The sequence below is a fragment of the Cucurbita pepo genome, chromosome LG12 (genome assembly GCF_002806865.2).
Source record: "Cucurbita pepo subsp. pepo cultivar mu-cu-16 chromosome LG12, ASM280686v2, whole genome shotgun sequence".
NCBI lineage: Eukaryota > Viridiplantae > Streptophyta > Magnoliopsida > Cucurbitales > Cucurbitaceae > Cucurbita > Cucurbita pepo.
In genome coordinates this window covers 3,596,822-3,668,910 of record NC_036649.1, presented here as the reverse complement: position 1 = coordinate 3,668,910, position 72,089 = coordinate 3,596,822, and the positions used below count along the sequence as shown (strand labels likewise).

Sequence of the window (72,089 nt, the reverse complement as noted above, 5' to 3'; positions counted from 1 at the left end):
TCCAAACTCCAATTTCTTTTTTATCCATGTCTGTCTAAACAGCCCTGTACGCACCTTGACTATTCTGAACAGCCTTATGCGCACCTCGACAATTCTTAGAATACAACTGTTCATACTCTACTATATTTACTATATTTGGTTGTCAAGTAACTTGTACGATATTAAATCCTAGATAGGTCACAATAGCAATCCTCCACCCTCTCCAACACCACCAACCACAAAGCATAAAGAAATCAGAGAGAGAAAAACTTTCTGATTACAGAATGGAAAGTACATTTGGACCCAACACAAAAAACTAAACACCATATAGGTATATATAATTGACGGAACCCATACCCAATTCCGAAACAGAAACAAGTGATACAGAAGTTGCATAAAATTACTTCAAAATCAATCCTATAATGCAGAAAACAGCAGGAAAATGAAGGTAAGAAAGCAAATCAAAGTGAATGAAATAAGGAATTTAAAGAAAACATGTAACATCACTGTTAAATACCTTGGCTTTAGAGATGATCTTGACGGCCACTGGTTTATCTTTGAGCTCACCTTTCTTCCCCTTAGCAGAGCAAGTGTGACCAAAATGACCTTTCCCAACCTCCTTCCCCAGCTCGTACTTTGCCCCAAAATTCCTCCCATATCCAAAGCTTTTATCCAGAAAATGCTCCGGCTCCGTCCCCCTCTCCTCCGAAATTGGGCCCTCCTTGGGCTTCGTATACCCAAACCGCTTCGCCAACGAGGCCTTGATGTGCTTGGCTGGCGACGGCGGAGCAAACTTCCTCTTGAAAAACCTCCCCGGCGTCGAAGCCCTAGCCGGCGACGGCGAAACACCGATAGGCAGAGGACTACCACTAACTCCGTGAGGATACGGGCTCGGCCATGGACTGGGATACGAAGTCCTCGCCGGTGTTACCGGCGTAGTAGTGTTCACATTTACTACGCCATTGCCACCTGCACTCCCGGAGGTGAAATGCGACGGATCACCACCGTACCTAGTAGCAGAAGTCGGAGACGCTGTGGTGGTAATAGTGGTTGGAGCGACGTGATTGTCAGTAGTCGGAATAGTCTTGCCATAACACTGCCCCATCCGTAAATTCCCCCCAGTCGCTCACTCGATCACGGCCGAGTCAAAGCCCGCACCCCGATCTGCTTCAAAACATTACACAGCCCAGAGAAGTTTGAAACAGAGAAATATATAGAAATAGAAAGAGAAACAACTGAAGCTCCAGTGAGAGAGAGAGAGAGAGAGAAAGAAACAGAAAATGAAAGCGAAAGAGAAGGGATTACGATTACGTAAAATAACATCGATCAAGAATCGGCTATTCATTAATGGCGTCCTCTGGATCTTGATCCGCCAATTGTTGCCGTTGGATCGCCGACGGGTCTACTCCTGTGTATGGTAGTTTCCGTGGGGTATGGTCCACATTGATGCTCTCTCCGTTTTTTGTCTTTTTCCAGTTTTCTTGCCTTTTATATGCACTTTTTCCCTTTTTCTTACTTTGGTTTCAATGTAAATGTAATGAGTTCGGTTTTTGTAAGGTGCGGTGAGGAGTATTTGGATGCTGTGCAGCTTCTTTTTCTTCCACGTTGTATATAGTCTCCACGTGTGGAATGTGATGCGTTGGAATTACGGGAAGACCCATGATTTGCCACGTCGGCTGATGTGGAACGGGCTTTCCGTGATCACGATTGTACTGTAAATACACGCAAATTCGAAACTGGATTTGCTGCCATCAAAACCACACCACAACTCCGAATTTTTTTTAATATTGTAAATACTTTTATTAAACTCTTAGAAACAAAAAAATAATAATAATAATAATAAATAAATAAATACTTCCTTTAATTTTGGATGAAAATATAGTATTTTGTTTTAAAAATAAGTTTCAATTTTTTTTTTAAGGTTAATTCTATATCTAAAATAATCCTTATAAAATTTTTAAAATAGTAACACCTCCTACCTTTATAAAAAAAATAAAAAAATTTACTATCAATATATAGGCCAAAAACGTCTATCATCATCTCGTAGATTATTTACAAACGTTTTAATGTTAGTTTGAAAAGTTTATAGAAAAAAAATTGGAGGGTATTAATTTAAATTTTGAAAAGCCAGTATTATTTTTTAAAACACTTTTCGAAGTTAAAAAGGGTATTTTAAAACAATTTGAAAGTCTAAGGGTATTTTTGAAACAAAGTACTAACGGTTTCCATTCAAAACTAAAGTCACACAACCCACACGTGTGGCTCCCCATTCACACAACCCACACATGCGAGCATGAACCCACCAAGCGGGTTCGCACGCCCCTTGAGTCAGCTGCTCGTGCTAACTTCTCTAGTGTTGTTGCCATACACCTGGAGAGAATAGCGACCATTGTAGCATCATGATAAACATGATGATCATTTCCATTTCATAGTGTATGTGTCCGTACTCATCGTAAAGGAAAAGTATCCCAATACACATCGACCATACAATTATTGATTATTCTAAAAAACTAAGTTTATATTTATAATTAGTCTAATCATCCATTTAGGCTTTAAACATTATTAAATTTTATTAAGTATTTAATAAATTTTTTAATCTTCCAATTTAGATTTAATATTTCTGATAATATAAATATGTCTAACAAATACAATGACTACTAACATATCATACTATAATTTTAAAAAGCCTAGAACGAGGTGCCTAAGCATGAATAGAAAGCTTAGAGGCCATGTGTTACGGTCTTATTTGTTAGGTTGTGATACTACGCATGGAATCTCGTTGACTATCCTTGACTACCCATAAACTTAAGTTCATGAATGCACGTTAGGGCAATGAGCAGTTGTGACCCTAGGTTTGGACTTACAATATCAAGGAATACATTTGAGGTCGTTCCCTTAAATCCTAAGGGGCTAGGTAACCCAAGGGGCGCCTCTAAGATTTGTAAGAATAATATAGATGTGAGGGATCTTCCAACATACACACAAGGGGCACCAAGACTAAACTACCACGAGCAGCCTTGTCTAAATAGCCCGTGATTAGTAGTTCAACAGGCTGCTATACGGGGACAATTAGAGGGCTCACAAGTCACTCCTAATTGTGAACTCGTGTATGTATAGTGATGATAGTCATGGAGGTCACTCCCCACAAGTTTTATGACGATGTGCGGACTAGTAATCAAGCTAGTAGTTTCTATTAGTGAACCTATCATAAGGGTGAGAGTCTAAAACTATTTATAGTAGTCCTTTAGGAGCAGTTGTAGTAGGGTCGTGCCCTAAAATACAATGTGTCATAGATAGAAATCATGTGGGTACGCTCAAAGGATCTCCAACTATTCCTTAGTCGAGAACTCACTCACCCACAGGGTGAGAAACCTGTTAAGAATGAGAAATAGAAATAGAATTGGGAAGGTGTGTATTCTCATTTATATTCATAACTTTTCAATAGGATACAAGCTAGCAACTAATACCTACCGACCAGTAAAATATAAACTAATTAAATATTGAGAAAGTCAATAAAATATATTATAGAAAGAATATTAAGATATAATATCTAAGATATATTTCATAAATAATATATACTTCAAATAGTAACTTGACAGCCATAAGGTTGCCCCAGGTTTATTATCAAGGAGTTGTCAGCTCATCTCTTGTAGTTGATCAATATTGAACAAGATTTTCCATAATGTCTTAGAAGTTGAGTAGTTAGGAATAGTTAGTTAGATTTCAAAGATACCTGATATTTAGGTGAGTGACCCGAGCAAGAAAAATTTAGTAGGGTTAACCTAAGTGCTCCATAAGGATTTACGCATGCTCCAAGGGAGCCGAGTAGACGAGTATTATTCATCAAGAGTCGATGAGAGCTCAGATAGAGCAAATAAGAACATGGAGTTACGGTCTTAAGGAAAATAAGACAGTAAGAACTTAAGAGGGAGCAATGCCTTGTTAGTTGACTAAAAAATCGGTGACTGAGAGACGGGGTAAATCTGCCCTTTTCCAAGAGCCATCTTCAAGTGTTTTATAGTATTTGATTAGAAATTATAAGTAGTCTTTTATCTAAGTAAATCCTAACAGTCCATAATTCAGAATTTCAAAAAGCAAGTCGTTATAAATGTGACAAAATATAATTTTCTTTTATTCTAATTATGTTTTCACCGTGTTCACGTCTACATCAATAAAAAGCTATATAATTAAAAAAAAATTAAAAAACACAAAAAAAAGAAATTGCTCATTAAAATTTATAGTTCTATTTGGATATATATATATATATATATATATATATATATATATTATGCTTTCTAAATGGAGTAGGTCTAACAACTTTTTGAGGCATGCAATATTAATTAATTAATTATATAGTGATGTTTTTCTTTATGAAATTACTAAAATAACGATTTTCATTTAATATCTTACTTTTTATTCTGAATAAAACAAACATATAAGTTCAAATTTAAATACCTAATATTTATCCTTGTTATATAGTTGAAGCTTTCCATCCATCTTAATTAGAATGCAAATAAAAGCGCCAAAAAAAAAAAAAAAAAAAAATATAAATATTATTTTTGTTGAATAAAATAACATGGCTCATTAAGTTTATATATAAAATTTATGATTATATTCATAAAGATTTGGTTTTTTATTTATTTATAAAATGAATAATTTATTTTCGGGAAACCTTTTTTTAATTTTTAATTTTTAATTTTGAAATTGGTAAGTTAGTACCAGAAATATTTTCATAAATTTTTATTAAATAATGAATCCAACTCAACTCAACCATAAATTTTTAAGTTGGACCGTTACAATAATAATTGGAGATTTATTCTTAATTATTAATAAAAATAAGATATTAGTTTATAAAATGTTTATTTATTTATTTATTTATTTATTTTTAAACATTTAAATAAGATTTACTAGTATATCTATTTTTAAAAATTTTACCTTTCAAAATAATTAAAAATTATTTTAAGGAGTGGTCGGAGAATAATAAAAAAAATGAAATAAAATAAATATACATACGTATTTTATATATATATATATATCTTGTAAAGAAAAAATGTATAATTTAAAATTAATAATAAATTCGAGTGGATTTGATTCAGCTCAATTTACCTGAACTAACTAAATCCATAAAATTTTTATTTATTTAAATACGGTCCAAATCGAATGGATTAAGTTGGGTTGATCTAGTTTTTAGTTCATCACGTTCTTTGAACATCCCTAAATTCTCGAAAAGCATTTATTATATTAAAAAAAATAGAAAATAATTAAATCGAAATTAATATATTACAAAGTTGAAATGTTGTTAATGTATGTGCACCATAGTTAATAGTTGCAATAGTTGTAAAGGGCTACAACCCTCAAACATTATTATTATTATTATTATTATTATTATTATTATTATTATTATTATTATTATTATTATTATTATTATTATTATAAACGAGGCTCAAACATAATTACAAATGAATTGATTATATAATTTAATGAGCTGCTTCAACTGCAAAAGTTGACCCTAATTTTAGTTGGCTTTTTAGGGTTCAATTATTGTCTCCATCATCTTCAAATCACTCCCCACATTTAATTACTTAGCCTTTGAATGCCCTATACAAGGTCATGTGGCCATGTTTTATTGTTTCCTTCTTATTCAAGTCAACCGACAACCTCCACAGATCCTTAAACTAAAATGTCTGTGTTTGTGACCGGTATATGAATGAATGGATGTCACATATGAATGAGAGCGATCTTGAAAATAAGATGATTACGAAATGCTTAAAAGAATTGAAAGTTACTATCTATACCAATAGTTTATCCTCTTAAACTCAATATATGTTCTTATCAAATTTTTGGAACTTCATGAAACTCGAATTTCTAGCTTGAATCTCCGCTGAGTTCCTTCACAAGACTTGCGTGGAATCTCTCCTAGGCCAACATAGCAAAATATGATTATGGATATGGATGGTTTTAGTATCCCTAAAAAGTGGTATCAAAGACGTGTCACTGACTTAGCCATATCAATGTGCATTGATGACATAGTTATAGTGACTCATGGTTGAGCTAATTAGGCAGGGGGTGTGTTCTGGTAAAGGGAATGGACCTGGTTAAAAGTGATTACTCGAGAGTAAATACAAATGAATGGATATTTTGATGAGAGATTTCATTGTCTTTCGTTTAGTATAAAAATTACCAGAGAGCGATCAAAGTCCAACATTTGGTTAGAAAAGGGGTTAGAAATAATATGTCCATAAATATGAGGCCATTTGGATGATTCAAAAAATAAAATTAAGAGAGTTTATATCTAAACTGTACGATATCGTACCATTGTTTAGATATGTAGAGGGTCATTGTCCCTGCCAATTGGTATTAGAATCATACTCCTAACTTAATTGTAATGATACAGCCAAGATGAAATAAGTAACATAGTATATCTTTAAAAAATGTTAAAAAAAATAAAATAAAACTAAGAGGTCCGTTGTCTCTAACATATATCTTTAAAAAAAAATGTTTAATGTTATTTTTGGACATTAAATGAAGTAAGATAACATAGTATTAAGTAATAATTCATTATGAAGTTATCTAGACCTTTCTTATATCTGTTTGTAAACTCGGTACATTATTTATGAAGTTTTCTTTTTTTTGTCTTTTGATTTTAAACGATACCCATACAAGGTTTGTGACATACATGGTGTTGTTCTTGTACTTTAAAATGACATAAATGTATATGTATAATAACGAACTCAAACTAATCTAAGGCCGTAGAAATTCTAGCTGTTATATAATGTTTGAGAATTCTTTAAATTTACCGATGTAAGCATCTAAAGTTGTTAAAAGTCGTTATTTAAGATTTTCATTTTATCTCATAGTCGATTTAAATACAATTAAAGACAAGATAAAGAAACCTTATAAGGTTATCAAGTTTATTATTAATAGATCATAAGAATTAATCTATAATTTCAAGATTAAAGTGGCATAGGTGGAATGGACCAAGAAAGCCTTGCAATACATCTTTTGTAGAGTTTCATAGGGTTAGGCTTATAAGCTTCATAAATTGGATAATTGAACCAACCCGTAAAGTTAAGAGTACACTTCTTTCCCATGGCTTTGACGAAAACGCAACAGTTCAAGTCCAATTCCTCCTTACTAAGATTGAAGTAATTATTATAGAGCTGCACTTGACATTTCGCACTCTTCATTAGATTCAAGCACGGTCTTAAATAGTAAGCTCTATCTTCGTCTAGCCACCTATCCCATATCGGTGAATTGTAGTCATCATCTGCCCTTGTAACTCGAACAAAGCCTTGCAAATTTACTAGTAACAAGAGGACCACCATTGCTCCAAGTGTGCTAGTTTCTTTTGCCATGGTTGAATTGAAAACTATTTACCTTACAAAGTGAAGTATAGTAGCTATTTATAGAAACATTTCAATCAAAAAAACGTAAGTGTAACATAAATAATTTACCGTGCATATTTATTAAAGGAGTTATTCATTTTGGGAGTTGGATAAAGAAGATTTAATTCTACCATGGGAGAGAGGTTAAAATATAAATGTCTTTTAAGTTTGTAACCTCCCTTTTACATTTGCACTTTTTGTAATGCTTTAATATATATAGGTGTATTAAAAAAAATTAAACGATTCAAATAAATGAAAATTTTATAGGTGGAATGTGTTCATGTATTTTTTTTAAAATTAGATTGGTTGTGAATATTTACGAGGACTTTCATCCATTAAATGTAGTGAATATTGGTCAAATTCACTAGAGTTTTAAATCCTAACTATAGGATTTTATGGAAATTTCTATCGTTAAATTTTCGTGTATAGTCAATGATTTTAGATGATTCTTGCTCCATTAGATTGGTTTGGATGAATTTTATAGCTTTTGTAAAGGAATCATAAACAATCGTAGATGAGAACACACTCTTTGACGACAAAAACGAAAAGGGAGAAGTTTTCATTCCNTAAGATAACATAGTATTAAGTAATAATTCATTATGAAGTTATCTAGACCTTTCTTATATCTGTTTGTAAACTCGGTACATTATTTATGAAGTTTTCTTTTTTTTGTCTTTTGATTTTAAACGATACCCATACAAGGTTTGTGACATACATGGTGTTGTTCTTGTACTTTAAAATGACATAAATGTATATGTATAATAACGAACTCAAACTAATCTAAGGCCGTAGAAATTCTAGCTGTTATATAATGTTTGAGAATTCTTTAAATTTACCGATGTAAGCATCTAAAGTTGTTAAAAGTCGTTATTTAAGATTTTCATTTTATCTCATAGTCGATTTAAATACAATTAAAGACAAGATAAAGAAACCTTATAAGGTTATCAAGTTTATTATTAATAGATCATAAGAATTAATCTATAATTTCAAGATTAAAGTGGCATAGGTGGAATGGACCAAGAAAGCCTTGCAATACATCTTTTGTAGAGTTTCATAGGGTTAGGCTTATAAGCTTCATAAATTGGATAATTGAACCAACCCGTAAAGTTAAGAGTACACTTCTTTCCCATGGCTTTGACGAAAACGCAACAGTTCAAGTCCAATTCCTCCTTACTAAGATTGAAGTAATTATTATAGAGCTGCACTTGACATTTCGCACTCTTCATTAGATTCAAGCACGGTCTTAAATAGTAAGCTCTATCTTCGTCTAGCCACCTATCCCATATCGGTGAATTGTAGTCATCATCTGCCCTTGTAACTCGAACAAAGCCTTACAAATTTACTAGTAACAAGAGGACCACCATTGCTCCAAGTGTGCTAGTTTCTTTTGCCATGGTTGAATTGAAAAATATTTACCTTACAAAGTGAAGTATAGTAGCTATTTATAGAAACATTTCAATCAAAAAAACGTAAGTGTAACATAAATAATTTACCGTGCATATTTATTAAAGGAGTTATTCATTTTGGGAGTTGGATAAAGAAGATTTAATTCTACCATGGGAGAGAGGTTAAAATATAAATGTCTTTTAAGTTTGTAACCTCCCTTTTACATTTGCACTTTTTGTAATGCTTTAATATATATAGGTGTATTAAAAAAAATTAAACGATTCAAATAAATGAAAATTTTATAGGTGGAATGTGTTCATGTATTTTTTTTAAAATTAGATTGGTTGTGAATATTTACGAGGACTTTCATCCATTAAATGTAGTGAATATTGGTCAAATTCACTAGAGTTTTAAATCCTAACTATAGGATTTTATGGAAATTTCTATCGTTAAATTTTCGTGTATAGTCAATGATTTTAGATGATTCTTGCTCCATTAGATTGGTTTGGATGAATTTTATAGCTTTTGTAAAGGAATCATAAACAATCGTAGATGAGAACACACTCTTTGACGACAAAAACGAAAAGGGAGAAGTTTTCATTCCGTATTTGAGAATTTCTCTCTTCAACAAATATAAATGATGATATAAGGTCTTCTACTTTGTATGTATATTGTTGGATTGTAATCAAATCACACATTTGCTAGAAAAAAAGAAGATCATGGGTAAATAAGTGATGGACATTTATCTCCATTAGTATGAGATATTTTGGGTGAAACTAAAAGTAAAGCCAATTTTATGATTATGGATATGGATGGTTCTAGTGCCCCTAAAAAGTGATATCAAAGGCGTGTCCTTGACTTAGCCATGTGCGTGTGCCTCGATGACATAGTTATAGTGACTCATGGTTGAGCTAATTAGACACGGGTGTGTCCTGGTAAAGGGAATTGACTTGGTTAAAAGTGATTACCCTAGAGCAAGCATAAATGAATGTGAAACGGTACAAAGAAAAATATATATGTAATCGCCAGAAAACTCGAGAATTCCGGCGAGGCACCGAACTTCTCTTATTTTCAACCAACCCATTGTTGAACACAAATCTCTGTGGGAAACACTTGCACACTTTTTATTAAAACCAATCGAGAAGAGATTTGTAGAAACTACTACTTTGTATTGATTGGGATTTCTTCGCATGATGAACTAAGTAGAGTTGAGGGGTATCTATACTAGATTCAATTCCTAAAATTTCTCAATGTTTTCAAGTATCTAAATTATTTACCTAAATTTATTTCTAAAATCCCTAAAACATTTTCCTAAATTTATTCTTAAATCCGTCGATCATTTTCCTACATTTATTCCTAAATCCCTTAATCATTTTCCTAAATTTATTCCTAAAATCGTAAATCATTTTCTTAACATAAATATAGTCACTCATACAATAGTTGGGCTAGTGATGATATTTTAACACTCCCCTCAGCACTAGTTCTCATTCGGTGCACCATAGTGAAAGCTCTCATTTATGCAAGTATTCAGCTCTTTTGTAGACAAGTCTACCACTTGGTCATTTGTATTCTTCCTTCAAGATTTTGTCTCTAATAAAATGACAGTGCACCTCCACATGCTTTGTTCTGCCATGAAACATCGAATTTTCTACTAGACAAATCACAGATTGGTTGTCGCATTGAAGTTGTATCGAATAGTCAACTTTCTAGTGTCAATCTTTCATCAGAAGTTTCAGCCATGTACATTCCTAAGTTGCTCCCGCCACTGCTCTGTACTCTGCTTCTCTAGTTGACAATGATATAGTTGGTTGTCTTTTGTTACACCAAGAAATTATTCTCGAACTGAGCTTGAACACATTCTTGATGCTTGACCATCGAGTATCGTGATATCGTTTGACATATCTCAAGGTTTGCGGGCTGCATCCAAATGAGGCTTCTTTAGACTTCGCACATACTGACTATTGACTCCAACTTCATTTTCGAATCCATTTGGTTGGTTCATGTAGATCTCCTGGTCCAACTCTCCATGCAAGAAAATATTCTTCATATCCATCTGCCAAAATTTCGAATCATTATTAACAAGTGCTGGAGGAACCTGTACGATAGTGATCTTCGCCACTCGACTAAACGTTTCATCATAGTCTAGTCCATATTGTTGACAAAACCCTCGAGCTACAGGTTGAGTCTTGTATCTTTCGATTGATCCATCCGAGAGACACATTCTTTTGTAAGCCCACTTGGTCTTGACACTAATTCCCAAGTTTGATTTTATTCCAGGGCTATAATTTCTTCCTCCATCGCTTTCTGCCAAGCTGAGTTTTGTGATGCTTCTTCATATGTCTCCGGCTCATTAACTTCGTCTTCTACTGCGTTGGCATATTCTGGATTTGACTTTAGGATTATTTCTAAATGTCTGAGTTGTTGAGGTGTCATTTCATTTTCACTAGGTTCACTTGGTTGAGTCAATTCTTGCTCACCAACACTAGTGTCACTTGAATCTCCAGGCACATCAACACTTAAGTAAATATGTACAGTTTGCTCCCCCGTGTTCTGTAGAAGAATCTCTTCAATTTGCTCCCATGTGTTCTGTAGAAGAATTTCTTCAGTTTGCTCAAGGCCTGGTAATACTTCCTTCTCTGAGGGCCACTCCTCTTCCATTGCACCACTTTGATCATCAATCATGTGGTTTGAGCATCCTGAATCAATGATCCAATCATTCTCATAATCAATATGGTCTCCCATCATCGCCTTGAGTGCTAGCTCATCTCTTCTATGGCATACAGTACCTCTGCATCCCATTCCTCCATCTCCATGTTTGAGGATGCCATATTGCTTTCGACAGATTTTTTCTTAGACCAACAGTCTCTAGACATGTCGCCCTTCTTCCCGCAATTGTAGCAAATGCCCTTAAATCTCTTCTCTTTAGAGTTATTGTTATCGTTCTTCTGAGCTCTCTCTGGTTGTGCAGTTCCTTGGTGACTTCTTCTTTTGTCACCATTGTATCCACGTTTGGTAGACGACCTACTTTTGCTCCTGCTTTTAGTTGTGTAGAGTGCTTCTTCTTCACTCTTCAGTGTGATGCCTCCCATTTGTTTAGCCATGACTTCTTGGCTGGCTAACAAATTTTCGAACTCTTCAAATGATGGTTGAGTGGGCCATCCTTGTACAGCAATAATGAAGCGTTGATATTTTTGTTGCAATCCATGGATAATGATCCTTTTCATTCGATCTTCTCCAATTGCGGACTTTGGGTCTAGTTCAGTAATCACCCGACAGATCGACTTGACCTTGTGGAAGTACTGAGCAATCGTCATGTCACGTTGTGAAATTAACAACAACGTGTTCTCTAGAAGTTGTAGTTTCGTATCATTCTTCTTTGAGAACAACATCACGAACGTGTCTCATGCTTCTTTCGGTGTCTTGTCATCCCAAATATGCTCTAACATCCCTTCTTCGATTGTGGTCTTTAGGGCAAACATTGCTTTGCCTGCTTTGATTCTCCATTTGCGCAAGGCGCCGTTAGAATCATCCTCTGGCGGCGTAGTTTCGCACTCGCCAACGATCCCCAAAAGATCATGTCCGTGTAAATAGGACATCATGCATGTTGCCCACATGTTGTATTTATTGTTGTTATTGTTGTTGAGTTTCTTGATTCCTTCAACAATTTAGAAATCACCAATCGTGTATATACCTCAGTAATACCAAACAAGCTCTTTCGACACAAGACTTGCAGAGTCACAAACTACTCACGACACAAAAGAAACTCACTCACTACTAATCTCAAGAAATCGTTTCTGATGTGGAAGATCAGACAGAGCTTGCCAGAACTTGTATGGTTCTAATTTGTTATGTGAAGATTGTTTGATGGGAAAGCAAAATAGAAGACCATTCCCACGTGAAAGTATGTGGAGAGCATTAAAGCCACTCCAACTTCTTCAGACATATGTGGTATATTCTAATTTTTATTGATGATTTCAGCAAAAAATTATAGGTATTTTTCTTAATAGAAAAATCAGAAGCCTTCAGAATGTTCCAACTCGTTGGGATCATGAACTTAGAATGATCCAACTCGTTCTGATTAAAGTGATCCTGACGAGCTCTGAAGCCTTAAGGGAGGGAATGTTGCAAAAGTTTTAGTGTTTTATGCAGGAGATTTGGAGGATAGAAAAATTATGGGTAGTTTTACGTCACAGGAGCTGTTTCATGATCCCGATGATTTCGAGCGGGTGATGTGTGTGAACGTCAAAGGCGTCGCATTAGGCATAAAGCACGCGACGCTTGTGATGATACCTAGAGCTACCGGTTGCATAATCTCGACTGCTAGCGTGGCAGGTGTTTCAGGAGGAATGGGTCCACACGCCTACACAACATCCAAACATGCCATTGTCGGCCTCACTAAGAACACTGCCTGCGAACTTGACTGCTATGGTATACGTGTCAACTGCATTTTGCCGTTCGGAGTTGCCATGACGATGCTCGTGAACGTGTGGAGGGATGACGAAAACTAGTGCATGAACTTCGAGATTTCATTACCGGCTGAGGTGGACCAAATGGAGGAGTTCGTTAGGGGTTTGACCAATCTTAAGGACCCCACAATGAGATCTTTTGGGGATGCCCAAAGCAAAGCCATAAGAGCTTATGCTCAGAGTGGACAATATCATACCATTGGTGTGGAGATCTGTGATTCCTAACCGTTACAACATATTTGAAAATTCATTCAATTTACCAATATAAGCATCTAAAGTGGTTAAACGTTGTTATTTAAGATTTTAATTTTATCTTTAGTGAGTAAGATTGAGATCATATTCTATTTGAATACAATTAAAAACAAGAGATTAAATTGAAAAGTTAAAAAGATAGAAACCTTTTAAGGTTATCAAGTTTATTATTAATAGATCATATGAATTAATCTATAATTTCAATATTACATTGGCATGGGTGGGATGGACGAAGAAAGCCTTGCAATACATCTGTTGTATAGTTTCATAGGGTTAGGCTTATAAACTTCAAAAATTGGATAATTGAACCAACCCCCAAAATCAAGAGCACAATTCTTTCCCATGACTTTGACGAAAACACAACAATTTAAGTCCAATTCCTCCTTACTAAGATTGAAGTAATTATTATAGAGCTGAACTTGACATTTTGCACTCTTCATTAGATTCAAGCACGGTCTTAAATAGTAAGCTCTATCTTCGTCTAGCCACCTATCCCATATCGGTGAATTGTAGTCATCATCTGCCCTTGTAACTCGAACAAAGCCTTGCAAATTTACTACTAACAAGAGGACCACCATTGCTCCAAGTGTGCTAGTTTCTTTTGCCATTGTTGAATTGAAAATTATTTACCTTACAAAGTCAAGTATAGTAGCTATTTATAGAAATATTTTAATCAAGAAAACACAAGTGTAACATAAATAATTTACATGCATATTTATTGAAGGAGTTATTCATTTTGGGAGTTGGAAAAGAAGATTTAATTCTACCATGGAGAGAGGTTAAAATATAAATGTCTTTTAAGTTTGTAACCTCCCTCTTACATTTGCACTTTTTGTAATGTTTTAGTGTTAAAAAAATTAAAGGATCCAAATAAATGAAAATTTTATAGGTTGGGTTGATTAATGTGTTTTTCTAAAATTAGATGGGTAAAATACAAATAACTCAAATTTATTGTTAGTTGTAAATGGATTGAAGGAATAATTCTAATGGAGATGGATGAATAAAATATATCCATTAATTGTGAATATTTATGAGGACTTTTATTAGAGATTGTGAGCCAAATTTAGAAAATAAATGTAGTGAATATGGGTCGAATTCACTTTAAATCATAAGTATAGAATTTTATGGAAATTTCTATGGTTAAATTTTTTATGTATAGTAAATGATTTTAGATGATTCTTACTACATTATATTGGTCTCCATGAGTTTTATAGCTTTTGTAAAGGAATCATAAACAATAGTAGATGACACACTCTTGATTTTGGTGACAGAAAATGGAAAGGGAGAAATTTTCATTCCGTCTTTGAGAATTCCTCTATCTAACAAATATAAGTGATGATATAAGGCCTTCTACTTTGTATGAATATTGTTGGAGTGTAATCAAATCGGAGATTTGCTAGGACAGAAGAAGGCCATGGGTAAATAAGTTGTTATGAACCAAGAGACATCAATCATACAATATATTTTAATGAAGATGCGAAGAAAATGCTATTGTGTTAAGAATGAGAAATAGAAATAGAATTGGAATCGAAAGTGTTTATTCTCATTGATATTCATAAGCTTTTGAATAGGATACAACCTAGAAACTAATACCTACCAATAAAGAAAAATATAAATTAATTAAATATTGAGAATAAAATAAAATATATTAGGAATCAAATCATAAAGAAGAAATATTAAGATATAATATCTAAGATATATTCCATAAATAATATATTCTCCAAATATTATATCTCAATACTCCCCCCAAGTTGGAGAGTGTATGTCAATCACGCCCAACTTGTCTTTCAAAAAATCAAATTGATGTCTTCCCAAAGCTTTAGTGAAAATATCTGCCAATTGCATTTTAGTCGAAACATAACACAGTTTGATGATTCCAGCTTGTAATTTTTTTCGAACTATATGACAATCTATTTCATTGTGTTTCGTACATTCGTGAAAAACTGGATTGGTTGCTATGTGTAATGCTGCTTGATTATCACAATANATGAATTAATCTATAATTTCAATATTACATTGGCATGGGTGGGATGGACGAAGAAAGCCTTGCAATACATCTGTTGTATAGTTTCATAGGGTTAGGCTTATANGGAGAATGTATCTTAACCGAGTTAACTCTAAACAAGTATTTGTCATAGCTCGATACTTGGCTTCTGCTGATGATCTGGACACATTGGTTTGTTTTTTAGACTTCCAAGAAATAATTGAATTTCCAAGGAAAATGCAGAACCCAAAAATAGACCGTCTGGAAGTTCGACAACCACCCCAGTCTGAATCGCAATATGCTTGTAATCTCAAGTTATTTTCAGATGGTAGTAGAAGTCCTTGGCCAGGAGTACCTTTGATGTATCTCAGAACTCGAAGAGCTGCCTCCCAATGTAGTTTTCTTGGTTCATGCATAAATTGACTAAGCATACGAACTGAATACACTATGTCAGGCCTAGTAACGGTTAAATATATNGTTTTAGTGTTAAAAAAATTAAAGGATCCAAATAAATGAAAATTTTATAGGTTGGGTTGATTAATGTGTTTTTCTAAAATTAGATGGGTAAAATACAAATAACTCAAATTTATTGTTAGTTGTAAATGGATTGAAGGAATAATTCTAATGGAGATGGATGAATAAAATATATCCATTAATTGTGAATATTTATGAGGACTTTTATTAGAGATTGTGAGCCAAATTTAGAAAATAAATGTAGTGAATATGGGTCGAATTCACTTTAAATCATAAGTATAGAATTTTATGGAAATTTCTATGGTTAAATTTTTTATGTATAGTAAATGATTTTAGATGATTCTTACTACATTATATTGGTCTCCATGAGTTTTATAGCTTTTGTAAAGGAATCATAAACAATAGTAGATGACACACTCTTGATTTTGGTGACAGAAAATGGAAAGGGAGAAATTTTCATTCCGTCTTTGAGAATTCCTCTATCTAACAAATATAAGTGATGATATAAGGCCTTCTACTTTGTATGAATATTGTTGGAGTGTAATCAAATCGGAGATTTGCTAGGACAGAAGAAGGCCATGGGTAAATAAGTTGTTATGAACCAAGAGACATCAATCATACAATATATTTTAATGAANTTGGAAATTTTTATGGACGTGCTCCTGAAGACTTGTGTCTTGAAGAATGTCTAGAGCATACTTCCTTTGAGTCATAAAGATTCCTTTTCTAGACCTAGAAAATTCAATACCTAGGTAATATTTCAAATTCCCTANAGATGCGAAGAAAATGCTATTGTGTTAAGAATGAGAAATAGAAATAGAATTGGAATCGAAAGTGTTTATTCTCATTGATATTCATAAGCTTTTNGTAATATTTCAAATTCCCTAATTTTTTTTATAAGAAATTTCTCGCGTAAACTAGTATTGAGATGTTGAATTTCTTTGAGATCATTGTCTGTCAACAGAATATTATCAACATGGATAAGAGTTGCAGTGAAAGAAGTACATTTACTCTTAGTAAANTTGAATAGGATACAACCTAGAAACTAATACCTACCAATAAAGAAAAATATAAATTAATTAAATATTGAGAATAAAATAAAATATATTAGGAATCNTTCTTTGGACTAAGTATAGCCTGCATTTTGTATAGTGGTAGAGAATATGGAGAACCAATTGCGTGAAACCTGTTTTAAANTAGGAATCAAATCATAAAGAAGAAATATTAAGATATAATATCTAAGATATATTCCATAAATAATATATTCTCCAAANGTGAAACCTGTTTTAAACCATAAAAAGATTTATGGAGTCGACATACTATATTCTCCCCCTGTCGGCGAATACCTGGTGGTNACTCCCCCCAAGTTGGAGAGTGTATGTCAATCACGCCCAACTTGTCTTTCAAAAAATCAAATTGATGTCTTCCCAAAGCTTTAGTGAAAATATCTGCCAATTGNGAAAGTTTCGCTGTAGGAGAAAATGTCTCTTTGTAATCAAGACTTTCAACCTGAGTGTATCCCTTTGCTACCAGTTGAGCTTTATAACATTTAATAGAACCATCAGAGTTGTGTTTAATCTTGTACACCCAACGACAGCCGATAGCTTTATGGCCAGGTGGTAAAGGAACGAGAGACCAAGTATGATTACGTCCAAAAGCTGCAATTTCATCATTCATAGCCTGCTGCCATAATGGGTCGCCAATTGCCTCATCATAGGTTTTAGGTTCTGTTTGGGCTGTAATAAGAGCTAGAAAAGCACGTTGAGTAGGAGAAAAATGAGAGTATGAAAGGTAATGATGAAGGGGATACCTGGTGCTAGTATTGAGACTTGAGCTAGAGGTTAAATGATTGGCTCCAGAAAACATCTCATAATCATTATAACAAGCTGAAGGTTGTTTGGTACGAGTAGAATGTCGGAGTGGAACTGATGTATCAGGTGGGATAAGATTAGGTTTAGTGGGTGAATCTGGTGAATCTGGAACTGATGAATTTAGAGAAGGAATAGAAGGAGGAGGAGACGACGAAGGAATAGAAGGAATAGAAGGGGGAGGANAAGATTTGATTGGAAATGAAGAAATATGATAGAGACCTCCGAATTGTTTACCCGAGCNTCGAAGGAGCTAATGTCAAAGTTTGGAAGTTGATGAAAAAGGAAAATCATCTTCACAAAATTTAACATCACGACTGATAAAGAATGTTTTAGATTGCATGTCATACAACTTGTAACCTTTGTGACCACAAGGATATCCTATGAAAACACAAGGAATTGTCCGAGGTTCAAATTTTTGCTTAGGATGTACTACAGTTGCATAACACTTACAACCAAAAACTTTAAGATGGTGAAATGTAGGTGGTCGTTTGTAGAGTGCTTCAAAGGGTGTCTTGTTAAATAACAATGGTGATGGTGTTCTATTTATAAGATAAACAACAGTTAAAATGTATTCTCCCCAAAAAGTAAGTGGAACCTATGACTGAAAAAGAAAAGACCTAGCTACATTTAGGATATGACGATGCTTACGTTCTACGACTCCATTTTGTTGTGGAGTATAGACACAAGTGCGCTGAAATTCAATGCCACAAGAAGTGAAAAATGGTTGCAAAGATACGAACTCAGTCCCATTGTCTGATCTAACTATCTTGATAGTAGTATGAAATTGAGTTTGAACGAATTTAACAAAGTTTACAAACAAATGATGTACTTCTGATTTGTGTTGTATAAGAAAAACCCAAATACATCGAATAAAATCATCAACAACAGTGAGAAAAAAACGCAAACCAGAATGGGTTGAAATTTTATGTGGTCCCCAAACATCACAATGTAACAGATTAAAGACAGAATGGGTTGTTATTGAACTTCTTGGGAAAGACAACCTAGTTTGTTTTGCTAATGGGCAAATACTATAGTTACGAGAAAGAGTAGCATTATTAAGATGCAATTGATCAGCTAGAAATTTAAAACGAGAAGAAGAAGGATGACCTAGGTGTAAATGCCTCAAATCAGATTATTGAGATACTTGATTTGTAGAAGATTTGATTGGAAATGAAGAAATATGATAGAGACCTCCGAATTGTTTACCCGAGCCAATCATCCTCCCTGTAGCCAAGCCTGCATAACACAAGAATCAAGATGGAAGGTGACATAACATTTCAAGTCATTGGTAAGTTTGCTGATNGTATTCTCCCCAAAAAGTAAGTGGAACCTATGACTGAAAAAGAAAAGACCTAGCTACATTTAGGATATGACGATGCTTACGTTCTACGACTCCATTTTGTTGTGGAGTATAGACACAAGTGCGCTGAAATTCAATGCCACAAGAAGTGAAAAATGGTTGCAAAGATACGAACTCAGTCCCATTGTCTGATCTAACTATCTTGATAGTAGTATGAAATTGAGTTTGAACGAATTTAACAAAGTTTACAAACAAATGATGTACTTCTGATTTGTGTTGTATAAGAAAAACCCAAATACATCGAATAAAATCATCAACAACAGTGAGAAAAAAACGCAAACCAGAATGGGTTGAAATTTTATGTGGTCCCCAAACATCACAATGTAACAGATTAAAGACAGAATGGGTTGTTATTGAACTTCTTGGGAAAGACAACCTAGTTTGTTTTGCTAATGGGCAAATACTATAGTTACGAGAAAGAGTAGCATTATTAAGATGCAATTGATCAGCTAGAAATTTAAAACGAGAAGAAGAAGGATGACCTAGGTGTAAATGCCTCAAATCAGATTATTGAGATACTTGATTTGTAGAAGATTTGATTGGAAATGAAGAAATATGATAGAGACCTCCGAATTGTTTACCCGAGCCAATCATCCTCCCTGTAGCCAAGCCTGCATAACACAAGAATCAAGATGGAAGGTGACATAACATTTCAAGTCATTGGTAAGTTTGCTGATGAACATTAGGTTTAAATTGAATGAAGACACACATAAAACATTGTTTAATTTAAGGTCAGGATTAAAGGAAACATTGCAGTATGTGACTCATGTGTTGTCCCTCCATTAGGCAAATTTATCGTAGATATGGTGGTAGCCTTTAGTTCAGTCATAACAGAAGCTTTGGATACTATATGATCCGTAGNTGAAAAATGGTTGCAAAGATACGAACTCAGTCCCATTGTCTGATCTAACTATCTTGATAGTAGTATGAAATTGAGTTTGAACGAATTTAACAAAGTTTACAAACAAATGATGTACTTCTGATTTGTGTTGTATAAGAAAAACCCAAATACATCGAATAAAATCATCAACAACAGTGAGAAAAAAACGCAAACCAGAATGGGTTGAAATTTTATGTGGTCCCCAAACATCACAATGTAACAGATTAAAGACAGAATGGGTTGTTATTGAACTTCTTGGGAAAGACAACCTAGTTTGTTTTGCTAATGGGCAAATACTATAGTTACGAGAAAGAGTAGCATTATTAAGATGCAATTGATCAGCTAGAAATTTAAAACGAGAAGAAGAAGGATGACCTAGGTGTAAATGCCTCAAATCAGATTATTGAGATACTTGATTTGTAGAAGATTTGATTGGAAATGAAGAAATATGATAGAGACCTCCGAATTGTTTACCCGAGCCAATCATCCTCCCTGTAGCCAAGCCTGCATAACACAAGAATCAAGATGGAAGGTGACATAACATTTCAAGTCATTGGTAAGTTTGCTGATGAACATTAGGTTTAAATTGAATGAAGACACACATAAAACATTGTTTAATTTAAGGTCAGGATTAAAGGAAACATTGCAGTATGTGACTCATGTGTTGTCCCTCCATTAGGCAAATTTATCGTAGATATGGTGGTAGCCTTTAGTTCAGTCATAACAGAAGCTTTGGATACTATATGATCCGTAGCTCCACTATCGAGAATCCATGGATTAGAACTTGTAGAGTTAATAGATAATGCAGATACTTGAAACAAACCTGCAATATTGATGTTATTATCAAAATTACCTAAAGGACGATGATTGAGTGCAGATAAGGCTTGTACAATATGTTGTAANCAAACAAATGATGTACTTCTGATTTGTGTTGTATAAGAAAAACCCAAATACATCGAATAAAATCATCAACAACAGTGAGAAAAAAACGCAAACCAGAATGGGTTGAAATTTTATGTGGTCCCCAAACATCACAATGTAACAGATTAAAGACAGAATGGGTTGTTATTGAACTTCTTGGGAAAGACAACCTAGTTTGTTTTGCTAATGGGCAAATACTATAGTTACGAGAAAGAGTAGCATTATTAAGATGCAATTGATCAGCTAGAAATTTAAAACGAGAAGAAGAAGGATGACCTAGGTGTAAATGCCTCAAATCAGATTATTGAGATACTTGATTTGTAGAAGATTTGATTGGAAATGAAGAAATATGATAGAGACCTCCGAATTGTTTACCCGAGCCAATCATCCTCCCTGTAGCCAAGCCTGCATAACACAAGAATCAAGATGGAAGGTGACATAACATTTCAAGTCATTGGTAAGTTTGCTGATGAACATTAGGTTTAAATTGAATGAAGACACACATAAAACATTGTTTAATTTAAGGTCAGGATTAAAGGAAACATTGCAGTATGTGACTCATGTGTTGTCCCTCCATTAGGCAAATTTATCGTAGATATGGTGGTAGCCTTTAGTTCAGTCATAACAGAAGCTTTGGATACTATATGATCCGTAGCTCCACTATCGAGAATCCATGGATTAGAACTTGTAGAGTTAATAGATAATGCAGATACTTGAAACAAACCTGCAATATTGATGTTATTATCAAAATTACCTAAAGGACGATGATTGAGTGCAGATAAGGCTTGTACAATATGTTGTAATTGCTTAGAAGAAAAATTTGGGATGGAATTATGTGACTGTTCTTCTGTGTTCAACTGAGGAACATTAGCCATATTTGCAAATGATCGATATCCTCGATTGTTGCATTGATTGATTTGTACTGCCCTTCTAGAATTATTTTTCTGTTGACATTGANATAGTTACGAGAAAGAGTAGCATTATTAAGATGCAATTGATCAGCTAGAAATTTAAAACGAGAAGAAGAAGGATGACCTAGGTGTAAATGCCTCAAATCAGATTATTGAGATACTTGATTTGTAGAAGATTTGATTGGAAATGAAGAAATATGATAGAGACCTCCGAATTGTTTACCCGAGCCAATCATCCTCCCTGTAGCCAAGCCTGCATAACACAAGAATCAAGATGGAAGGTGACATAACATTTCAAGTCATTGGTAAGTTTGCTGATGAACATTAGGTTTAAATTGAATGAAGACACACATAAAACATTGTTTAATTTAAGGTCAGGATTAAAGGAAACATTGCAGTATGTGACTCATGTGTTGTCCCTCCATTAGGCAAATTTATCGTAGATATGGTGGTAGCCTTTAGTTCAGTCATAACAGAAGCTTTGGATACTATATGATCCGTAGCTCCACTATCGAGAATCCATGGATTAGAACTTGTAGAGTTAATAGATAATGCAGATACTTGAAACAAACCTGCAATATTGATGTTATTATCAAAATTACCTAAAGGACGATGATTGAGTGCAGATAAGGCTTGTACAATATGTTGTAATTGCTTAGAAGAAAAATTTGGGATGGAATTATGTGACTGTTCTTCTGTGTTCAACTGAGGAACATTAGCCATATTTGCAAATGATCGATATCCTCGATTGTTGCATTGATTGATTTGTACTGCCCTTCTAGAATTATTTTTCTGTTGACATTGATCTTCAGTGTGTCCCCTTCTATCACAAAATTTACAGTGAAACTTAAGGATTCGACACTCATCAATTGTATGACCACTTTTATTGTAGTGTTCACATGATTCATCCTTGGCGAATTTTGAATATGTTGTTTTCTTCTGCACTGCTGATGCAATCGAAAAATTCTTAGAAGGTTTAGAAGTTATCTCACGCTACATCTCTTCTTGTACAAGTAATGAGTAGGCNGTGTAAATGCCTCAAATCAGATTATTGAGATACTTGATTTGTAGAAGATTTGATTGGAAATGAAGAAATATGATAGAGACCTCCGAATTGTTTACCCGAGCCAATCATCCTCCCTGTAGCCAAGCCTGCATAACACAAGAATCAAGATGGAAGGTGACATAACATTTCAAGTCATTGGTAAGTTTGCTGATGAACATTAGGTTTAAATTGAATGAAGACACACATAAAACATTGTTTAATTTAAGGTCAGGATTAAAGGAAACATTGCAGTATGTGACTCATGTGTTGTCCCTCCATTAGGCAAATTTATCGTAGATATGGTGGTAGCCTTTAGTTCAGTCATAACAGAAGCTTTGGATACTATATGATCCGTAGCTCCACTATCGAGAATCCATGGATTAGAACTTGTAGAGTTAATAGATAATGCAGATACTTGAAACAAACCTGCAATATTGATGTTATTATCAAAATTACCTAAAGGACGATGATTGAGTGCAGATAAGGCTTGTACAATATGTTGTAATTGCTTAGAAGAAAAATTTGGGATGGAATTATGTGACTGTTCTTCTGTGTTCAACTGAGGAACATTAGCCATATTTGCAAATGATCGATATCCTCGATTGTTGCATTGATTGATTTGTACTGCCCTTCTAGAATTATTTTTCTGTTGACATTGATCTTCAGTGTGTCCCCTTCTATCACAAAATTTACAGTGAAACTTAAGGATTCGACACTCATCAATTGTATGACCACTTTTATTGTAGTGTTCACATGATTCATCCTTGGCGAATTTTGAATATGTTGTTTTCTTCTGCACTGCTGATGCAATCGAAAAATTCTTAGAAGGTTTAGAAGTTATCTCACGCTACATCTCTTCTTGTACAAGTAATGAGTAGGCTTGCCTCACATTAGGTAATGGAGTCATCATCAATATGTTTCTCACCGTTTTATAACTCATTGAGCCCCATGAATAGTTTCATCAACTTGTCTTCTTCGCGTTCATCAACATGTATTTGACGTTGATTACAGGTAAATGGTGTGCGATACGCTTCCAATTCATCCCAGAGTGCTTTGAGCTTGGTGAAATATGCTGACAGTGTCATGGTTCCCTGTGACATCATTGCTATCGACTTTTGTATCTGAAAAATTGCTGGAACATTCTTTTTGTGAGAATTGATCGTGAAGATCAACCCATACTTGATGAGCTGTCTTGGCGTGAATGATACCCTCAGTGATATCTGCTTCAACTGAATGAGTTAACCAAGATATTATCATATTGTTGCACTGATTCCAGAGTTCAAATTCGGTTGAATTTGCATCTTGAGACGGTTCTTCAATTGTGTCATCAATTAAGCCAATTTTCTTCTTGGCAATAAGAGCATGCATAACTGATTTACTCGAGGATGGATAATTTGTTCCATTTAATTTGATTGGAATAATGAATATCTTGGCTGATCAGAGTGATGAATATAATAAGTGTTGGCTTTTTGGCCCTTGATCTCACTCTAATTAATTTCAATCAATTAATTGATTGATGTTTTGATGATAACAAACCTACTTTTAATTATTAACTATTTTCAGTATTTTGAACTGTCCACAGTATAAGGTCGGGAAACGATTACAACGACTTTTCAATTACTCAAATCTGAGCTAAAACGAAGAAATTAGAGTCCAGACAATATACCTGACGTGATGATGTGGCAGCAAAATCAAAATGATGGACAAATAAAAATATATCAAAGTATGACGTTTATAATGTTGGAAGAGTAACAAATGGTGGAATTTTTCTTATTATTATATTTCTAAATAAAATTATTTTTACAAAATATAAATTTGAATCTAATTGTTATTTACATCGATTTTTATTATTACTATATTATATTATTATATTATTATCTTTTAAAATTTTGGTAGTTACTCACATAGTTTTTATTATTATTATATTATTATATTTATAATAAATTTTGAATTTTCATTTGAGATACTCACCTCATTTTTTATTATTATTATATTATATTAAAAATTTTAAATAAATGAATTTGAAAAATTTTCTTATTTATTTACATCTCCACCTTCCATTATTCCTAACAATTCCTACCTTTTGCCATTTTTCTCTCCTATATAAACTCATCTTCCCTACATTTTAAAATACACAACTTACATACATTCTCCAATTCTCATTTGTTCAAAGTCTCAATTCTTTATTTCTCTTCATCTCATTCTTGAGAGAGAATATTATTGTATTGTGAGGAAATAGTTGTGAGTGTCCCAAATTGTAAATCTACTCTTTGAGAGAGTTGTGGTGTGTTACTATCAAACTCAAATACTTGTATCGGTTTGATCCTGCACCGTGGAAATGATTGAGTTTGCTCTTGAACTCGTAAAAAGAGTGGTGTAGCGGTTTCGCTCTGATCCGTGGAAAGAGTCGAGAAAGTTCTTTATTCAAATTCTCAAGAGGCGCTTGGGGAGTGGAGTAGGTCGAGTTTGACCGAACCAATATAAAACTACGGTGTCATTTTCTCTAACTCTTTCCTATTTAATTTCAAAATTATTATTGTGATTTAGTGCATGTCCTACTTGATTATTGTTTGACTTGAATTATTTTGTTCTAGTAATTATCATATTCTACTTATTTGTAAAAAAGTTTCATCATTAGAAAAATTAATTACGTTTAAACACTTTTATTGTTAAAACCCTATTCACCCCTCCCCCCTCTAGGGTTGCCATACCGATTCAACAATAAGGATGTGTTAAATCAACATCCGAAATTTTGAAGCTAGATTTGGTTGGTTCCGCCATAGAGGAAATTTTGATATTTAAGAATACAAAGATCGGTGCTCTGATACCATGTTAAGAATGAGAAATAGAAATAGAATTGGAACCGAAGGTGTGTATTCTCATTGATATTCATAAGCTTCAAATAGGATACAACCTAGCAACTAATACCTATATATAAACAAAATATAAATTAATTAAATATTGAAAATAAAATAAAATATGCTAGAAATCAAATCATAAAAAAAGAATATTAAGATATAATATCTAAGATATATTCCATAAATAATATATTCTCCAAATGTTATATCTCAATATATTGAAATTATCAAATGATATTTCAATTATGCCACATTTAAAAAGAATAAAGTCTCATTGTTATAAATTTTGGGTGGATTACAATTTAGAGTAATTTAGAGTTATTGTATTTAATTAATGTATTTTCAAACATTTTATTTATTACATTTACATCATGGTTAATATCACCCTAAAGTATGAATGTTACAACTATTTGAATGTCTTTAATAGTTTCATTTGAGGCTATATAAAGCGTATGTTGTATTTGTGAGTAGACTTGAACAATGTAGTAAAAAAAGTATTTGTGCTTTTTTTAGCCAATGGCTAAGTTGGTTTGCAATTGTACATAGTTTATCTTGCATGTATAATCATTCAAGCTCGACATGATCAATTTTTCTTGTGGAGTGATTCGAATCTCAAATAAGTGTTCTTGCGTTGAGATATTTGATCAACAAGAATCATTCAAGCTAGACATGATCGATCTTGCTTGTGGAGTGATTCGAATCTCAACAATGTTCTTGCCTTGTGATATTCGATCAACAAGGTAATCTGAATCTTACTCCCCTTGTAGTGATTTCCACATATCATAAGTAATGAACATTATCTCCATTAGTATGATATATTTTAGGTGAAACTAAAAGTAAAGCCAATTTTATGATTATGGATATGGATGGTTTTAGTACCCTTAAAAAGTCATATCAAAGGTGTGTTCGTGACTTAGCCATGATGGCATAGCTATAGTGACTCATGGTTGAGCTAATTAGATAGAAATCTTTTTTAATAAAGGGAATTGACTTGGTTTAAAGTGATTACTTGAGAGCAAGCATGAATGAATATGTAACGGTACAAGAAAAAAATATATACGCGAAAACGCGAGATTTTTGGCGAGACACCATAGATCTCGTGTTTTCAACCCATCCACGACCCCTACAAAGAACACTGTCCCCTCCTGCCATTTGAGAGTAACAGACATAGAGAGAAGGAAATCCGACAAAACCCTTTCTCGGAGCACGACGCCGGCGAGACAGAGAGATTCGATCCAACGCCGACGACGACTCAGAACACACCACGGTAAGTCTAACGACGTCTTTCTATCATAATTTTTAATGTAGTCTCATCACCGACGAGGAGGAACTTATTTTCGAATAAACGGTGTCGTCGTGCTTCTCTATTTTAGGTTACATGAATACCCCATTGCTTAGGGTTTGAAGTAGAAGTGGATGGAGAGTTAAGGCTGCGGGCTCTTGAGGGGAGGGACGACGAGAAAACGAAGACGGAAGGCCTCGGGAAGAGAGAGAAAATGGAAGAAGCAAACTACGACTGCATCAACCCACAATCCAGTAAACACGCCCGCAACCCAACCATTCATATAGCCCAATGATGGTAGCGGCCCTGTAGTCCATTAAGTTCAGACGCAAACCACTGCCTAGCAACCCATCGGCAGACTTGCGCGCCTGTGAGAGTGACCTGATCCGACTCCCAACCCATGTGCTTTCCAGCCCCTACACGTGCATGACATGTGTCCTTCCATCGGCTTCAGCTCAACACGGCCAAAAACTGGCTATTCGGCTCCGATTGTTAAATCCAACATTGTTTCATAGGTTTTCGACTCTCTCGAAGCTAAATTTGATCTTATTAAAAGGATTTTAGGTCAGTATAAGCCGGTTTTCTTAGTTTTTAATTAAATTGCACTAAGGATATTGAGTTTGTATTTAAATAGGTGAAGCCTTGGCATAAGTGGGAACTAATTCTAAGGACAAAAGCAAGCTAAATTGAAAGGTGAACTTTGGCTAAGGCCAACCATGTAAGTGACCTTACTATCGGCTCGGTTGGAAGACTTATCTTATGTAAGATGAGAAGTGCCTAGTGGCCCATCTACGTGTTATGTATGTTGATAGGATGTACTATGATGGCATAATATGTTATAATTATGTGATTTGCTATGATGTTATGATATGTTATGATGATATTACATATTATGATGCTATGGTATGCTATCATGATGATTCATAATGATATCATGACATGAGATTTATGATGATGATATGACATAGTATGATGATATCTCATGTTACGATGATGTACATGTATGAGATGCTATGTTGCATTATGATTGATCGCTTGTGGATGTATATATTAAAATGATGTAAAATTCACAAGAATAAGTGCAAGTATACAATATCACAAGTAATAAGTAAATTATCGATTCCACGTAGAACCCATCTTTTAGTTAATTTTATAGCTGGAAATTAAGTGAGTTTTTTTTTGTAACATTCAAATGAGTGTTGGTGATTTTAAACTAATTAAAACGTAGAGTGTCGCTGGTGTCGAGAAACAGANATCTATTTATTAGGCTGTTTTTCTTGAGGCTTTAACTCTTCCGAAGAAAGGAGAGACTTAAAATATAAATATATCTAAGAATAGCTGATCGCTTTTGGATGTATAGAATAAAATGATGTAAAATTCACAAGAATAAGTGCAAGTATACACTATCACAAGTACCAAGTAATANAATAAGTAAATTATCGATTCCACGTAGAACCCATCTTTTAGTTAATTTTATAGCTGGAAATTAAGTGAGTTTTTTTTTGTAACATTCAAATGAGTGTTGGTGATTTTAAACTAATTAAAACGTAGAGTGTCGCTGGTGTCGAGAAACAGAAAATGATGAGGAAATCAACAATAATGAGGAAGGTTTGGCGAAGAGAGATTGAATAGATAAGTTTCTGAGTTTTGTGGTAGATTTATTTTCTTTGAATAGATTCTCAAGCACACTTTCGAGGGGTCGTGCATGTGGATTATTTCCATAATGGTTTTTAATTTCTATTAACAAGGCTATAGTAAAGAATTATTCCTAACCCTTCTATTACTTAAGTCTTCTTGCAATGGAACTAGAGTTATTTAGGAGGGCAATGGAACTAGAGTTATTTAGGAGGATTTCATTGCTCCCTCTCTTCTCCCGAATAAGAGAACAAATATGTATGTAAAGTAGCTAATTTAATACACATGTAAATCATTAGCAACAACTCTTTAATAAACTAAAATCATACCGTCAATATACTTAAATTAAATAAAACTCTCTCGCCTTCCCTATAAAATTTTTCGAGAGTAAACACAAATGAATGACTATTTTGAATAAAGATTTGGTGGTCTTTCGTTCCATAGAAAAATTAATATAGAGTTACAAAAGTCCAAGATTTGATTAGGAAACGAGAAAATCATGGGGATATAAGTTGGGAATAATATGTCCATAAATATGAAGCTAGTTGGAGGATCCAAAAAAATAATATGTCCATAAATATGAAGTTAGTTGGATGATCCAAAAAATAAAACGAGGAGAGCTTTTATTTAAAGTGGACGATATGATGCCATTGTTGAGATATGTAGAGGGTTATTTGTCCCTACCAATTGATATTATAATCATGTTCCTAAATTAACTGTAATGATATTGCCATAGTGAGATGTGGTCGAGCTAATTAGATAGCGATATGCTAGGGTGAAAGGAAGATGACCTAGTTAAAAGTGACTATTGGAAGGTAAACATTGAAAGATGACTATTTGAGGGAAACTTAGTGGTCCTTCATTCGAGGTCAAAATTGTTAGTGTGTGACCAAAATTCTACATTGGATAAGAAAGAGGAGGTGGGTGAAACAAAAAGTAAAGCCATAAGGACTTATGCCTAGAAAAAAACAAATATCGTATCATTGTGGAGGCATGTGAAAGGTTCAATGTCTCTAACATATATCTTCGATAAAATGTTGAATGTTATTTTTTGACCATAAATGGAGTAGAGTAACGTAGGATTAAGTAATAATACTAATTATTGTTTACTTACACAAAGATGAAGCTCTAAAGGAATATGATGTCCTTGTTTAAAGAGACTACAATTGTTACCGTACGAAAAAAGGAGGTTGAACGAATAAGAGATAGAATTAGTACACTTGGTTATTTTCAATACTCACTCTTTAAAAAAATGTTTTCACTAAGGGAAAAGGCGTATACGACTCTGACGGAAGGGACTATTTGTTGTCACGAGACGGTCGACATGTTTTATTTGTATTTCACATAATAATTCATTCTTAAGTTACCTAGACCATTCTCATAACTATTTGCAAACACGGTGCACTATTTATGATTACTTTTTCTTTTTAATTGAGTGTTCTTGTGATTGATTTTAAAGGGTAAGTGTACAAAATTTGACTGTTATATGTTAAAATGTATGAGTTTGCAACATACATGTTTTTGTTTATGTGCTTTAAAATGATATAAATATATATAGTAACAAACTCGAGTTTGTCTAAAATTGTAGAAATTCGAGCTCTTACATCACGTTTGAAAATTCATTAAATTCATTGAGATAAGTATCTACCATCCTCGAGGTGATTAAAAGTTATTAGTTAATTTTATCCATAGAAACCTTTTAAGGTTATTAAGTTTATTATAAATAGATCATGTGAATTCATCTATAATTTCAAGGTTACGAAGAAAGTCTTGCAACACATCTTTTGTAGAGCTTCATAGGGTTAGGCTTATAAACTTCAAGTGATGGATAATCGAAACAACTTGCAAAGTGGCGAGCACAATTCTTTCCCATGACTTTGACGAAAACGCAACAATTTAAGTCCACTTTCTTCTTTCTAATATTGAAATAATTATTATAGAGTTGCACTTGACATTTCGCACTCTTCATTAGATTCAAGCACGGTCTTAAATACGGAGCTCTACCTTCGTCTAGCCACCGATCCCATATCGGTGAATTGTAGTCATCATCTGCTCGAACAAACCCTTGCAAATTGACTGCTAATAAAAGGACAGCCAGTGCTCCAACTGTGCTAGTTTCTTTTTCCATTGTTGAATTGAAAACTATCTACCTTACCAAAGTCCAGTACATTGACTATTTATAGAAACATTGAAGAAAGAACATTGGTGTAATATAAATAACTTACATGCATATTTATTAAAGCAGTTACTCATTTTGGGAAGTGGGTAAACAAAATTTAATTCTACCTCGGTGAGAAATTAAAATTGAAATGACTTTAAGTTTGTAACCTCCCTCTTATGTTTGTACTTTTTTGTAATGTTTNTTGAGATAAGTATCTACCATCCTCGAGGTGATTAAAAGTTATTAGTTAATTTTATCCATAGAAACCTTTTAAGGTTATTAAGTTTATTATAAATAGATCATGTGAATTCATCTATAATTTCAAGGTTACGAAGAAAGTCTTGCAACACATCTTTTGTAGAGCTTCATAGGGTTAGGCTTATAAACTTCAAGTGATGGATAATCGAAACAACTTGCAAAGTGGCGAGCACAATTCTTTCCCATGACTTTGACGAAAACGCAACAATTTAAGTCCACTTTCTTCTTTCTAATATTGAAGTAATTATTATAGAGTTGCACTTGACATTTCGCACTCTTCATTAGATTCAAGCACGGTCTTAAATACGGAGCTCTACCTTCGTCTAGCCACCGATCCCACATCGGTGAATTGTAGTCATCATCTGCTCGAACAAACCCTTGCAAATTGACTGCTAATAAAAGGACAGCCAGTGCTCCAACTGTGCTAGTTTCTTTTTCCATTGTTGAATTGAAAACTATCTACCTTACCAAAGTCCAGTACATTGACTATTTATAGAAACATTGAAGAAAGAACATTGGTGTAATATAAATAACTTACATGCATATTTATTAAAGCAGTTACTCATTTTGGGAAGTGGGTAAACAAAATTTAATTCTACCTCGGTGAGAAATTAAAATTGAAATGACTTTAAGTTTGTAACCTCCCTCTTATGTTTGTACTTTTTTGTAATGTTTTAGTACGTAGAAGTGTTAAAATGTTCGATCAACCTAACCTAACTTGATTCAAATACATGAAAACTTTATCAATTAAGTTGGTTGATCAAATTTATTAACTTAGTACAAATACAATGATATGAACCAAGAGACATCAATCATACAATATACTTCAATGAAGATCGGAAGAAAATTTATTGAAATTATCAAAAGATGTTTCAATTCATGCCACATTGAAGAAGAATGAAGTTTGATTGTTACAAATTTTGGGTGGGTTACCGTTTAGAGTAATTTAGAGTTATATTTTAAGACATTTTATTTATTTTAGGTTACATTTACATAATGGCTAATAAGTATGAATGTTGCCTTTGATAGTTTCATTTTGAGGCTATATAAAACCATGTATGTTGTATTTGTAAGGTAGACTTGGAAAATATAGTAAAAGAAGCATATGTGCTTTTTTTTAGCCAATGGCTAAGTTTGTTTGCAATTCTATGTAGTTTAGGTTGCATGTAGAATCATTCAAGCTCGACATGATTAACCTTGCTTGTGGAGTGATTCGAATCTCAATCAAGTGTTCTTGCCTTGAGATATTTGATCAACAAGAATCATTCAAGCTAGACATGATTGATCTTGCTTGTGGAGTGATTCGAATCTCAAACAATGTTCTTGTCTTGAGATATTCGATCAACAAGGTAATCCGAATCTTATTCCCCTTGTAGTGATTCCTTATCTTATCATACAACATAGATACAACATGCCTCTCTATCTATCCCATATATTAAAAAAAAAATGTAATTGTAAAAGTAGGGGGCAATGATATAAATGTAAGATTCTAATTTTAAAAAAAATTTGAAATTGAAAATGAACTGAACAAAGAAAATTATTAAAAAGAAATTGAAATTAGAAACGGAAATCAAACAAAAAAGTAAGAAGAAAAAGAAATTTAGAAATTTTGTTAATTAAAAAAGCGTTAAAGAAAATCGATAACGTCCGGATTGGACGGCTAGGTGATGAGAGGGAAGAAAATAAAGGCACACAGTAACTCTCCATATATTTATATGAATAGAACCTTTAATAATAAACTTTCGAAATTGTTAAGTTACATGTTTGTATTAGAATAGTTGGTTTATCTATGGTCGTGTCTTAGGAACATATGATATGGAGTGCCATCATATTATCATGTGGAGATTGTTTAGAGGATCATAACTATCTTTGTGTAATAAACTTGTTCAAAAGGACATGGCTCCCCATAGTATCAAAATTTTGATGGGCACAAAAGTTGCTCCATGTCATAATGGCACTTTTTTCTGTAGTGGATTAGCTACTGAGTAGCGCTTTCTCTAACCCAACGAATAAGTTAGCCGTGTCAAAATCGAATTTCATGGACAATTCTTGTGTATGGTCGAGTCTCGAGCTACATTTGGAGAGAAAATGTCTTAGAAAACGTGGGCGTAGAAAATCATTTAAAACAAGTTGGAAGTATGTATTGTGAAAGTCAATTGCATTGAAAACATGTAGGCAAAGAGATTACAATACTTGGTTGGGGGAGGTTTGATGAATACTTGATCTACCTCTAGTACATTTTGATTTCGCNTCGGGGAAGTTTGATGAATACTTGGTCTACCTCTAGTACATTTTGATTTCGCCAAATAGTCATACAACATATTTAAACTTAAGAAAGAATACAATATGAAAGCAAGTAAAGGGGTTTGGCGTGTTATGGGCATGCACCATGGGCAACACGACAAAGATGGGCATGACCATAACATCCTCCCCACCTAAATGGTTGATGTCCTTGTCAATTGTCTATGTTCAAAATTTCAATATGGGTCGTGGTGGAATTGCGTTACTAGCTAATTTCTTCTTTAGGAAGGTTTTTCCATTTGACCAAGAATTCTCAAACACTCGTCTAGGATAGTTTCGACTTCGTTGGTTTCCTTCTTTGGTTGTCCCTGACTCATCAATCTCACTATACCGTGGTAACATAGCTATAGTGACAAATGGTTGAGCTAATTAGATCGAAAGTGTGTTCTGGCAAAGGGAATTGACTTATTAAAAGTTATTACTTCGTTGGTAAACACAAAAAGTGAGAATTGTTGAGGGGAAGCTTGGTGATCCTTCATTAAAAGATGTCTATTTGAGGGGAAGCCTTGGTGTGTGACCAAACTTCTACGTTGGATAAGAGGGGATGATCATAGCATTGTCTCCAATAGTACGAGAGATTTTGAGTGGGTGAAACAAAAAGTTAAGCTATAAAGACTTATGCCAAAAAAATAATAACATCGTACTATTGTGGAGGCATGTGATAGGTTTATTGTCTCTAACATATATCGCCATAAAATGTTGAATGATATTTTTAGACTTTAAATGAAGTATATAAAATAGGATTGAGTAATAATATGAAAGTGGGTTGATTGTTGTTGTCATGAGAGAATGTCGACAAGTTTTTATTTGTATTTCATAAAGTTATCTTGACCTTTCTTATATTTATTTGCAAACTCAGTATATTATTTGTTTGTCTTTTGATTTTAAAGGGTACCAGTATAAAGTTTGACTGTTATATATAAAAATGTATGAGTTTGTGATATACATGTTTTTGTTCGTGTGCTTTAAATTGACATAAACATATATATAGTAGCGAACACAAATTGGTCTGGAGCTGTAGACGGCCCAAGACTACCGCTACCAGATATTGTCTTTTTTGGGCTTTCTATTTCGGACTTCCGCTTAAGATTTTTAAAACGCATATGCTAGAGAGAGTTTTTCATACTCTTATAAACAACGTTACGTTCTCCTCCTCAATTTCTCAAGTCTTTATAAAGAATGCTACGTTCTCCTCACCAACCGATGTGGGATCTCATGGTAGAAATTAAACATAGTTTGAAAATTCATTAAATTTACCAATATAAGCATCTAAAGTGGTTAAATGTTGTTATTTAAGATTTTAATTTTATCTATAGTGAGTAAGATTGAGAGCATATTCTATTTAAATACAATTAAAAATAAGAGATTAAATTGAAAAGTTAAAAAAATAGACACCTTTTAAGGTTATCAAGTTTATTATTAATAGATCATAAGAATTCATCTATAATTTCAAGATTAAAGTGGCATAGGTGGAATGGACCAAGAAAGCCTTGCAATACATGTTTTGTAGAGTTTCATAGGGTTAGGTTTATAAGTTTCAAAAATTGGATAATTGAACCAACCCGTAAAGTTAAGAGTACACTTCTTTCCCATGGCTTTGACGAAAACGCAACAGTTCAAGTCCAATTCCTCCTTACTAAGATTGAAGTAATTATTATAGAGTTGCACTTGACATTTCGCACTCTTAATTAGATTCAAGCACGGCCTTAAATAGTAAGCTCTATCTTCGTCTAGCCACCTATCTCATATCGGTGAATTGTAGTCATCATCTGCCCTTGTAATTCGTACAAAGCCTTGCAAATTTACTACTAACAAGAGGACCACCATTGCTCCAAGTGTGCTAGTTTCTTTTGCCAGGGTTGAATCCAAAACTATTTACCTTACCAAAGTCATGTATAGTAGCTATTTATAGAAACATTTAAATCAAGAAAAGGTAAGTGTAACATAAATAATTTACATGCATATTTATTTAAGGAGTTATTCATTTTTGGAGTTTGGAAAAGAAGATTTAATTCTACCATCTAGAGAGAGGTTAAAATATAAATGTCTTTTAAGTTTGTAACCTCCCTCTTACATTTGCACTTTTTGTAATATTTTAATATAGGCGTATTAAAAAATTTAAATGATTGAAATAAATAAAAAATTTATAGGTTGATTCGTTCATATGTTTTTCTAAAATTAGATTGGTAAAACTAAAGTAATTTATCGTTACTCGTAAATGAATGGAAGGAATAATTCTAATGAAAATTTATGAATAAAATATATTATCATGGGAGAAGTTTGAGCTCAAATCCTGAATATTTAGGAGTTTGTGAGAACTTCTTGAGGACTTTCCTTCACGACAGATTGAGCCAATATTAGAAAAGAAAGGTAGCCAACATCGATTCAATTCACTAGAGTTTTAAACGGTAACTTTAGGATTTTATGGAAATTTCTTTGGTTAAATTTTTAATGTATAGTCAATGATTTTAGATGATTCTTTCTCCATTAGAGCCCTCGAACAAAGTATACTCTTTGTTCGACACTTTAGTGATATTTGATAACACCTTTGAGGCTTACAATTCTTTTGTTCGATATTACAAGATTCTATTGATATGACTAAGTTTAGGGCATGACTCTGATACNAGGGTTGAATCCAAAACTATTTACCTTACCAAAGTCATGTATAGTAGCTATTTATAGAAACATTTAAATCAAGAAAAGGTAAGTGTAACATAAATAATTTACATGCATATTTATTTAAGGAGTTATTCATTTTTGGAGTTTGGAAAAGAAGATTTAATTCTACCATCTAGAGAGAGGTTAAAATATAAATGTCTTTTAAGTTTGTAACCTCCCTCTTACATTTGCACTTTTTGTAATATTTTAATATAGGCGTATTAAAAAATTTAAATGATTGAAATAAATAAAAAATTTATAGGTTGATTCGTTCATATGTTTTTCTAAAATTAGATTGGTAAAACTAAAGTAATTTATCGTTACTCGTAAATGAATGGAAGGAATAATTCTAATGAAAATTTATGAATAAAATATATTATCATGGGAGAAGTTTGAGCTCAAATCCTGAATATTTAGGAGTTTGTGAGAACTTCTTGAGGACTTTCCTTCACGACAGATTGAGCCAATATTAGAAAAGAAAGGTAGCCAACATCGATTCAATTCACTAGAGTTTTAAACGGTAACTTTAGGATTTTATGGAAATTTCTTTGGTTAAATTTTTAATGTATAGTCAATGATTTTAGATGATTCTTTCTCCATTAGAGCCCTCGAACAAAGTATACTCTTTGTTCGACACTTTAGTGATATTTGATAACACCTTTGAGGCTTACAATTCTTTTGTTCGATATTACAAGATTCTATTGATATGACTAAGTTTAGGGCATGACTCTGATACCATGTTAGGAATCACGGATTTTCCCATTGGTATGATATTGTCCACTTTGAGCATCAGCTCTCATGGNATAATTTACATGCATATTTATTTAAGGAGTTATTCATTTTTGGAGTTTGGAAAAGAAGATTTAATTCTACCATCTAGAGAGAGGTTAAAATATAAATGTCTTTTAAGTTTGTAACCTCCCTCTTACATTTGCACTTTTTGTAATATTTTAATATAGGCGTATTAAAAAATTTAAATGATTGAAATAAATAAAAAATTTATAGGTTGATTCGTTCATATGTTTTTCTAAAATTAGATTGGTAAAACTAAAGTAATTTATCGTTACTCGTAAATGAATGGAAGGAATAATTCTAATGAAAATTTATGAATAAAATATATTATCATGGGAGAAGTTTGAGCTCAAATCCTGAATATTTAGGAGTTTGTGAGAACTTCTTGAGGACTTTCCTTCACGACAGATTGAGCCAATATTAGAAAAGAAAGGTAGCCAACATCGATTCAATTCACTAGAGTTTTAAACGGTAACTTTAGGATTTTATGGAAATTTCTTTGGTTAAATTTTTAATGTATAGTCAATGATTTTAGATGATTCTTTCTCCATTAGAGCCCTCGAACAAAGTATACTCTTTGTTCGACACTTTAGTGATATTTGATAACACCTTTGAGGCTTACAATTCTTTTGTTCGATATTACAAGATTCTATTGATATGACTAAGTTTAGGGCATGACTCTGATACCATGTTAGGAATCACGGATTTTCCCATTGGTATGATATTGTCCACTTTGAGCATCAGCTCTCATGGCTTTGCTTTTGGCTTCCCCAAAAGGCCTCGTACCAGTGGAGATGTATTTCCTTAATTATAAATCCATGATCATTCCCTAAATTAGCCAATGACTCCCTCTCAACAATCCTCCCTTGAACAAAGTATACTATACACTAAAGGATACACATAGCTGCATGGCATGGACTATAAAGAAGGCTTTGCCCCTGTAGCTTGTATGAACACTATACGATTGATACTTGCTCTAGCGATTCAAAAGAGGTGGATTGTGTTTTAATTGGATGTAAANTTATGAATAAAATATATTATCATGGGAGAAGTTTGAGCTCAAATCCTGAATATTTAGGAGTTTGTGAGAACTTCTTGAGGACTTTCCTTCACGACAGATTGAGCCAATATTAGAAAAGAAAGGTAGCCAACATCGATTCAATTCACTAGAGTTTTAAACGGTAACTTTAGGATTTTATGGAAATTTCTTTGGTTAAATTTTTAATGTATAGTCAATGATTTTAGATGATTCTTGCTCCATTAGAGCCCTCGAACAAAGTATACTCTTTGTTCGACACTTTAGTGATATTTGATAACACCTTTGAGGCTTACAATTCTTTTGTTCGATATTACAAGATTCTATTGATATGACTAAGTTTAGGGCATGACTCTGATACCATGTTAGGAATCACGGATTTTCCCATTGGTATGATATTGTCCACTTTGAGCATCAGCTCTCATGGCTTTGCTTTTGGCTTCCCCAAAAGGCCTCGTACCAGTGGAGATGTATTTCCTTAATTATAAATCCATGATCATTCCCTAAATTAGCCAATGACTCCCTCTCAACAATCCTCCCCTTGAACAAAGTATACTATACACTAAAGGATACACATAGCTGCATGGCATGGACTATAAAGAAGGCTTTGCCCCTGTAGCTTGTATGAACACTATACGATTGATACTTGCTCTAGCGATTCAAAAGAGGTGGATTGTGTTTTAATTGGATGTAAAATCAGCATTTCTTCGTGGAGAGTTGGATGAGGAGGTTTATGTGGCACAAACCTCTTGGTTATGTGATCAAGGGAGGAGAGAACAAAGTATATCGCTTGAAAAAGGCTTTATACGGTTTGAAGCAAGTTCCACGTGCGTGGTATAACCGTATTGAAACTTATTTTTTAAAGGAAGGCTTTGAAATGCGTCCTTTATCAACCTACTCTATTTTTCAAAAGGTCATTACTGTTGGGAATAAACTTAAATTAAAAAAATGTATTTAAATTTGGTTAATTTTAGTAAATTTTTGAAATTGAGTCAAAAAGTACAAAAGAAAAAAGAAATGAGAGGCCAATAATACCTATAAATTAATTTGTTTTTTTCGTTGTACAAGCTAGAGCAAACATCAAAAGTGTAGAGAACAAAAAAAATAAAGAGCAATAGAGAAAGGTTTTTCAAAATTCTTTCTCTGCCTCTCTCTCATTCACAATTTCGTAAGTTGAGTGTTATTTTAACAAATTAGTATCAGAGCTAACTTTTATTTCAACAAATTGGTATTAGAGCCGATAACGAATATGATGGGACAAATGCCGCTACCACGATTAACGAAGACGAACTAAGAGAATTGGAGCATCCAAATGCAAGCTCTTCTCGGTTCTCAAGACGCATGGGAGGTGGTCGAAGAAGGTTTTGAAGAACCGAAGGATACCACAGGTTATACGGTGGCGCAAAATAAGGCGTTAAAAGAATTACGATCAAAGGATAAGGCAGCATTATACATGCTGTTCCGGGATGTTGACGAGTCGGGCTTTGAGAAGATTGCAAGGGCAACTACTTCAAAAAAAGCGTGGGACACTTTAGAAAAGGTGTTCAAAGGAACCGACCAAGTCAAGCAAGTGCGTCTTCAAACTTTGCGTGACAAGTTAGAGAGCATGAAGATGAAGGAGTCAGAAAATGTATCTCACTACATTACATGCGTATAGACCGTGGCAAATAAACTAAATCGAAACGGAGAAATGTTACCCGAGACGCAGGTTGTGGAGAAGATCTTGAGGTCGTTAACCGACAACTTCAAGAATGTTGTATGTGCGATAGAAGAGTCAAAGGATCTAGCGAAGTTCACAGTCGATGAACTCGCCAGTTCTCTCGAGACAAACGAGCAACGTAAGAAAAAGAAGGAGGAGACACTCGATCAAGCGCTTTAGACTAAGGCATCAACAAAGGATGAAAAGGTACTCTACTCTCAAAATATTCCAGGTAGAGGTCGTGGAAGTTGCTGGAATGGTCGTGGAAGTTGACGAGTTCTGAAGTCTTAAGGGAGGGAATGTTGCAAAATTTTTAGTGTTTTATGTAGGAGATTTGGAGGATAGAAACATTATGGGTAGTTTTACGTCACAGGAGCTGTTTCATGATCCCGACGACTCGCGGGTGATGTGTGTGAACATCAAAGGCGTCGAATTAGGCATAAAGCATGCGGCGCCTGTGATGATACCCAGAGCTACCGACTGCATAATCTCGACTACTAGTGTGGCAGGCGTTTCAGAAGGAATGGGTCCACACACCTACACAACATCCAAACATAATATTGTTGGCCTCACTAAGAAGCCCACGAACTTGGCCGCCATGGTATACGTGTCAACTGCATTTTGCCATTCGGAGTTGCCACGACGATACTCGTGAATGCGTGGATGGATGACGAAAATGAGTGCATGAACTTCGGGGTTCCGTCTCCGGCTGAGGTGGATCAAATGGAGGAGTTCGTTAGGNCTACTGGCTGCATAATCTCGACTACTAGCGTGGCAGGCGTTTCAGAAGGAATGTGTCCACACACCTACACAACATCCAAACATGATATTGTCGGCCTCACTAAGAACACTGCCCACGAACTTGGCCGCTATGGTATACCAAACAAGATCTTTCGACACAAGACTTGCAGAGTCACAAACTACTCACGACACAAAAGAAACTCACTCACTACTAATCTCAAGAAATCGTTTCTGATGTGGAAGATCAGACAGAGCTTGCCAGAACTTGTATGGTTCTAATTTGTTATGTGAAGATTGTCTGATGGGAAAGCAAAATAGAAGACCATTCCCACGAGAAAGTATGTGGAGAGCATTAAAGCCACTTCAACTTCTTCATTCAGACATATGTGGTCCAATTTCATCTATGTCAAACAGTCATAAAAGGTATATTCTAATTTTTATTGATGATTTCAGCAAAAAATTATAGCTATTTTTCTTAATAGAAAAATCAGAAGCCTTCAGAATGTTCCAACTCGTCGGGATCATGAACTTAGAATGATCCAACTCATTCTGATTAGAGTGATCCTAACGAGCTCTGAAGCCTTAAGGGAGGGAATGTTGCAAAAGTTTTAGTGTTTATGCAGGAGATTTGAAGGATAGAAAAATTATGGGTAGTTTTATGTCACAGGAGCTGTTTCATGATCCCGATGACTTCGAGCGGGTGATGTGTGTGAACGTCAAAGGTGTCGCATTAGGCATAAAGCACGCGACGCTTGTGATGATACCTAGAGCTACCGACTGCATAATCTCGACTGCTAGCGTGGCAGGTGTTTCAGGAGGAATGGTCCACACGTCTACACAACATCCAAACATGCCATTGTTGGCCTCACTAAGAACACTGCCTGCGAACTTGACCGCTATGGTATACATGTCAATTGCATTTCGCCGTTCGGAGTTGCCATGACGATGCTCGTGAACGCGTGGAGGGATGACGAAAACCAGTGCATGAACTTCGAGATTCCATTGCCGGCTGAGGTGGACCAAATGGAGGAGTTCATTAGGGGTTTGACCAATCTTAAGGACCCCACAATGAGGTCTTTTGGGGATGCCCAAAGCAAAGCCATGAGAGCTTATGCTTAGAGTGGACAATATCATACCATTGGTGTGGAGATATGTGATTCGTAACCATTACAACATATTGGTAAATTCATTCAATTTACCAATATAAGCATCTAAAGTGGTTAAACGTTGTTCTTTAAGATTTTAATTTTATCTTTAGTGAGTAACATTGAGATCATATTCTATTTGAATACAATTAAAAACAAGAGATTCGATTGAAAAGTTAAAAAGATAGAAACCTTTTAAGGTTATCAAAACTTAAAAAGATAGAAACCTTTTAAGGTTATCAAGTTTATTATTAATAGATCATAAGAATTAATCTTTAATTTCAAGATTACATTGGCATGGGTGGGATGGACGAAGAAAGCCTTGCAATACATCTGTTGTATAGTTTCATAGGGTTAGGCTTACAAACTTCAAAAATTGGATAATTGAACCAACCGGCAAAGTTAAGAGTACACTTCTTTCCCATGACTTTGACGAAAACGCAACAATTCAAGTCCAATTCCTCCTTACTAAGATTGAAGTAATTATTATAGAGCTGCATTTGACATTTCGCACTCTTCATTAGATTCAAACACAGTCTTAAATAGTAAGCTCTATCTTCGTCTAGCCACCTATCCCACATCGGTGAATTGTAGTCATCATCTGCCCTTGTAACTCGAACAAAGCCTTACAAATTTACTACTAACAAGAGGACCACCATTGCTCCAAGTGTGCTAGTTTCTTTTGCCATGGTTGAATTGAAAACTATTTACCTTACCAAAGTCTAAGTATAAAGTCAAGTATAGTAGCTATTTATAGAAACATTTCAAGAAAACGTACATGCATATTTATTAAAGGAGTTATTCATTTTGGGAGTTGGATATTTAATTATACCATACGAGAGAGGTTAAAATATAAATGTCATTAAGTTTGTAACCTCCCTCTTACATTTGCACTTTTTGTAATACTTTAAATGTATAGGTGTGTTAAAAAAAATTAAATGATTCAAATAAATGAAAGTTTATAGGTTGGTTGGCTCATGTATTTTTTCTAAAATTAGATTGATAAAACTAAAATAACTAAAATTTATTGTTACTCGTAAATGAATGGAAGGAATAATTCTAATGAAAATTCATGAATAAAATATATTCCCATGGGAGAAGTTTGAGCTCAAATCTTGAATATTTAGGAGTTTGTGAGAACTTCTTGAGGACTTTCCTTCATGACAGATTGAGCCAATATTAGAAAAGAAAGGTAGCTAACATCGATTCAATCACTAGAGTTTTAAACGGTAAGTTTAGAATTTTATGGAAATTTCTTTGGTTAAATTTTTAATGTATAGTCAATGATTTTAGATGATTCTTGCTCCATTAGAACCCTCGAACAAAGTATACTCTTTGTTCGACACATTAGTGATATTTGATAACACCTTTGAGGCTTACAATTTTCTGTTCGATATTACAGTATTCTATTGCCACGACTAAGCTTAGGGCATGACTCTGATACCATGTTAGGAATCACGGATTTCCCTAATGATATGATATTGTCCACTTTAAGCATAAGCTCTCATGCTTTGCTTTTGGCTTCGCCAGAAGGCCTTGTACCAATTGAGATGTATTTCCTTAATTGTAAATCCATGATCATTCCCTAAATTAGCCAATGACTCCCTCTCAACAATCCTCCTTGAACAAGGTATACTATACACTAAAGGATACACATGACAGCATGACATGGACTACACAGAAGGCTTTGCCCCTGTAGCTTGTATGAACACTATACGATTGATACTTGCTCTGGCGATTCAAAAGAGGTGTGTTTCAATTGGATGTAAAATCAGCATTTCTTCATAGAGAGTTGGATGAGGAGGTTTATGTGGCACAAACCTCTTAGTTATGTGATCAAGGGAGAAGAGAACAAAGTATATCGCTTGAAAAAGGCTTTATACGGTTTGAAGCAAGTTCCACGCGAGTGGTATAACCATATTGAAACTTATTTTCTAAAGGAAGGCTTTGAAAAGCGTCCTTTATCAACATACTCTGTTTTTCAAAAGGTAGTTGGGAATAAACTTAAATAAAAAAAAATGTATTTAAATTTTGTTAATTTTAATAAGTTTTTGAATGAGTCAAAAGTACCAAAGAAAAAAAAAAAAAAGGCCAATAATGATCGAAGAAAAGAGTTTGTTTATGGGATAGCCCTTTTTACGCTTAAAACCTAAAAATTAATTTGTTTTGCCATAGAAAAAGGTTTTTCAAAATTCTGTCTCCTTGTCTCTCCCCTCTCAAAATCTTGTCTCTCCCCTCTCAACATCTCTTTGACAACTCAGTGAGTCTTATTTTGAAAAATTAGTATCAGACCGAACTTTTATTTCAACAAATTGGTATCAGAGTTGATAACGAATATGATGGGACAAATGCCGCTACCACGATTAACGAAGACGAACTAAGAGAATTGGAGCATCCAAATGAAAGCTCTTCTCGGTTCTCAAGACGCATGGGAGGTGGTCGAAGAAGGTTTTGAAGAACCGAAGGATACCATGGGTTATACGGCGGCGCAAAATAAGGCGTTAAAAGAATTATGATCAAATGAAAAGACAGCATTATACATGTTGTTCCGGGCTGTTGACGAGTCGGGCTTTGAGAAGATTGCAAGGGCAACTACTTCGAAAAAAAGCGTGGGACACTTCAAAAAAAAGGTCTCCAAACTTTGCGTGATGAGTTAGAGAGCATGAAGATGAAGGAGTCAGAAAATGTATCTCACTACATTACGTGCGTACAGACCGTGGCAAATAAACTAAATCGAAATGGAGAAATGTTACCCGAGACGCAGGTTGTGGAGAAGATCTTGAGGTCGTTAACCGACAACTTCAAGAATGTTGTATGTGCGATAGAAGAGTCAAAGGATCTAGCGAAGTTCACAGTGGATGAACTCGCCGGTTCTCTCGAGACACACGAGCAACGTAAGAAAAAGAAGGAGGAGACACTCGATCAATCCTTCAGACTAAGGCATCAATAAAGGATGAAAAGGTACTCTACTCTCAAAATATTCAAGGTAGTGGTCGTGGAAGATGTGGGAATGGTCGTGGAAGTTGTGGGAATGGTCTTGGAAGTTGACGAGTTCTGAAGCCTTAAGGGAGGGAATGTTGCAAAAATTTTAGTGTTTTATGTAGGAGATTTGGAGGATAGAAAAATTATGGGTAGGTTTACGTCACAGGAGCTGTTTCATGATCCCGACGACTCGCGGGTGATGTGTGTGAACGTCAAAGGCGTCGAATTAGGCATAAAGCATGCGGCGCCTGTGATGATACCCAGAGCTACCGACTGCATAATCTCGACTACTAGTGTGGCAGGCGTTTCAGAAGGAATGGGTCCACACACCTACACAACATCCAAACATAATATTGTTGGCCTCACTAAGAAGCCCACGAACTTGGCCGCCATGGTATACGTGTCAACTGCATTTTGCCATTCGGAGTTGCCACGACGATGCTCGTGAATGCGTGGATGGATGACGAAAATGAGTGCATGAACTTCGGGGTTCCGTCTCCGGCTGAGGTGGATCAAATGGAGGAGTTCGTTAGGGGTTTGACCAATATTAAGAACCCCACAATGAGGTCTTTTGGGGNACACTGCCCATGAACTTGGCCGCCATGGTATACGTGTCAACTGCATTTTGCCATTCGGAGTTGCCACGACGATGCTCGTGAATGCGTGGATGGATGACGAAAATGAGTGCATGAACTTCGGGGTTCCGTCTCCGGCTGAGGTGGATCAAATGGAGGAGTTCATTAGGGTTTGACCAATATTAAGAACCCCACAATGAGGTCTTTTGGGGGAAGCGCAAAGCAAATCTATGAGAGCTTATGCTCAGAGTGGACAATATCACACCATCACATATAGGACATGTTTGAAAATTTATTAAATTTAGCAATATAAGCATCTCTCCCCTCCCCTATAAAGTTTCTTGAGAGTAAACACAAATGAATGACTGTTTTGAGGAAAGATTTNAAAAGTTAAAAAGATAAGAAACCTTTCAAGGTTATCAAATTTATTATTAAAAGATCATAAGAATTAATCTATAATTTCAAGATTACAGTGGCATAGGTGGCATGGAGGAAGAAAGCCTTGCAATACATCTTTTGTAGAGTTTCATAGGGTTAGGCTTATAAGCTTCAAAAATTGGATAATTGAACCAACCCGCAAAGTTAAGAGTACACTTCTTTCCCATGACTTTGACGAAAACGCAACAATTCAAGTCCAATTCCTCCTTACTAAGATTGAAGTAATTATTATAGAGTTGCACTTGACATTTAGCACTCTTCATTAGATTCAAGCACGGTCTTAAATAGTAAGCTCTATCTTCGTCTAGCCACCTATCCCATATCGGTGAATTGTAGTCATCATCCGCCCTTGTAACTCGAACAAAGCCTTGCAAATTTACTACTAACAAGAGGACCACCATTGCTCCAAGTGTGCTAGTTTCTTTTGCCATGGTTGAATTGAAAACCATTTAGCTTACCAAAGTAAGTATAGTAGCTATTTATAGAAACATTTCAATCAAGAAAATCCAAGTGTAACCTATAGAATTTACATGCATATTTATTAAAGGAGTTATTCATTTTTGGGTGTTGGATAAAGAAGATTTAATTCTACCATAGGAGAGAGGTTAAAATATAAATGTCTTTAAGTTTGTAACCTCCCTCTTACATTTGCAACTTTTGTAATGTTTTAAGATATAGGCCTATTAAAAAAATTAAATGATTCAAATAAATGAAAATTTTATAGGTTGAGTATGTTCATGTATTTTTCTAAAATTATATTCGGTCAAACTAAAATAACTTAAATATATGGTTAGTTGTAAATGAATGGAAGGAATAATTCTAATGAAAATTCATGAATAAAATATATCCTCATGGGAGAAGTTTGGGTTTAAATGGTGAATATTTATGAGGACTTACATCCATGGGAGTTTGTGAGATAATATTAGAAAATAAATGTTGTGAACATAGATTTTATTCACTAGAGTTTTAAACCGTGTAACTTTGAGATTTTATGGAAGTTTTTTTGGTTAAATTTTTCGTTTATAGTATGAGTTTAGACGATTCTTGCTTCATTAGATTGGTCTCATGAGTTTTATAGCTTTTGTTAAGGAATCATAAACAATACTTGATGATAATACACTCTTGATTTTTGTGCCAAAAACGGAAAGGGAGAAGTTTTTATTCCGTCGTTGAGAATTCCTCTATCTAACGAATATAAGTGATGATATAAGGCCTTCTACTTTGTATGAATATTGCTGGAGTGTAATCAAACTGCACATTTGCCAGGACAGAAGAAGGTGATGGGTAAATAAGTTGATATGAACCAAGAGACATTAATCATACAATATATTTCAATGAAGATGCGAAGAAAATGTTGTTGAAATTATCAAAAGATATTTTAATTCATGTCACATTCAAGAACAATAAAGTTTCGTTATTATAAATTTTAGGTGGATTACAATTTAGAGTAATTTAGAGTTATTATATTTCATTAATGTATTTTAAAGACATTTTATTTATTTTAAGTTACATTTACATCCAGGTTAATTATAACCATAAAGTATGAATGCTACAACTCTTGAAATGCCTTTAATAATTTCATTTTGAGGCTATAGAAAGCTATGTATATTGTATCGGTAAGTAGACTTGGAAAGTGTAGTGCTTTTTTTAGCGAATTGCTAAGTTTATTTGCAATTTTATGTAGTTTAGGTTACATGTAGAATCATTCAAGTTCGACATGATCAATCTTGCTTGTGGAGTGATTCGAATCTCAAACAAGTGTTCTTGCGTTGAAATATTTGATCAACAAGAATCCTTCAAGCTAGACATGATCGATCTTGCATGTGGTGGAGTGATTCGAATCTCAAACAATGTTCTTCTCTTGAGATATTTGATTAACAAATCTGAATCTTACTCTCCTTGTAGTGATTTCCACATATCATAAGTGATGTACATTATCTCCATTAGTATGATATATTTTAGGTGAAACTAAGAGTAAAGTCAATTTTATGATTATGGATATGGATGATAAGTCTAACGACGTCTTTCTATCATGATTTTGAATGTAGTCTCATCACCGACGAAGAGGAGTTTATTTTCGAATAAACAGTATGGTCGTGCTTCTCTATTTTAGGTTACATGAATACCCTATTGCTTAGGGTTTGAAGTAGAAGTGGATAGAGAGTTAAGGTTGCGGGCTCTTGAGGGGAGGGACGACGAGAAAACGAAGACGGAAGGCCTCGGGAAGAAGCAAACTACTGCCTAGCAACCTATCGACCCACAGTCCAGTAAACACGCCTGCGACCCAACCATTCATATAGCCCAATGATGGTAGCGGCCATGTAGTCCATTAACTTCAGACACAAACCACTGCCTAACTTGCGCGCCTGTGAGAGTGACCTGATCCGACTCCCAACCCGTGTGCTTTCCAGCCCCTACACGTGCATGGCATGTGTCCTTCCATCGGCTTCAGCTCAACATGGTTAAAAACTGGCTATCCGGCTCGGGTTGTTAAATCCAACATTGTTTCATAAGTTTTGAACTCTCTTTAAGCTAAATTTGACCTTATTAAAAGGATTTTAGGTCAGTATAAGCCCGTTTTCTTAGTTTTTAACTAAATTGAGTCAGTAATTCTACCTTTACTAAGGCTATTGAGTTTGTATTTAAATAGGTGAAGCCTCGGCATAAGTGAGAACGAATTCGAAGGGCAAATGCAAGCTAAATTGGAAGGTGAGTTTTGGCAAAGGCCAACCATGTAAGTGACCCTACTTTTGGTTTGGTTGGAAAACTTGTCTTTATGTAAGATGAGACGTGCTTATTGGCCCTTGTACGTGTTATGTATGTTGATAGGATGTACTATGATGGCATAATATTTATAATTATGTGATTTGCTTTGATGTTATGATATGTTATGATGATATGATGTATTACGATGCTATGGTATGCTATGATGATGATTCATAATGATATCATGACATGAAATTTATGATGATGATGATATGACATAGTATAATGATATCTCGTGTTACGATGATGTACATGTATGAGATGCCATGTTGCATTATCATTGATCGCTTGTGGATGTATATATTAAAATGATGTCAAATTCACAGGAATAAGTGCAAGTATACACTATCACAAGTACCAAGTAATAAGTAAATTATCGATTTTACATAGAACCTATATTTTTCATTAATTTTATCGCTGGGAATTAAGTAAGTTTTTTTTGGTAACATTCAAATGGGTGTTGGTGATCGTAACCTAATTAAACAAAACAAACATAGAGTACCACCGCTGACAAAAAACAGAAAATGACGAGGAAATCAACAATAATGAGGAAGGTTTGGCGAAGAGAGATTAAATAGATAAGTTGCTGAATTTTGTGGTAGATTTTAGTTCCTTTGAATAGATTCTCAAGCACACTTCCGAGCGTCCTGCATGTTGATTATTTTCATAATAGTTTTTAATTTCTATTAACAAGGCTCTAGGAGAAGAATTATTCCTAACCCTTCTATTACCTTTAAGTCTCGTTGCAATGGAACTAGAGTTATTTAAGACGATTTCATTGTTCCCTCTCTTCTACCAAATAAGAGAACAAATATGCAGGTAAAGTAGCTAATTTAACACACATGTAAATCATTAACAACAACTCTTTAATAAACTAAAATCATACCGTAACATACTTAAATTATATAAAACTCTCTCCCCTCCCCTATAAAGTTTCTTGAGAGTAAACACAAATGAATGACTGTTTTGAGGAAATATTTGGTGGTCTTTGGTTCAGTAGAAAAATTAATGTAGAGCGACAAAAGTCCAAGATTTGATTAGGAAACGAGAAAATTATGGGTATATAAGTTGGGAATAATAAGTCCATAAATATGAAGCCAGTTGGATGATCCAAAAAATAAAACCTGAAGAGCTTTTATTTAAAGTGGACGATATGATGCCATTGTTGAGATATGAAGAGGGTACCAATTGATATTATAATCATGCTCCTAAATTAAATGTAATGATATAGCCATAGTGAGATGTGGTCGAGCTAATTAGATAGCGATTATGCTACTGTGAAAGGAAGATGGCCTAGTTAAAAGTGACTATTGGAGGGTAAACATTGAAAGATGACTATTTGAGGGAAAACTTGGTGGTCCTTCATTCGAGGTGAAAATTGTCTGTGTGTGACCAAAATTCTATATTGGATAAGAAAGATTATCATAGTAAAATAAGTGGGAGAAACAAAAAGTAAAGCCATAAAGACTTATGCCCAGAAAAAAATAATATCGTATCATTGTGGAGGCATGTGAAAGGTTCAATGTCCCTAACATATATCTTCGATAAAATGTTGAAGGTTATTTTTGAAACTTAAATGGAGTAAAGTAACCTAGGATTAGGTAATAATACTAATATTTGTTTACTTACACAAAGATGAAGCCCTAAAGGAATATGATGTCATTGTTTAAAGAGGCTACATTTGTTACCGTACGAAAAAAGGAGGTTGAACGAATAAGAGATAGAATTGATACACTTGGTCTAAGGGAAAAGGCGTATTGCGACTCTGACAGAAGGGACTATTTGTTGTCACGAGAGACGGTCGACATATATTATTTGTATTTCACATAATAATTCATTCTTAAGTTACCTAGACCATTCTCATAACTATTTGCAAACACGGTGCACTATTTATGATTACTTTTTCTTTTTAATTGGGTGTTCTTGTGATTGATTTTAAAGGGTAAGTGTACAAAATTAAAATGTTATATGTTTAAATGTATGAGTTTGCAACATACATGTTTTTGTTTATGTGCTTTAAAATGATATAAATATATATAGTAACAAACTCGAGTTTATCTAAAATTGTAGAAATTCGAGCTCTTACGTCACGTTTGAAAATTCATTAAATTCATTGAGATAAGCATCTACCATCCTCAAAGTGATTAAAAGTTATTATAAGTTATTATTTAAGATTTTAATTTTATCCATAGTGAGTAAGTTTGAGACCATATTCTATTTAAATACAATTAAAGAGAATAGATAGAAACCTTTTAAGGTTATTAAGTTTATTAAAAATAGATCATGTGAATTCATCTATAATTTCAAGGTTACGAAGAAAGTCTTGCAACACATCTTTTGTAGAGCTTCATAGGGTTAGGCTTATAAACTTCAAGTGATGGATAATCGAAACAACTTGCAAAGTGGCGAGCACAATTCTTTCCCATGACTTTGACGAAAACACAACAATTTAAGTCCACTTTCTTCTTTCTAATATTGAAGTAATTATTATAGAGTTGTACTTGACATTTCGCACTCTTCATTAGATTCAAGCACGGTCTTAAATACGGAGCTCTACCTTCGTCTAGCCACCGATCCCATATCGGTGAATTGTAGTCATCATCTGCTCTTGTAAGTCGAACAAACCCTTGCAAATTGACTGCTAACAAAAGGACAGCCAGTGCTCCAACTGTCCTAGTTTCTTTTGCCATTGTTGAATTGAAAACTATTTACCTCACCAATGCTCCAACTGTACATTGACTATTTATAGAAACATTGAAGAAAGAACATTGGTGTAATATAAATAACTTACAAGCATATTTATTAAAGGAGTTATTCATTTTGGGAGTTGGGTAAACAAAATTTAATTCTACCTCGATGAGAAATTAAAAGTGAAATGACTTTAAGTTTGTAACCTCCCTCTTATGTTTGTACTTTTTGTAATGTTTTAGTACGTAGGAGGGTTAAAAAGTTTGATCAACCCAACCTAACTTGATTCAAATACATGAAAACTTTATGAATTAAGTTGGTTGATCAAATTTATTAATTTAATACAAATACAACATAGATACAACATGCCTCTCTATCTATCCCATATATTAAAAAAAAAATCTAATTGTAAAAGTAGGGGGCAATGATATAAATGTAAGATTCTAATTTTAAAAAAAATTTTGAAATTGAAAATGAACCGAACAAAGAAAATTATTAAAAAGAAATTGAAATTAGAAACGGAAATCAAACAAAAAAGTAAGAAGAAAAAGAAATTTAGAAATTTTGTTAATTAAAAAAGTGTTAAAGAAAATCGATAACGACGCGATTGGACGGCAGGTGATGAGAGGGAAGAAAATAAAGGCACACGGTAACTCCCCATATATTTATATGAATAGAATCTTTAATAATATACTTTCGAAATTGTTAAGGTACATGTTTGTATTAGAATAGTTGGTTTATCTATTGTCGTGTTTTAGGAACATATGATAGGGAGTGTCATCATATTATCAGGTGGAGATTGTTTAGAGGATCATAACTATCTTTGTGTAATAAATTTGTTCAAAAGGACATGGCTCCCCATAGTATCAAAATTTTGATGGACACAAAAGCTGCTCCATGTCATAATGGCACTTTTTTCTGTAGTGGACTAGCTATTGAGTAGCGCTTGCTCTAATCCAGCGAATAAGTTAGCCGTGTCAAAATCGAATTTCATGGACAATTTTTGTGCACGGTCGAGTCTCGAGCTACATTTTGAGAGAAAATGTCTTAGAAAACGTGGGCGTAGAAAATCATTTAAAACAAGTTGGAAGTATGTATTGTGAAAGTCAATTGCATTGAAAACATGTAGGCAAAGAGATTACAATACTTGGTTGGGGGAGGTTTGATGAATACTTGATCTACCTCTAGTACATTTTGATTTCGCCAAATAGTCATACAACATATTTAAACTTAAGAAAGAATACAATACGAAAGCAAGTAAAGGGGTTTGGCGTCTCATGGGCATGCACCATGGGCAACACGACAAAGATGGGCATGACCATAACATCCTCCCCCACCTAAATGGTTGATGTCCTTGTCAATTGTCTATGTTCAAAATTTCAATATGGGTCATGGTGGAATTAAGATCTTTGGCGCGTTACTAGCTAATTTCTTCTTTAGGGAGGTTTTTCCATTTGACCAAGAATTCTCAAACACTCTCTAGGATAGTTTCGACTTCTTTGGTTGTCCTTGACTCATCAATCTCACTATACCGTGGTGACATAGCTATAGTGACTCATGGTTGAGCTAATTAGATCGAGAGTGTGTTCTAGCAAAGAGAATTGACTTATTAAAAGTGATTACTCGTTCGTAAACACAAAAAGTGAGAATTGTTGAGAGGAAGCTTGGTGGTCCTTCATTAAAAGATGTCTATTTAAGGGGAAGCTTGGTGGTCCTTCATTTAAGGTGAGAATTCTTGGTGTGTGACCAAACTTCTACGTTGGATAAGAGGGGATGATCATAGCATTGTCTCCAATAGTACGAGAGATTTTGAGTGGGCGAAACAAAAAGTTAAGCTATAAAGACTTATGCCAAAAAAATAATAACATCGTACCATTATGGAGGCATGTGATAGGTTCATTGTCTCTAACATATATCGCCATAAAATGTTGAATGATATTTTTGGACCTTAAATGAAGTAATATAAAGTAGGATGGGTTGATTGTTGTTAGAATTAAATGATATTTTAACCTCTCTCCTATGGTAGAATTAAATTATTGTTTACTTGTATGAGACTCTGATGGGATGGGTTGATTGTTGTTGTCATGAGAGAATGTCGACAAGTTTTTATTTGTATTTCATAAAGTTATCTTGACCTTTCTTATATTTATTTGCAAACTCAGTATATTATTCGTGAAGTTTTCTTTGTTTGTCTTAAAGTTTGATTGTTATATATGAAAATGTATGAGTTTGTAATATACATGTCGTGTGCTTTAAAATGACATAAACATATATATAGTAGGGAACTCAAATCAGTCTGGGGTGTAGACGGCCCAAGACTACTGTTACCAGATATTGTATTTTTTGGGCTTTCCATTTCAGGCTTCCGCTCAAGATTTTTAAAACGCATCTGCTAGATAGTGTTTTTCACTCTTATAAACAATGTTACATCCTTCTCCTCAATTTCTCAAGTCTTTATAAAGAATGCTGCGTTCTCCTCACCAACCGATGTGGGATCTCATGGTAGAAATTAAACATAGTTTGAAAATTCGTTAAATTTACCAATAGAAGCATCTAAACTGGTTAAAGTTGTTATTTAAGATTTTAATTTTATCTATAGTGAGTAAGATTGAAATACAATTAAAAATAAGAGATTAAGTTGAAAAGTTAAAAAGATAGAAACTTTTAAGGTTATCAAGTTTATTATTAATAGATCATAAGAATTAATCTATAATTTCAAGATTACAGTGGCATAGGTGGGATAGACGAAGAAAGCCTTGCAATACATCTTTTGTAGAGTTTCATAGGGTTAGACTTATAAGCTTCAAAAATTGGATAATTGAACCAACCCGCAAAGTTAAGAGTACACTGCTTTCCCATGACTTTGACGAAAATGCAACAATTCAAGTCCAATTCCTCCTTACTAAGATTGAAGTAATTATTATAGAGCTGCACTTGACATTTCGCACTATTCATTAGATTCAAGCACGGTCTTAAATAGTAAGCTCTATCTTCGTCTAGCCACCTATCCCATATCGGTGAATTGTAGTCATCATCTGCCCTTGTAACTCGAACAATGCCTTGCAAATTTACTAGTAACAAGAGGACCACCATTGCTCCAAGTGTGCTAGTTTCTTTTGCCATGGTTGAATTGAAAACTATTTACCTTACAAATAGTAGCTATTTAGAGAAACATTTCAATCAAGAAAAGGTAAGTGTAACATAAAGAATTTACCTGCATATTTATTAAAGGAGTTATTTTGGGAGTTGGATAAAGAAAGATTTAATTCTACCATAGGAGAGAGGTTAAAATATAAATGTCATTAAGTTTGTAACCTCCCTCTTACATTTGCACTTTTTGTAATGCTTTAATATATATAGGCTTATTAAAAAATTTAAATGAGCCAAATAAATAAAAATTTTAAAATTTTATAGGTTGATTGGTTCATATGTTTTTCTAAAATTAGATCGGTAAAACTAAAGTAACTCAAATTTATTGTTAACCTAAATGAATGGAAGGAATAATTGTAATGAAAATTCATGATAAAAATATATCCTCATGTGAGAAGTTTGAGCGTAAATAGTGAATAGTTAGGAGTTTGCGACAAAATCTGAGATTGAGCCAATATTAGAAAAGAAAGGTAGCCAACATCGATTGAATTCACTAGAGTTTTAAATGGTAACTTTAGGATTTTATGGAAATTTCTTTGGTTAAATTTTTAAGGTATAGTCAATGATTTTAGTTGATTCTTGCTCCATTAGAGCCCTCGACCCTTTGTTCGACACTTTAGTGACTTTTGATAACACCTTTGAGGCTTACAATTCTTTGTTCGATATTACAAGATTCTATTGACACAACTAAGTTTAGGGCATGACTCTGATACCATGTTAGGAATCACGGATTTCCCCAATGGTATGATATTGTCCACTTTGAGCATCAGCTCTCATGGCTTTGCTTTTGGCTTCCCCAAAAGACCTCGTACCAGTGGAGATGTATTTCCTTAATTATAAATCCATGATCATTCCCTAAATTAGCCAATGACTCCCTCTCAACAATCCTCCCCTTGAACAAAGTATACTATACACTAAAGGATACACATAGCTGCATGGCATGGACTACACAGAAGGCTTTGCCCCTGTAGCTTGTATGAACACTATATGATTGATACTTGCTCTAGCGATTCAAAAGAGGTGTAATGTGTTTCAATTGGATGTAAAATCAACATTTCTTCGTGGAGAGTTGGGATGAGGAGGTTTATGTGGCACAAACCTCTTGGTTATGTGATCAAGGGAGAAGAGAACAAAGTATATCGCTTGAAAAAGGCTTTATACGGTTTTAAGCAAGTTCCACGTGCGTGGTATAACGTATTGAAACTTATTTTCTAAAGGAAGGCTTTCAAAAGCGTCCTTTATCAACCTACTCTATTTTTCAAAAAGTCATTACTGTTAGGAATAAACTTAAATAAAAAAGATGTATTTAAATTTTGTTAATTTGNTTTTCTAAAGGAAGGCTTTGAAAAGCGTCCTTTATCAACCTACTCTATTTTTCAAAAAGTCATTACTGTTAGGAATAAACTTAAATAAAAAAGATGTATTTAAATTTGGTTAATTTTAGTAAGTTTTTGAAATTGAGTAAAAAATACAAAAGAAAAAAAAAAATTAGAGGCCAATAATTATCTTAAGAAAAGAGTGGGTTTATGGGAGCCCTTTTTACGCTTAAAACCTATAAATTAATTTGTTTTCTGGTTGTACAAGCTAGATCAAAAGAGCAAACATCAAAATTGTAGAGAACAAAAAATAAACAGCAATAGAAAAAGGTTTTTCAAAATTGGTTGTCTCCTTGTCTCTCCCCTCCCGACATCTCCTTCACNAATAAACAGCAATAGAAAAAGGTTTTTCAAAATTGGTTGTCTCGTTGTCTCTCCCCTCCCGACATCTCCTTCACCAATTTGGTGAGTGTTATTTTAACAAATTAGTATCAGAACTAACTTTTATTTCAACAAATTGGTATCAGAGCCAATGACGAATATGATGGGACAAATACCGCTACCACGATTAACGAAGACGAACTAAGAGAATTGGAGCATCCAAATGAAAGCTCTTCTCGGTTCTCAAGACGCATGGGAGGTGGTCGAAGAAGATTTTGAAGAACCGAAAGATACCACGGGTTATACGGCGGCGCAAAATAAGGCATTAAAAGAATTACGATCAAAGGATAAGGCAGCATTATTCATGCTGTTCTGGGATGTTGACGAGTCGGGCTTTGAGAAGATTGCAAGGGCAACTACTTCAAAAAAAGTGTGGGACACTTTAAGAAAAGTTGTTCAAAGGAACCGACCAAGTCAAGCAAGTGTGTCTTCAAACTTTGTGTGACGAGTTGGAGAGCATGAAGATGAATGAGTCAGAAAATGTATCTGAGTACATTACGCGCGTGCAGACCGTGGCAAATAAACTAAATCGAAACGGAGAAATGTTACCCAAGACGCGGGTTGTGGAGAAGATCTTGAGGTCGTTAACCGACAACTTCAAGAATGTTATATGTGCGATAGAAGAGTCAAAGGATCTAGCGAAGTTCACAGCCGATGAACTCGCCAGTTCTCTCGAGACACACGAGCAACGTAAGAAAAAGAAGGAGGAGACACTCGATCAAGCGCTTCAGATTAAGGCATCAATAAAGGATGAAAAGGTACTCTACTCTCAAAATATTTAAGGTGGATTGGTCGTGGAAGTTGACGAGTTCTGAAGCCTTAAGGGAGGGAATGTTACAAAAATTTTAGTGTTTTATGTAGGAGATTTGGAGGATAGAAAAATTATGGGTAGTTTTACGTCACAGGAGCTGTTTCATGATCCCGACGACTCGCGGGTGATGTGTGTGAACGTCAAAGGCGTCGAATTAGGCATAAAGCACGCGACGCCTGTGATGATACCTAGAGCTACCGACTTCATAATCTCGACTACTAGCGTGGCAAGCGTTTCAGAAGGAATGTGTCCACACACCTACACAACATCCAAACATGATATTGTCGGCCTCACTAAGAACACTGCCCACGAACTTGGCCGCTATGGTATATGTGTCAACTGCATTTTGCCGTTCGGAGTTGCCACGACGATGCTCGTGAATGCGTGGATGGATGACGGAAACGAGTGCAAGAACTTCGGGATTCAGTCGCCGGTTGTGGTGGATCAAATGGAGGAGTTCGTTAGGGGTTTGACCAATATTAAGGACTCCACAATGAGAGCATATGCTCAGAGTGGACAATATCATACCATTGGTGTGGAGATCTGTGATTCCAAATAGTTAGGAAATGTTAAATTTAGCAATATAAGCATCTAAAGTGGTTAAATATTGTTATTTAAAATTTTAATTTTATCTACTGTGAGTAAGATTGAGACCATATTCTATTTAAATACAATTAAAAATAATGGACTAAATTGGAAAGCTAAAAAGATAGAAAACTTTTAAGGTTATCAAATTGATTACAATGACGTAGGTGGGATGGACGATGAAAGCCTTGCAATACATCTTTTGTAGAGTTTCATAGGATTAGGCTTATAAGCTTCATAAATTGGATAATTGAACAACCTACAAAGTTAATAGTACACTTCTTTCCCATGATTTTGACGAAAATGCAACAATTCAAGTCCAATTCCTCCTTAGTAAGATTGAAGTAATTATTATAAAGTTGCACTTGACATTTCGCACTCTTAATTAGATTCAAGCACGACCTTAAATAGTAAGCTCTATTTTGGTCTAGCCACCTATCCCATATCAGTGAATTGTAGTCATCATCANAGTAAGCTCTATTTTCGTCTAGCCACCTATCCCATATCGGTGAATTGTAGTCATCATCTGCCCTTGTAACTCGAAGAAAGCCTTGCAAATTTACTACTAACAAGAGGACCACCATTCCTCCAAGTGTGCTGGTTTCTTTTGCAATGGTTGAATTGAAAACTATTTACCTTACCAAAGTCAAGTATAGTAGCTATTTATAGAAACATTTCAATCAAGAAAACCTAGCTGTAACATAAATAATTTACATGCATATTTATTAAAGGAGTTATTCATTTTAGGAGTTGGATAAAGAAGATTTAATTCTACCATAGGAGAGAGGTTAAAATATAAATGTCATTAAGTTGGTAACCTCCCTCTTACATTTGGTAACCTCCCTCTTACATTTTNCTATTTACCTTACCAAAGTCAAGTATAGTAGCTATTTATAGAACATTTCAATCAAGAAAGAACATTAGCGTAACATAAATAATTTACATGCATATTTATTAAAGGAGTTATTCATTTTAGGAGTTGGATAAAGAAGATTTAATTCTACCATAGGAGAGAGGTTAAAATATAAATGTCATTAAGTTGGTAACCTCCCTCTTACATTTGGTAACCTCCCTCTTACATTTTCACTTTTTGTAATGTTAATATATAGGCGTATTAAAAAAAAATATTAAACATTCAAATAAATGAAAATTTTATAGATTGGGTGTATTCATGTATTTTTCTAAAATTAGATAGGTTGTGAATATTTATTGTAGACTTTCATCCACTGGAGAATGTGAGCCAAATTTATTAAATAAATGTAGTGANATTAAACATTCAAATAAATGAAAATTTTATAGATTGGGTGTATTCATGTATTTTTCTAAAATTAGATAGGTTGTGAATATTTATGAAAACTTTCATCCACGGGAGAATGTGAGCCAAATTTATTAAATAAATGTAGTGAATATTGGTCAAATTCACTAGAATTTAAATCGTAACTATAGGATTTTATGGAAATTTCTATCGTTAAACTTTTAGTGTATAGTCAATGATTTTAGATGATTCTTACTCCGTTAGATTGGTCTGGATGTGTTTTATAGCTTTTGTAAAGGAATCATAAACAATCATAGATGAGAACACACTCTTGATTTTGACAACAAAAACGGAAAGTGAGAAGTTTTCATTCCGTATTTGAGAATTTCTCTCTTCAACAAATATAAGTGATGATATAAGGCCTTCTACTTTATATGTATATTGTTGGATTGTAATCAAATGACGCATTTGCTAGGAAAAAAGAAGATCATGGGTAAATAAGTGATGGACATTTATCTTCATTAGTATGAGATATTTTGGGTGAAACTAAAAGTAAAGCCAATTTTGTGATTATGGATATGGATGGTTTTAGTGCCCCTAAAAAGTGATATCAAAGGCATGTCCCTGACTTAGCCATGTGCATGTGCCTCAATGACATAGTTATAGTGACTTAGGGTTGAGCTAATTAGACACGGGTGTGTTCTCGTAAAGGGAATTGACTTGGTTAAAAGTGATTACCCTAGAGCAAGCATAAATGAATGTGAAACGGTACAAAGAAAAATATCTATGTAATCGCCAGAAAACTCGAGAATTCCGGCGAGGCACCGAAGTTCTCTTATTTTCAACCAACCCATTGTTGAACATAAATCTCTGTGGGAAACACTCGCACACTTTTTATTAAGACCAATCGAGAAGAAATTTACAAGACAGTAAAAACTACTACTTTGTATTGATTGGGATTTCTTCGCATGATGAACTAAGTAGGGTTGAGCAGTATTTATATTGGATTCAATTCCTAAAATTTCTGAATGTTTTGAAGTATCTAAATCATTTACCTAAATTTATTTCTAAAATCCCTAAATCATTTTCCTAAATTTATTCCTAAATCCCTCAATCATTTTTCTAAATTTATTCCTAAATCCCTAAATCATTTTCCTAAATTTATTCCTAAAATCCTAAATCATTTTCTTAACATAAATATAGTCACTCATACAATGGTTGGGCTAGTGATGGTATTTTAACACTCCCCTCAGCACTAGTTCTCATTCGCTGCACCACAGCGAAAGCTCTCATTTATGCAAGTATTCATCTCTTTTGTAGACAAGTCTACCACTTGGTCATCTGTATTCTTCCTTCAAGATTTTGTCTCTAATAAAATGACAGTGCACTTCCACATGCTTTGTTCTGCCATGAAACATCGAATTTTCTACTAGATGAATCACAGATTGGTTGTCGCATTGAAGTTGTATCGAATAGTCAACTTTCTGGTGCCAATCTTTCATCAGAAGTTTCAGCCATGTACATTCCTAAGCTGCTCCCGCCGCTGCTCTATACTCTGCTTCTCTAGTTGACAATGATACAGTTGGTTGTCTTTTGTTATACCAAGAAATTATTTTCGAACTGAGCTTGAACACATACCTGATGCTTGACCTTCGAGTATCGTGATATCGTTTGACATATCTCAAGGTTTGTCGGGCCGCATCCAAATGAGGCTTCTTTAGACTTCGCATATACTGACTATTGACTCCAACTTCATTTTCGAATCCATTTGGTTGGTTCATGTAGATCACCTGGTCCAACTCTTCATGCAAGAAAATATTCTTCATATCCATCTGCCAAAATTTTCAATCATTATTAACAAGTGCTGGAGGAACCTGTACGATAGTGATCTTCGCCACTGGACTAAACGTTTCATCATAGTCTAGTCCATATTGTTGACAAAACCCTCGAGCTATAGGTTGAGTCTTGAATCTTTCGATTGATCCATCCGAGAGACACATATTTTGTAAGCCCACTTGCAAAAGATGAGTTTGGTATCTCTTGGTCTTGGCACTAATTCCCAAGTTTGATTTTATTCCAGGGCTATAATTTCTTCCTCCATCGCTTTCTGCTAAGCTGAGTTTTGTGATGCTTCTTCATATGTCTCTGGGTCATTAACTTCGTCTTCTACCGCGTTGGCATATTCTGGATTTGACTTTAGGATTATTTCTAAATGTCTGAGTTGTTGAGGTGTCATTTCATTTTCACTAGGTTCACTTGGTTGAGTCAATTCTTGCTCACCAACACTAGTGTCACTTGAATCTTCAGGCACATCAGCACTTAAGCAAATGTGTACAGTTTGCTCCCCCGTGTTCTGTAGAAGAATCTCTTCAATTTGTTCCCCCGTGTTCTGTAGAAGAATTTTTTCAGTTTGCTCAAGGCTTGGTAATACTTCCTTCTCTGAGGGCTACTCCTCTTCTATTGCACCACTTTGATCATCAATCATGTGGTTTGAGCATCCTGAATCAATGATCCAATCATTTCTCATAATCAATATGGTCTCCCATCATCGCCTTGAGTGCTAGCTCATCTCTTCTATGACATACAGTACCTCTGCATCCCATTCTTCCATCTCCATGTTTGAGGATGCCACATTACTTTCGACGGATTTTTTCTTAGACCAACAGTCTCTGGACATGTCGTCCTTTTTCCTGCAATTGTAGCAAATGCCCTTAAATCTCTTCCCTTTAGAGTTATTGTTATCGTTCTTCTGAGCTCTCTCTGGTTGTGTAGTTCCTTGGTGACTTCTTCTTTTGTCACCATTGTATCCACGTTTGGTAGACGACCTATTTTTGCTCCAGCTTCTAGTTGTGTAGAATGCTTCTTCTTCACTCTTCAATGTGATGCCTCCCATTTGTTTAGCCATGACTTCTTGGCTGGCTAACAAATTTTCGAACTCTACAAATGATGGTTGAGTGGGCCATCCTTGTACAACAATAATGAAGCTTCGATATTTTGGTCGCAATTCGTGGATAATGATCCTCTTCATTCGATCTTCTCTAATTGCAGACTTTGGTTCTAGTTCAGTAATCACCCGACAGATCGACTTGACCTTCTGGAAGTACTGAGCAATCGTCATGTCACGTTGTGAAATTAACAACAACGTGTTCTCTAGAAGTTGTAGTTTCGTATCGTTCTTCTTTGAGAACAACATCATGAACGTGTCTCATGCTTCTTTCGGTGTCTTGTCATCCCAAATATGCTCTAACATCCCTTCTTCGATTGTGGTTTTTAGGGCAAACGTTGCTTTGCCTGCTTTGATTCTCCATTTGCGCAAGGCGCCATTAGAATCATCCTCTGGCGGCGTAGTTTCGCACCCGCCAACGATCCCCAAAAGATCATGTCCTTGTAAATAGGACATCATGCATGTTGCCCACGTGTTGTAGTTATTGTTGTTATTGTTGATGAGTTTCTTGATTCCTTCAACGATTTAGAAATCACCAATCGTGTTGGCTATACCTCAGTAATACCAAACAAGATCTTTCGACACAAGACTTGCAGAGTCACAAACTACTCACGGCACAAAAGAAACTCACTCACTACTAATCTCAAGAAATCGTTTATGATATGGAAGATCAGATAGAGCTTGCCAGAACTTGTATGGTTCTAACTTGTTATGTGAAGATTGTCTGATGGGAAAGCAAAATAGAAGACCATTCTCACGAGAAAGTATGTGGAGAGCATTAAAGCCACTTCAACCACAAAAGGTATATTGTAATCTTTATTGATGATTCCAGCAAAAAATTATAGGTATTTTTCTTAATAGAAAAATCAGAAGCCTTCAGAATGTTCCAACTCGTCGGGACCATGAACTTAGAATGATCCAACTTGTTCTGATCAGAGTGATCCTGACGGCTCTGAAGCCTTAAGGGAGGGAATGTTGCAAAAGTTTTAGTGTTTTATGCAGGAGATTTGGAGGATAGAAAAATTATGGGTAGTTTTACGTCACAGGAGCTGTTTCATGATCCCGATGACTTCGAGCGGGTGATGTGTGTGAACGTCAAAGGCGTCGCATTAGGCATAAAGCACGCAATGCTTGTGATGATACCTAGAGCTATCGACTGCATAATCTTGACTGCTAGCGTGGCAGGTGTTTCAGGAGGAATGGTCCACACGCCTACACAACATCCAAACATGCCATTGTCGGCCTCACTAAGAACACTGCCTGCGAACTTGACCGCTACGGTATATGTGTCAACTGCATTTCGACGTTCAGAGTTGCCATGACGATATTCGTGAACGCGTGGAGGGATGACGAAAACCAGTGCATGAACTTCGTGATTCCGTTGCTGGCTGAGGTGGACCAAATGGAGGAGTTCGTTAGGGGTTTGACCAATCTTAAGGACCCCACAATGAGGTCTTTTGGGGATGCCCAAAGCAAAGCCATGAGAGCTCATGCTGAGAGTGGACAATATCATACCATTGGTGTGGAGATTTGTGATTCCTAACTGTTACAACATATTTGAAAATTCATTCAATTTACCAATATAAGCATCTAGAGTGGTTAAACGTTGTTATTTAAGATTTTAATTTTATCTTTAGTGAGTAAGATTGAGATCATATTCTATTTGAATACAATTAAAAACAAGAGATTAAATTGAAAAGTTAAAAAGATAGAAACCTTTTAAGGTTATCAAGTTTATTATTAATAGATCATAAGAATTAATCTATAATTTCAAAATTACATTGGCATGGGTGGGATGGACGAAGAAAGCCTTGCAATACATCTGTTGTATAGTTTCATAGGGTTAGGCTTATAAACTTCATAAATTGGATAATTGAACCACCCGGCAAAGTTAAGAGTACACTTCTTTCCCATGACTTTGACGAAAACGCAACAATTCAAGTCCAATTCCTCCTCACTAAGATTGAAGTAATTATTATAGAGCTGCACTTGACATTTTGCACTCTTCATTAGATTCAAGCACGGTCTTAAATAGTAAGCTCTATCTTCGTCTAGCCACCTATCCCATATTGGTGAATTGTAGTCATCATCTGCCCTTGTAACTCGAACAAAGCCTTGCAAATTTACAACTAACAAGAGGACCACCATTGCTCCAAGTGTGCTAGTTTCTTTTGCCATTGTTGAATTGAAAACTATTTACCTTACCAAAGTCAAGTATAGTAGCTATTTATAGAAACATTTCAATCAAGAAAACGTACATACATATTTATAAAGGAGTTATTCATTTTGGGAGTTGGATAAAGAAGATTTAATTGTACATGCATATTTATTAAAGGAGTTATTGATTTTGGGAGTTGGATAAAGAAGATTTAATTCTACAATAGGAGAGAGGTTGAAATATAAATGTCATTAAGTTTGTAACCTCCATCTTACCTTTGCACTTTTTGTAATACTTTTAAATATATGGGCGTGTTAAAAAAAATTAAATGATTCAAATAAATGAAAAGTTTATAGGTTGGTTGGTTCATGTATTTTTTCTAAAATTAGATTGATAAAACTAAAATAATTAAAATTTATTGTTACTCGTAAATGAATGGAAGGAATAATTCTAATGAAAATTCATGAATAAAATATATTTTCATGGGAGAAGTTTGAGCTTAAATCGTGAGTATTTAGGAGTTTGTGAGAACTTCTTGAGGACTTTCCTTCACGAGAGATTGAGCCAATATTAGAAAAGAAAGGTAGCCAACATCGATTCAATTCACTAGAGTTTTAAAAGGTAACTTTAGGATTTTATGGAAATTTCTTTGGTTAAATTTTTAATGTATAGTCAATGATTTTAGATGATTCTTGCTCCATTAGAGCTCTCGAACAAAGTATACCCTTTGTTCGACACTTTAGTGACTTTTGATAACACCTTTGAGGCTTACAATTCTTTGTTCGATATTACAAGATTCTATTGACACGACTAAGTTTAGGGTATGACTCTGATACCATGTTAGGAATCACGGATTTCCCCAATGGTATGATATTGTCCACTTTGAGCATCAGCTCTCATGGCTTTGCTTTTGGCTTCCCCAAAAGACCTCGTACCAATGGAGATGTATTTCCTTAATTATAAATTCATGATCATTCCCTAAATTAGCCAATGACTCCCTCTCAACAATCCTCCCCTTGAACAAAGTATACTATACACTAAAGGATACACATAGCTGCACGGCATGGACTACACAGAAGGCTTTTCCCCTGTAGCTTGTATGAACACTATACGATTGATATTTGCTCTTGCGATTTAAAAGAGGTGTAATGTGTTTCAATTGGATGTAAAATCAGCATTTCTTCGTGGAGAGTTGGATGAGGAGGTTTATGTGGCACAAACCTCTTGGTTATGTGATCAAGGGAGAAGAGAACAAAGTATATGGCTTGAAAAAGGCTTTATACGATTTGAAGCAAGTTCCACGTGCGTGGTATAACCGTATTGAAACTTATTTTCTAAAGGAAGACTTTGAAAAGCGTCATTTATCAACATACTCTATTTTTCAAAAGGTCGTCCAGAATGAAGTTAAATAAAAAAAAATGTATTTAAATTTTGTTAATTTATTAAGTTTTTGAAATGGAGTCAAAAGTACAAAAGAAAAAAAAAATGAGAGGCCAATAATTATCGCAAGAAAAGAGTGGGTTTATGGGATAGCCATTTTTAGGCTTAAAACCTATAAATTCATTTGTTTTCTCGTATTACAAGGCAGATCAAAAGAGTAAACATCAAAAGTATAGAGAATAAAAAATAGAGCAATAGAAAAAGGTTTTTCAAAATTCTTTGTCTCCTTGTCTCTCCCCTCTCAACATCTCTTTCACAACTCCGTGAGTCTTATTTTGACAAATTAGTATCAGAGCGAACTTTTATTTCAACAAATTGGTATCAGAGCTGATGACGAATATGATGGGACAAATGCCACTACCACGATTAACGAAGATGAACTAAGAGAATTGGAGCATCCAAATGAAAGTTCTTCTCAGTTCTCAAGATGCATGGGAGGTGGTCGAAGAAGGTTTTGAAGAACCGAAAGATACCATGGGTTATACGGCGGCGCAAAATAAGGCGTTAAAAGAATTACGATCAAATGATAAGATAACATTATACATGCTGTTCCGGGCTGTTGACGAGTCGGGCTTTGAGAAGATTGCAAGGGCAACTACTAAAAAAAAAAGCGTGGGACACTTTAGAAAAGGTGTTCAAAGGAACCGACCAAGTCAAGCACGTGCGTCTCCAAACTTTGTGTGACGAGTTAGAGAGCATGAAGATGAAGGAGTCAGAAAATGTATCTGACTACATTACGCGCGTACAGACCGTGGCAAATAAACTAAATCCAAACGGAGAAATGTTACCCGAGATGCGGGTTGTGGAGAAGATCTTGAGGTCGTTAACCGACAACTTCAAGAATGTTGTACGTGCGATAGAAGAGTCAAAGGATCTAGTGAAGTTCACAGTCGATGAACTCGCCGGTTCTCTCGAGACACACGAGCAACGTAAGAAAAAGAAGGAGGAGACACTCGATCAAGCCTTCAGACTAAGGCATCAATAAATGATGAAAAGATACTATACTCTCAAAATATTCGAGGTAGAGGTCGTGGAAGTTGCGGGAATGGTCGTGGAAGTTGACGAGTTCTGAAGCCTTAAGGGAGGGAATGTTGCAAAATTTTTAGTGTTTTATGTAGGAGATTTGGAGGATAGAAAAATTATGGGTAGTTTTACGTCACAGGAGCTGTTTCATGATCCCGACGACTCGCGGGTGATGTGTGTGAATGTCAAAGGCGTCGAATTAGGCATAAAGCATGCGACGCTTGTGATGATACCCAGAGCTACCGGCTGCATAATCTCGACTACTAGCGTGGCAGGCGTTTCAGAAGGAATGGGTCCACACACCTACACAACATCCAAACATGATATTGTCGGCCTCATTAAGAACACTGCCCACAAACTTGGCCGCTATGGTATACGTGTCAACTGCATTTTGCCGTTTGGAGTTGCCACGACGATGCTCGTGCATGCGTGGATGGATGACGGAAACGAGTGCATGAACTTCGGGATTCTGTCGCTGGTTGAGGTGGATCAAATGGAGGAGTTCGTTAGGAGTTTGACCAATATTTAGGATCCCACAATGAGGTCTTTTGGGGAAGCTCAAAGCAAAGCTATGAGAGCTTATGTTGGACAATATCATACTATTGATCTGGAGATCTATGATTCCTAACCCTTAGGACATGTTTGAAAATTCATTAAATTTAGCAATATAAGAATCTAAAGTGGTTAAATGTTGTTATTTAAAATTTTAATTTTATCTATAGTGAGTAAGATTGAGATCATATTCTATTTAAATATAATTAAAAACAATAGATTAAATTGAAAAGTTAAAAAGGATAGAAACCTTTTAAGGTTATCAAATTTATTATTAATAGATCCTAAGAATTAATCTATAATTTAAGATTGCAGTGGCATAGGTGGGATGGACGAAAAAAGCTTTGCAATACATCTTTTGTAGAGTTTCATAGGGTTAGGCTTATAAGCTTCCTAAATTGGATAATTGAACCAACCTGCAAAGAGTACACTTCTTTCCCATGACTTTGACGAAAACGCAATAATTCAAGTCCAATTCCTCCTTACTAAGATTGAAGTAATTATTATAGAGTTGCACTTGACATTTCGCACTCTTTATTAGATTCAAGCACAATCTTAAATAGTAAGCTCTATCTTCGTCTAGCCACCTATCCCATATCGGTGAATTGTAGTCATCATCTTCCCTTGTAAGTCGAACAAAGCTTTGCAAATTTATTACTAACAAGAGGACCACCATTACTCCAAGTGTGCTAGTGTCTTTTGCCATGGTTGAATTGAAAACTATTTACCTTACCAAAGTCTAGAACATTTCAATCAAGAAAACGCAATGTAACATAAATAATTTACATGCATATTTATTAAAAGAGTTATTCATTTTCAAAAAGAAGATTTAATTCTACCATCAAGAGAGAGGTTAAAATATAAATGTTAAGTTTATAACCTGCTTCTTACATTTGCACTTTTTGTAATGCTTTAATATATATAGGTGTAGTAAAACAATTAAATGATTCAAATAAATGAAAATTTTATAGGTTGGTGTGTTCATGTGTTTTTTTAGATTCAGTCAAACTAAAATAACTCAAATTTATTGTTAGTTGTAAATGATTGGAAGGAATAATTCTAATGAAAATTCATGAATAAAATATATCCTTGTGGGAGAAGTTTGGGTTTAAATGGTGAATATTTATGAGGACATTCATCCGTGAGAGTTTGTGAGATAATATTAGAAAATAAATGTAGTGAACATGGATTTTATTTACTAGAGTTTTAAACGGTGTAACTTCCAGATTTTATGGAAATTTCTTTGGTTAAATTTTTAGTTTATTGTACAAGTTTAGACGATTCTTGCTCCATTAGATTGGTCCCGATGAGTTTTGTAGCTTTTGTTAAGGAATCATAAAAAATATGATAACACACTCTTGATTTTTGTGCCAAAAATGGAAAGGGAGAAGTTTTTATTCCGTCTTTGAGAATTCCTCTATCTAACAAATATAAGTGATGATATAAGGCCTTATACTTTGTATGAATATTGTTGGAGTGTAATCAAACCGCACATTTTGCTAGGACAGAAGAAGGTCATGGGTAAATAAGTTGATATGAACCAAGAGACATCAATTATACAATATATTTAAATGAAGATGCGAAGAAAATGCTGTTGAAATTATCAAAAGATATTTTAATTCATGTCACATTAAAAAAGAATCAAGTTTTGTTGTTATAAATTTTAGGTGGAATTTAGAGTAATTTAGAGTTATTGTATTTCATTAATGTATTTTAAAGACATTTTATTTACTTTATGTTACATTTACATCCTGGTTAATTATGACCATAAAGTATGAATGCTACAACTCTTTGAATGTCTTTTATAATTTCATTTTGAGGCTATAGAAAGCCATGTATATTGTATTTGTAAGTAGACTTGGAAAATGTAATAAAAAAAACATTTGTGCTTTCTTTAGCCAATTGCTAAGTTTCTTTGCAATTCTATATAGTTTAGGTTGCATGTAGAATCATTTAAGCTCGACATGATCAATCTTGCTTGTGGAGTGATTCGAATCTCAAACAAGTGTTCTCGCGTTGAGATATTTGATCAACAAGAATCATTCAAGCTAGACATGATCGATCTAGCATGTGGAGTGATTCGAATCTCAAACAATGTTCTTGGCTTGAGAAAGTGGATTAACAAATTTGAATTTTACTCCCCTAGTAGTGATTTCCACCTATCATAAGTGGTGGACATTATCTCCATTCCTATGATATATTTTTGGTGAAACTAAAAGTAAAGTCAATTTTATGATTAAGGATATGGATGGTAAGTTTAACTACGTCTTTCTATCATGATTTTGAATGTAGTCTCATCAAGACTTTGAGTGTAGTCTCATCACCGACGAAGAAGAGTTTATTTTCGAATAAACGATATGGTCGTACTTCTCTATTTTAGGTTACATGAATACCCCCATTGCTTAGGGTGTGAAGTAGAAGTGGATAGAGAGTTAAGGTTGCGGGCTCTTGAGGGGAGGACGACGAGAAAACGAAGACGGAAGGCCTCGGGAAGAGAGAGAAAATGGAAGAAGCAAACTACGACTGCATCAACCCACAGTCCAGTAAACACGCCCGCGACCCAACCATTCATATAGCCCAATGATGGTAGCGGCCATGTAGTCCATTAACTTCAGACACAAACCACTGCCTAACTTGCGCGCCTGTGAGAGTGACCTGATCCGACTCCCAACCCGTGTGCTTTTCAGCCCCTACACGTGCATGACATGTGTCCTTCCATCGGCTTCAGCAGCTCGGCTCGGCTTCAGCTCAACACCGCTAAAAACTGGCTATCCGGCTCGAGTTGTTAAATCCAACATTGTTTCGTAAGTTTTGAACTCTCTTGAAGCTAAATTTGACCTTATTAAAAGGATTTTAGGTCAGTATAAGCCCGTTTCTTAGTTTTTAACTAAATTGAGTTAGTAATTCTACTTTTACAAAGGCTATTAAGTTTGTATTTAAATAGGTGAAGCCTCGACATAAGTGAGAACGAATTTGAAGGGAAAAAGCAAGCTAAATTGGAAGATGAACTTTGGCAAAGGTCAACCATGTAAGTGACCCTACTATCGGCTCAGTTGGAAGACTTGTCTTAGGTAAGATGAGACGTGCTTAGTGGCCCTTGTACGTGTCATGTATATTGATAGGATGTACTATGATGGTGTAATATGTTATAATTATGTGATTTGTTATGATGTTATGATATGTTATGATGATGTGATGTATTAGATGCTATGATGATGATTCATAATGATATCATGACATGAGATGTATGATGATGATATGACATACTATGATGATATCTCATGCTACGATGATGTACATGTATGAGAGCCATGTTGCATTATGATTGATCGCTTGTGGATGTATACATTAAAATGATATAAAATTCACACGAATAAGTGCAAGTATACACTATCACAAGTAGCAAGTAATAAGTAAATCATCGACCACATAGAACCATCTTTTTGGTTAATTTTATCGCTGGAAATTAAGTGAGTTTTTGGGTAACATTCAAATGGGTGTGGGTGATTTTAAACTAATTAAACGAAACTAACGTAGAGTGCCACTACTGGCCAAAAACAGAAAATGACGAGGAAACCAACAATAATGAGGAAGGTTTGGCGAAGAGAGATTGAAGAGGTAAGTTGTTGAGTTTTGTGGTAGATTTTAGTTCCTATGAATAGATTCTCAAGCCCACTTACGAGGGTGGGTCGTGCATGTGATTATTTCCATAATCATTTTTAATTTCTATTAACAAGGTCTATGAGAGAAATTATTCTAACCCTTCTATTACCTCTCTTCTCCCGATAAGAGAACAAATATGTATGTAAAGTAGCTAATTTAACACTGATGTAAATCATTAACAACAACTCTTTAATAAACTAAAATCATACGGTCAACATATTTAAAATAAATAAAACTCTCTCGTAGTGTAAAGTATCTCAAGAGTAAATACAAATGAATGACTATTTTGAGGAAAGATTTGTTGGTCTTTGGTTCAATAGAAATATACTATAAAGCTAGAAAAGTCCAAGATCTTATTAGGAAATGAGAAAATCATGGGTATATAAGTTGGAAATAATATGTCCATAAATATGAAGCCAATTGGATGATTCAAAAAATAAAATCACAAGAGCTTTTATTTAAAGTGGACGATATCATGCTATTGTTGAGATATGTAGAGGGTTATTTGCCCCTACCAATAGATATTATAATCATGCTCCTAAATAAACTGTAATGATATAGCCATGGTAAAATGTGATCGAGCTAATTAGATAGCGATTATGCTATGGTGAAAGGAAGATGGCCTAGCTAAAAGTGACTATTCGAGGGTAAACATTGAAAGATGACTATTTGAGGGAAAACTTAGTGGTCCTTCATTCGAGGCGAGAATTGTTGGTGTGTGACCAAAATTCTACATTGGATAAGAAAGAGGAACGATCATAGTAAAATAATTGGGTGAAACAAAAAGTAAGAGCATAAGTCCTTATGGCTTCGATAAAATGTTCGATGTCTAGAAGGATTTATGCCCAAAAAAAATAATACCGTATCATTGTGGAGGCATGCGAAAGGTTCGATGTCTCTAACATATATCTTCGATAAAATGTTGAATGTTATTTTTGGAGCTTAAATGGAATAAAGTAACGTAGGATTAAGTAATAATACTAATTATTGTTTAATTAACGAAGATGAAGTCCTAAAGGAATATGATGTCATTGTTTAAAGAGACTACATTTGTACCGAAAAAAGAAGGTTGAATGAATAAGAGATAAAATTGGTACATTTGGTTATTTTGAATACTCACTCTTTAAAAAAGTGCTTTCAGCTAAGGGAAAAGGCGTGTAGAGACTTTGACCGAAGGGACTATTTGTTGTCACGAGAGACGGTCTACATGTTTTATTTGTATTTCAAATAAAATTCATTCTTAAGTTACCTAGACCATTCTCATAACTATTTGCAAACACGGTACATTATTTATGATTATTTTTTCTTTTTAATTGGGTGTTCTTGTGATTGATTTTAAAGGGTAACGATACAAAATTTGACTCTTATATGTTAAAATGTATGAGTTTGCGACATACATGTTTTTGTTTACGTGCTTTAAAATGATATAAATATATTTAGTAACAAACTCTAGTTTGTCCAAAATTGTAGAAATTCGAGCTCTTACATCACGTTTGAAAATTCATTAAATTCATCGAGATAAGCATCTACCATCCTCCAAATGGTTAAAGGTTATTATTTAAGATTTTAATTTTATCCATAGTGAGTAAGATTGAGATCATATTCTATTTAAATATAATTAAAGAGAATAGATAGAAACCTTTTAAGGTTATTAAGTTTATTATAAATAGATCATGTAAATTCATCTATAATTTTAAGGTTACGAAGAAAGTCTTGCAACACATCTTTTGTAGAGCTTCATAGGGTTAAGCTTATAAACTTCAAGTGATAGATAATCGAAACAACCTGCAAAGTGGCGAGCACAATTATTTTCCATAACTTT

General features: G+C 34.5%; 3 protein-coding genes across 8 annotated transcripts in view; 2 read left to right on the top strand and 1 right to left on the bottom strand.

Moving 5' to 3' along the window:
* The window catches only part of LOC111807593 (CDPK-related kinase 3-like), an 8,979-nt gene extending 7,441 nt beyond the window's left edge, over positions 1 to 1,538 (bottom strand). Inside the window, exons 1-2 of one of the 6 annotated variants that reach the window (XM_023693382.1) lie at positions 1,285 to 1,538; positions 497 to 1,143 (exon numbers count right to left, since the gene is read on the bottom strand). In XM_023693382.1, coding sequence (XP_023549150.1) covers positions 497 to 1,084 — 588 coding nt within the window. In that variant the 5' untranslated portion in view covers positions 1,085 to 1,143; positions 1,285 to 1,538. The other 5 variants (XM_023693381.1, XM_023693383.1, XM_023693380.1 and 2 more) reach the window with 5 other exon arrangements.
* An 11,384-nt stretch (positions 1,539 to 12,922) lies between these two features.
* Positions 12,923 to 13,258, top strand: LOC111807025 (short-chain dehydrogenase reductase 2a-like). The gene has a single exon (XM_023692592.1). The coding sequence runs from the start codon at positions 12,923 to 12,925 to the stop codon at positions 13,256 to 13,258; it is 336 nt and encodes a 111-aa protein (XP_023548360.1).
* A 30,884-nt stretch (positions 13,259 to 44,142) lies between these two features.
* Positions 44,143 to 57,206, top strand: LOC111807024 (3-hydroxybutyrate dehydrogenase type 2-like). The gene is made up of 3 exons (XM_023692591.1): positions 44,143 to 44,374; positions 56,458 to 56,594; positions 56,742 to 57,206. Exons 1-3 carry the CDS (start codon positions 44,143 to 44,145, stop codon positions 57,204 to 57,206), a joined length of 834 nt encoding a protein of 277 aa, XP_023548359.1.
* The last annotated feature ends 14,883 nt before the right edge of the window (positions 57,207 to 72,089 follow it).

Excerpts from the sequence above, each read along its gene's own strand:
- LOC111807025 (XM_023692592.1), top strand. The coding sequence starts at position 12,923 with ATGGGTAGTTTTACGTCACAGGAGCTGTTTCATGATCCCGATGATTTC.
- LOC111807024 (XM_023692591.1), top strand. The coding sequence starts at position 44,143 with ATGAAGATGAAGGAGTCAGAAAATGTATCTCACTACATTACGTGCGTA. Across the intron at positions 44,375-56,457 it reads TCTCGAGACACACGAGCAAC|AAGAGTCAAAGGATCTAGCG; the intron begins GTAAGAAAAAGA and ends TATGTGCGATAG. Across the intron at positions 56,595-56,741 it reads CATCAATAAAGGATGAAAAG|GAGCTGTTTCATGATCCCGA; the intron begins GTACTCTACTCT and ends TTTACGTCACAG.